The sequence below is a fragment of the Triticum aestivum genome, chromosome 5A, assembly GCF_018294505.1.
Source record: "Triticum aestivum cultivar Chinese Spring chromosome 5A, IWGSC CS RefSeq v2.1, whole genome shotgun sequence".
Taxonomy (NCBI): domain Eukaryota; kingdom Viridiplantae; phylum Streptophyta; class Magnoliopsida; order Poales; family Poaceae; genus Triticum; species Triticum aestivum.
Window position 1 is genome coordinate 271,761,344 of NC_057806.1, and position 72,089 is coordinate 271,833,432.

General features: G+C 45.4%; 1 protein-coding gene and 1 long non-coding RNA gene across 2 annotated transcripts; both read right to left on the reverse strand.

Annotated features, from left to right (window-relative positions):
- Positions 1-31,500: 31,500 nt before the first annotated feature.
- LOC123102959 (uncharacterized) lies at positions 31,501-32,878 on the reverse strand. The gene is made up of 4 exons (XR_006449539.1): positions 32,739-32,878; positions 32,572-32,664; positions 32,364-32,489; positions 31,501-32,283 (listed from the first exon to the last, which is right to left on the reverse strand). It is a non-coding gene; the product is annotated as an uncharacterized lncRNA (long non-coding RNA).
- Positions 32,879-34,360: 1,482 nt separating this feature from the next.
- On the reverse strand, positions 34,361-43,104 carry LOC123102960 (tubby-like F-box protein 14). The gene is made up of 5 exons (XM_044524439.1): positions 42,926-43,104; positions 37,022-37,491; positions 36,537-36,624; positions 35,495-35,627; positions 34,361-35,410 (listed from the first exon to the last, which is right to left on the reverse strand). The coding sequence occupies exons 2-5, from the start codon at positions 37,367-37,369 to the stop codon at positions 34,660-34,662; spliced, it is 1,320 nt and encodes a 439-aa protein (XP_044380374.1). The 5' UTR covers positions 37,370-37,491; positions 42,926-43,104; the 3' UTR covers positions 34,361-34,659.
- Positions 43,105-72,089: the final 28,985 nt, after the last annotated feature.

A 72,089-nucleotide genomic window follows, 5' to 3' on the forward strand; every position in this document is an offset into this window, starting at 1 on the left:
ATCTATCTCTATAGATCTTGATGCTCAATATGTAAGTAGTTTCATCGAGGTCTTTCTTTGAAAAACTCTTTTCAAACACTCCTTTATGCTTTCCAGAAAATTCTACATTATTTCCGATCAACAATATGTCATTCACATATACTTATCAAAAATGATGTAGTGCTCCCACTCACTTTCTTGTAAATACAGGCTTCACCGCGAGTCTGTATAAAACCATATGCTTTGATCACTTTATCAAAGCATATATTCCAACTCCGAGATGCTTGCACCAGTCCATAGATGGATCGCTGGAGCTTGCTCACTTTGTTAGCACCTTTAGGATCGACAAAAACCTTCTGGTTGCATCATATACAACTCTTCTTTAATAAATCCATTAAGGAATGTAGTTTTGATATCCATTTGCTGGATTTCATAAAATGCGGCAACTGCTAACATGATCCGGACAAACTTTTAAGCATCGATACGAGTGAGAAATTCTCATCGTAGTCAATACCTTGAACTTGTCGAAAACCTTTTTGCGACAATTCAAGCTTTGTAGATAGTAACACTACTATCAGCGTCCGTCTTCCTCTTGAAGATCCATTTATTCTGAATGGCTCACCGATCATCGGGCAAGTCAATCAAAGTCCATACTTCGTTCTCATACATGGATCCCATCTCAGAATTCATGGCTTCAAGCCATTTCACGGAATTTGGGCTCATCATCGTTTCCTCATAGTTCGTAGGTTCGTCATGGTCAAGTAGCATGACCTCCAGAACAGGATTACCGTACCACTCTAGTGCGGATCTTACTCTTGTTGACCTACGAGGTTCGGTAGTAACTTGATCAGAAGTTTCATGATCATCATCATTAGCTTCCTCACTTACTGGTGTAGGAATCACTGGAACTAATTTCAGTGATGAACTACTTTCCAATAAGGGAGCAAGTACAATTACCTCATCAAGTTCTACTTTCCTCCCACTCACTTCTTTTGAGAGAAACTCCTTCTCTAGAAAGGATCCATTCTTAGCAACGAATATCTTGCCTTTGGATCTGTGATAGAAGGTGTACCCAATAGTCACTTTTGGGTATCCTATGAAGACACACTTCTCCTATTTGGGTTTGAGCTTATCAGGATGAAACTTTTTCATATAAGTATTGCAACCCCAAACTTTAAGAAACGACAGCTTAGGTTTCTTGCTAAACCACAGTTCATACGGTGTCGTCTCAACGAATTTAGATGGTGCCCTTTTTAACGTGAATGCAGCTGTCTCTAATGCATAACCCAAAACTATAGCGGCAAATCAATAAGAGACATCATAGGTTGCACCATATCTAATAAAATATGGTTATGATGTTCGGACAAACCATTACATTGTGGTGTCCCAGGTGGCGTGAGTTGCAAAACTATTCCACATTGTTTCAAATGAAGACCAAACTCGTAACTCAAATATTTGATTCCGCGATCAGAACGTAGAAACTTTTTCTTGTTACGATGATTTTCCACTTCACTCTGAAATTCTTTGGACTTTTCAAATGTTTCAGACTTATGTTTCATCAAGTAGATATACCCATATCTACTCAAATCATCTGTGAAGGTCAGAAAATAACGATACCCGTCGCGAGCCTCAACACTCATTGGACCACACACATTAGTATGTATTATTTCCAACAAGTCTGTTGCTCGCTCCATTGTTCCGAACAACGAAGTCTTAGTCATCTTGCCCATGAGGCATGGTTCACAAGCATCAAGTGATTCCAAAAGTCCATCAGAATGGAGTTTCTTCATGCGCTTTACACCAATATGACCTAAACGGCAGTGCCACATATAAGTTGCACTATCGTTATTAACTTTGCATCTTTTGGCTTCAATATTATGAATATGTGTATCACTACGATCAAGATTCAATAAACCATTTATATTGAGTGTATGACCATAGAAGGTTTTATTCATGTAAACAGAATAACAATTATTCTTTGACTTAAATGAATAATTGTATTGCAATAAACATGATCCAATCACATTATGCTCAACGCAAACACCAAATAACATTTATTTTAGCTTCAACACTAATCCCGAAGGTAAAGGGAGTGTGCGATGGTGATCTTATCAACCTTGGAATCACTTCCAACTCACATCAACACCTCACCCTTAACTAGTCTCTGTTTATTTTTGCAACTCCCGTTTCGAGTTACTACTCTTAGCAACTGAACCAGTATCAAATACTGAGGGGTTGCTATAAACACTAGTAAAGTACACAACAATAACATGTATATCAAATATACCTTTGTTCACTTTGCCATCCTTCTTATCCACCAAGTATATAGGGAAGTTCCACTTCCAGTGACCATTTCCTTTGCAGTAGAAGCACTTAGTTTTAGGCTTGGGTATAGCTTTGGGCTTCATCATGGGAGTGGCAACTTGCTTGCCATTCTTCTTGAAGTTCCCTTTATTTCCCTTGCCCTTTTACTTGAAACTAGTGGTCTTGTCAACCATCAACACTTGATGCTTTTTCTTGATTTCTACCTTCGCCAATTTCAGCATCGTGAAGAGCTTGGCAATCGTTTCCGTTATCCCTTGCATATTATAGTTCATCATGAAGTTCTAGTAACTTGGTGATAGTGACTAGAGAATTTTGTCAATCACTATCTTATCTGGAAGATTAACTCTCACTTGATTCAAGTGATTGTAGTACTCAAACATTCTAAGCACATGCTCACTAGCTGAGCTATTCTCCTCCATCTTGTAAGCAAAGTACTTGTCAGAGGTCTCATACCTCTTAACACGAGCATGAGTCTGAAATACCAATTTCAGCTCTTGGAACATCTCATATGCTCCGTGGCGTTCAAAACATTTTTGAAGTCCCGGTTCTAAGCCGTAAAGAATGATGCACTAAACTATCAAGTAGTCATCTTACCGAGCTTGTCAAACGTTCATAACGTCTGCATCTGCTCCTGCAAAAGGTCCGTCACCTAGCGGTGCATCAAGGACATAATTCTTCTATGTAGCAATGAGGATAATCCTCAGATCATGAAGCTAGTCCGCATCATTGCTACTAACATCTTTCAATATAGTTTTCTCCAGGAACATATCATAAATAAAACAGGGAAGCTATACGCGAGCAATTGATCTACAACATAGATAAGCAAATACTATCAGGACTAAGTTCATGATAAATTAAAGTTCAATTAATCGTATTACTTAAGAAGTCCCACTTAGATAGACATCCCTCTAGTCATCTAAATGATCACGTGATCCAAATCAATTAAACCATGTCCGATCATCACGTGAGATGTGGTAGTTTTCAATGGTGAACATCACTATGTTGATCATATCTACTATATGATTCACGCTCGAACTTTCGGTCTCCAGTTTTCCGAGGCCATATCTGCATATGCTAGGCTCGTCAAGTTTAACCCGAGTATTCTGCGTGTGCAAAACTGGCTTGCACCCATTGTATGTGAACGTAGAGCTTATCACACCCGATCATCACGTGGTGTCTCGGCACGACGAACTGTCGCAACGGTGCATACTCAGGGATAACACTTATACCTTGAAATTTAGTGAGAGATCATCTTATAATGCTACCGCCGAACTAAGCAAAATAAGATGCATAAAGGATAAACATCACATGCAATCAATATAAGTGATATGATATGGCCATCATCATCCGATGCCTTTGATCTCCATCTCCAAAGCACCGTCATGATCACCATCATCGCCGGCTTGACACCATGATCTCCATCATCTTGACCTCTATCAACGTGTCATCACATGGTCCTCTCACCAACTATTGCTTTTGCAACTATTGCTATCGCATAGCGATAAAGTAAAGCAATTATATGGCGCTTGCATCTTATGCAATAAAGAGACAACCATAAGGCTCCTGCCAGTTGCCGATAACTTTAACAAAACATGATCATCTCATACAACAATTTTATATCTCATCACGTCTTGACCATATCACATCACAACATGCCCTGCAAAAACAAGTTAGACGTCCTCTACTTAGTTGTTGCAAGTTTTACATGGCTGCTACGGGCTGAGCAAGAATCGTTCTTACCTACGCATCAAAAACAACAACGCGGTATAGTGATTGCTTTTTGATATTCACAAAGAACCCTGTTCATTGAATTCGATTCAACTAAAGTTGGAGAAACAGACACCCACTAGCCACCTATGTGCGAAGCATGTTAGTAGAACCAGTCACGCATAAGCGTACGTGTAATGTCGGTCTGAGCCACTTCATCCAACAATACCCCTGAATCAAGAATCAACTAGTAACGGCAAGCAATATGTATATACCCACGCCCACAACTCCTTTGTGTTCTACTCGTGCATGTAACATCTACGCATAGACCTGGCTCTAATACCACTGTTGGGGAACATAGTGATTTCAAAAAAAATCCTATGCACACAAAAGATCATGGTGATGCATAGCAGCGAGAGGGACGAGTGTTGTCCACGTACCTCGTAGACCGTAAGTGGAAGCATTATGACAACGCGGTTGATGTAGTCGTACGTCTTCACGATCGACCGATCCTAGCACCGAAGGTACGGCACCTCCGCGATCTGCACATGTTCGGCTCGGTGACGTCCCACGAACTCACGATCCAGCAGAGTGTCGAGGGAGAGCTTTGTCAGCACGACGGTGTGATGACGGTGATGATGATGCTACCGGAACAGGGCGAAGCTTCGCCTAAGCACCGCTATGATATGACCGAGGTGGATTATGGTGGAGGGGGCACCGCACACGGCTAAGAGATCAATGATCAACTTGTGTATCTATGGGGTGCCCCTGGCCACGTATATAAAGGATGGAGGGAGGAGGAGGCCGGCCCTCATAGGGCACGCCCAAAGTGTGGAGTCCTACAAGGACTCCCTAGTCCTAGTAGGATTCCACCTCCTACATGGAATAGGAAAAAGTGAAGAGAGAAGGAGAAGGGCGGAAGGGGGCGCCCCCTTTCCCTAGCCCAATTCGGACCAGTCCATGGGGAAGGGGTGCGGCCACCCTTGAGGCCTTTCTTTCCTTTCCCATATGGCCCATTAAGGCCCAATACGAATTCCGTCGATAGTCCAAAAAATACCTGAATCACTCGGAACCTTTCCGATGTCCGAATAGAGCCTTCCAATATATCGATCTTTATGTCTCGACCATTTTGAGACTCCTCGTCATGTCCCCGATCTCATCCGGGACTCCGAACAAACTTCGGTCATCAAATCACATAACTCATAATACAAATCGTCACAGAATGTTAAGCGCGCGGACCCTACGGGTTCAAGAACTATGTAGACTTGACCGAGACACATCTCCGGTCAATAACCAATAGCGGAACCTGGATGCTCATATTGGCTCCTACATATTCTACGAAGATCTTTGTCGGTCAAACCGCATAACAACATACGTTGTTCCCTTTGTCATCGGTATGTTACTTGCCCGAGATTCGATCATTGGTATCTCAATACCTAGTTCAATCTCATTACCGGAAAGTCTCTTTACTCATTTCGTAATGCAACATCCCATGACTAACTCATTAGTCACATTGCGTGCAAGGCTTATAGTGATGTGCATTACCGAGAGGGCCCAGAGATACCTCTCCGACAATCGGAGTGACAAATCCTAATCTTGATATATGCCAAGTCAACAAACACCATCAGAGACACCTGTACAACACCTATATAATCACCCAGTTATGTTGTGACGTTTGGTAGCACACAAAGTGTTCCTCCGGCATTCGGGAGTTGCATGATCTCATAGTCATAGGAACATGTATAGGTTATGGAGAAAGCAATACCAACAAACTAAACGATCATCGTGCTAAGCTAACGGTTGGGTCAAGTCAATCACATCATTCTCTAATGATGTGATCTCATTAATCAAATGACAACTCATGTCTATGGTTAGGAAACATAACCATCATTGATTCAACGAGCTAGTCAAGTAGAGGCATACTAGTGACATTTTGATTGTCTATGTATTCACACATGTACTAAGTTTCCGGTTAATACAATTCTAGCATGAATAATAAACATTTATCGTGATATAAGGAAATATAATTAACAACTTTATTATTGCCTCTAGGGCATATTTCCTTCAAATATACCATCCAATATAAGGTTCAGAATAGGGCAGCTGATGCACCACTATGTGCATTACATGAGCCAGATGAACTAAATGCAATTACTTGTTGTGAACCACAATGGCTCACTGACATAGTTGCAGGGTACATCAAAGAATGTACTATCTCCATTGGCAGTCCTGAGCACTCACAAGATTAGTGTTGGTGCCTAGTCTGGCATTATAGTTTGAAGGACCACAGTCAGCATGACCTAAAATTTTAGTTTGACCAAGCTATCATTGTAGAATGCTTGACCTTTGGATACAGTTTAATTTTAGGTCAAAGTGTCATTTTAGGTTATTAGAAGCACATTGCAGATTTCTTGACTTTTGCATACTGTGTTATGTAGTTAGTAGTATAATTGAATTACTTATATTGCAGGAAGAGGAAGCTGGACATGACTGGGTTCAACGACCCGTATGATCCTGACAATGACGATGACCTGTATGAGGTAACCCAAAGTTGTTTTTTTGGTCTGTTTATTAATTTGTATGAGATGTTGTTTGTTGATGATGCCCTATATGAATGCCTCTAAATAGGATTGTTATGTAGTTTATTCATTGATATCATAAAGTTATGTTGTTTGGTCATTAATTAGCTCTAAATGCCATATTTGTGGTCTTTGTTCATGAAACCATATCTGAATGCATATAAATGGAAATATTCTGTTGTTTGTCCATTAAATTATTGTAAAATGGAAAGTTTTGTAATACTTTCATTTATTCCTCTGAAAGTTGTGTTGTTTGTGCATTAAGTACCTGTAAATGGGATATTTGTGATGTATTTTCATGAAATCATATATGAATGCTGATAAATGGAATTATTCTGTTGTTTGTCCATTAAATTATTCTAAAATTGACAATTCTCTTATATTTTCATTTAATTTCCCTAAATTTGAAATTTCTATTGTTTAGTTCAGTATAAGCAGTATATGAATGCATCTACATGGGATATTTTTGTAGTTTGTCAATGAAATTGATGTAAATGGTAATTTACTATTTTTTGTTTAATTAAATTATTGTACATAGCTCTTATGTTTATTTGTTCATTAAATTCCAGTAAATGGAAATTATCTGATGTTTGTTAATTACATTACTCTAAATGGGAAGTATGTATTTATGAAAATCATTTGTATGTGCAGTACAACTCTGGAGATGAGGTGGACGACTGGAACCAAGAGTCCTTCATTGAGCATGAAGCCGAGAAGATCAGGGAGAAGGGGAAGGCGGCATACTACAAGTGGGGCAAGTTTAGGTGCCCATACTGCACCACTAAGCCAATTCCCAAGGATGGGTTGTATGAGCACCTTACGTCGCATGCACGCGGTTTAGCAACGAGTGGGAACGACGTGAAGATCAGGGCAGAGCATGCAGCCCTCCTGAAGGCTATGGGTCCCATGTAGTCACCCTCTGTGAAGCTGGTAGTGGTACTCATCATTAGTATAGTTGATGATGTTTTACTTTTGCGCAAGTATAGTTGTGAACTGTGAATCCGGAAGGTGGAAGTGGTACTCATCATCAGTGTAGTTGATGATATTTTACTTTTGCACTAGTATGGTAGTGAACTATTGGAATGTTGTAGTATGGCAGACTCTTAAGTAGTATGGCGGACTCTTAAGTAATCTAGTATGTCTCTAAACTATATGTATTGTCTAGATGCAGGTTAGCTATGCTTTGTTGCAGTGTTTATATTCTAGTGCTGCAATGATCATCACATTAGGTGCTTCAATGTTGCTTGACTAATGAGACATGCTGCATACAGTTCCCATGATGTGGCCATGTGCTTGGTAATGGTGTGTGCAAAGAACAACAGTTGAATGAAGACTTAATGGTGTGTGCCAAAATTGAAATGATTTGGAGGTGGTCAAAAAAACACCGCATTCCAGGCCAGTTTTTGAACAAAGATGATTTTTCTCACCACCTCAAAATCACCCCAATTTTCTTTTACATGGTGACCCACATGTGCCAAACATGGCTATGAAAGAAAATTTGGAAAAAGAATATTTTACAATGCTCCCATGAGGTATAGACTGATGTTTTGATCAGTCAGTCTAGAGGGCAGTATAAATTCAAAAAAAATCAAAAAAATATAAAACCTTGAAAACCTAGCTTTGTTTGTGCAAGATATCATGTGTGCCAAAATTGACGTGATTTGGAGGTGGTCGAAAAAATCACCGCTTTCCGGAGGGACCATTTGGTCTAAGTTAAGCCAGTTTTTGAACAAAGGTGATTTTTCCCACCACCTCAAAATCACCCCAATTTTCTTTTACATGGTGACCCACATGTGCCAAACATGGCTATGAAAGAAAATTTGGAAAAAGAATATTTTACAATGCCCCCATGAGGTATAGACCGATGTTTTGATCAGTCAGTCTAGAGGGCAGTATAAATTCAAAAAAAATTCAAAAAATATAAAACCTTGGAAACCTAGCTTTGTTTGTGCAAGAGATCATGTGTGCCAAAACTGAGGTGATTTGGAGGTGGTCGAAAAAATCACCGCATTACGGAGGGGCCATTTGGTCTAACTTAAGCCAGTTTTTGAACAAAGGTGATTTTGAGGTGATCATGTGTGCAAATTTTGAGGTGATCACAGTGGAAATGTATATTATAAGTTCTTTGACAATACTTCACTTTTTGATAGCAAAGTATTTTCTAAGGTGTTTCATAATACTTCAGTTTTTGACAGCAAAATGACTTTGGGCATCCTGACATGGTGCCAATGTTGGTGAATTTTTTTTTTCAAATTTTGTCAAATTTCTATTTAATTTAAAATATAAATATTGAATGTTTCAAACTTGTGTGCAAAACTAGACATGTGACATATGCAAAAAATTAAATACAAATTTAAAAAATGACTTTGGGCATCCTCACATGGTGGAAATGTTCGGTCCAAACATTTTACAAATTTTGTCAAATTTATATTTAGTTTAAAATTTGAAAATTTAATGATTCAAACTTTTGTGCAAAATTTGACATGTGACATATGCAAAAAACTAAAAAAATGACTTTGGGCATCCTCACATGGTGCCAATGTTTGGTCCAAACATTTTTCAAATTTTATGAAATGATTTTTCAAATTTCAAATTTGTATTTAATTTAAAATAGATAATTTGAATGATCCAAACTTATGTTCACAATTTGACAAGTCACATATGCAAAAAATTAAATAAATATTTTAAAAATGCCCGCCTACCAACAGCATGTATATGAAACCCCACGACTTGCATACGACTAGTAACCCATTGGGCCAGGATGCAGGCCCACGGTGAATGTATATAAGTTGTTGGTAGGCCCAACGGGGAAGAGAGACACTGGTTAGGCAATGAGCTGCCTGCTTTAGATAGGAACTTGAGATGGATAGCTCAGTCGGGTTTATAAACCGGTGCGAGCTCCTCTCCGTTGGCGAGGTGGTACCAAACTCCCACCACTCCGAGACAGTGCCCGGTGTGGCTTTGATTTGGGCCTAATTTAGGTGGGTCATACCAGGTCGGCCTCACACGCGGTTATCAGCTGTTAAGTTAGGTATTGCAGTTGTTAATGTAATGCATATGTTATCCTTTTATTTTCAAAAATAATCCCATTTCTTCTTTCTCTGTAATCAAACTAATGAGCCACTGGATTGTTGATTGGTCTATATTTATTTTTACTTTTATTTTTCAAATAATTTTAAATCACATATATTTTTTTCTCTTTTATTTGTTCTAACAGTTATAAAATTCATAAATGTGTGAAAAATTGTTGTGTTATATTTTTTTATGAGGTGATTTGAAGAACAACAAATAATTGTGACAAATACAAAAAATGAAATATGACAAAAAAAAGCCCGCCTACTAGCTGCATAGTTCACAATTCAACGGCCTGCATACGACTAGAAACCCAATGATTTATTGGGCCAGGATGCAGGCCCGCCAGATTGTGATAATAGGCAGCTAGTAGGCCCCACAGGGCAGGGTCGGACAGGGTTAGGCAATGTGCTGCCCGGTTTAGAAAGGAACTTGAGAGGGGAAGCTCAGCCCGGTATATAAACCGATGTGAGCTTCCCTCGCTTGGCGAGGTGGGACTAAACTCCCAGCACCCTAGGATGTGCCCGGCGTGACGCTCGCCTCGGCCTAATTTGGGTGGGTCATCCCAGGCCAGCCTCACCCGCGCGCAGATTATTACCATAATTAAAACCGAGCAGCTGCTACAATGTGTTATATTTCACTTATTCAATGTGTACGAAAAATTCACTAACGTATGAAAAATTAATGTGTTATATTTCACTTATTCAATCAAATATTTTTTTTTATATTTACAATAATTTAAAATCTAATATATTTTTACTCTTTCAATTATTCTGACACTTTTAGAATTCAAAAAATGCTATATAATATGTTTCCTCTTTATTATAATATATCTTTTCTGTTTTCTATTTCAAAAAGGTATATCAAATATATTTCTTCTCTGTTATTTCTTCTGAGAGTTTTAAAATTCAAGTATATGTTTTGTCTTTTATTTCTTATTATAGTTATAAAAATCAAAATTCCATGAATGTATGTTGTCTTCTATTTCACTTCTTAAATATATTTTTTCTTCTATTTTCAAAATTCCATTTCCTTGAGTCTAGAAAAACAACATCCTTCGGGCTCCCCCTCCGGTAGACCCGAATGATGGTGATTGCACATGTGCTATGTGGTGGCTTGCATGAAATGACACCAAAGTTTGCCACCATGTGAAGATGCCCAATGTAGGCCCCCATGCAACATCTGAGCCATTCCAGACACCGAACGAACGTTGCGTCACGTCCGGGCAGTGATTCACGGTTTTTTCGCCGGCAAAATCCTAGTAAATGCATCGAGTGTCGGAAATCGATGAGAATTGGCATGCATGATGTCCATGGTCATCCCATTGTGTGAAAAAAATTTGGGGCCATTTGGTTGAGTTTAGAAAAACAACGTCCTTCGGGCTCCCCCTCCGGCAGACCCGAATGCTGCACATGTGCTATTTGGTGGCCTGCATCAAATGACACCAAATTTTGGCATGATGTGAGGATGCCCAAAGTAGGCCCCCATGCAACATCTGAGCCATTCTGGACACCGAACGAACGTTGCGTCACGTCCGAGCAGCGTTTTGCGGTTCTTTCGCTGGCAAAATCCTAGTAAATGCATCGAGTGTCGGAAATCAATGAGAATTGGCATGCATGATGTCCATGGTCATCCATTGTGTGAAAAAATTTGGGGCCATTTGGTTGAGTCTATAAAAACAATGTCCTTCGGGATCCCCTCCGGCAGACCCGAATGCTGCTGGTTGCACATGTGCTATTTGGTGGCTTGCATCAAATGACACCAAATTTTGGCACGATGTGAGGATGCCCAAAGTAGGCCCCCATGCAACATCTGAGCCATTCCAGACACCGAACAAACGTTGTGTCACGTCTGGGCAGCATTTCGTGGTTTTTTCGTCGACAAAATCCTAGTAAATGCATCGAGTGTCGGAAATCGATGAGAATTGGCATGCATGATGTCCATGGTCATCCCATTGTGTGAAAAACTTTTGGGACCATTTGGTTGAGTTGAAATAATTATTTGATTTCAAAATTTTCTAATATGAAAAAGAAAAGAAAAAAAAGTACATGAAACAAGTCCCTCGTCGCTGAAAGAGAGGAGCAGCCGGGATTTGTTACACAATTCCCGGATTAGAATCTACAAAAAAATCCTCGAGCGTGGGAAGCCTATCCCTTTAATTTAGGAGCACGTACTGCCTCTCTTCAACCAAGGAAGGCAAAGATCACGGACGTACTTTCCCTGGTGGTTACACCGACCTAGGAGATCCTCCTCCTATATAGTCTCGACATCGTCTTTCATGTCGTCTACGACAGCTCCTACCGCCGAGTCGACGACAGCTGCGTCCCTAGCATCCGCCCAACTCCAGCAAGATCATCGAGAACATCCAGATCGTCAGCGTGTGCTGGCCGCCGTGGACGTACTGCGTCCACGTTGCAACGCCGACAACTTCCATCTTCATCGAGTGATCCAGTATGTTGGTAACCGTACTGCATTCATGATGCTTTTCTTTGTGTGTTTGTGTGTTAGATTCGATAGGCCTAAGATTAATTAGCGCATAATCTTCGCATTACATCTGTTGGAGTAGATGTTTTTTGTTTGTGCGTGTATTAGATTAGATAGGCCTATGACACTAGATTTGTTTGTGCGTGTATTAGATTAGATAGCCCTACGATTGCAAATTAGTTTCTGCATGTTGTTTGTTGTCTTTCACTTGTAGGTTGGATTGATGAATAAACAAGAATTTTTAATCAGTGGTAGTTATAGCATAGTCACTTTAAGTTATAGCAATGCCCTAAGACATGCATGTTGCAACTATGAGATGCCCACTAATATTGTATGTGTTGCACGTTTGTTTGATGCATGTTACAGTATGCATAATTTTGTACTTTTCTTTTTGATTTACTGTTAATTAGACACTGTCACCAATTCTTATATCTATTTGTACATCACCATATGAAAATAAATGATTAAATAAATTATGTTACTATTGATTCTCAAACTATTTGTACAGTACTTCTTAAAGTGTCATTTTATGTGATGCACGTGTCTCTGCTGAATGTTTTAGAATGAATGAATTATGTTGTATAGTTTTTGATGTACTATTGGATAGTGTATTCCATTATTATGTTTTATCCAACAGTATGTTAGGAAAAAAGTTGATTAAATAATTTATGCTACTGTAACCAAGTTTATTTTTTAACAGGATGGATGAACTCAATGAAGAAATTGTTTGCGCTGTTGAAAAATGGTGCAAACTTCTTGCCGGTCTATCTTCCGGTCAACGCGCCACACTTGCCGAAACACCACTGCGTAGCATGCTTCAGATACCTTCGCTGAAGATGCGTACACTGTTGATCCGGTACATGGTCGAGATTTTTTATCCTAGCAAGGGCAGATTCATTGTACAAGACTTGGTTGGCGAAGTGTCTCTCGGTGCCGTGGATGTTGAGTGCATCTTGTCCTTGGAGAACCACGGACTGTCGGCAGAAGATATTCTCAGTGAGGAAGGTGAGGATGTTAAAGAACGAGTGCCGCCTCATTTCCTGAGCAAGACCACAGGTAATATAGTCATCGATGACCTGATTGTGGACTTCACAAAAAATAAATCTGTCGATGATGATTTCCTTCGGAAAGTTGTCCTCGTGTTGCTTGGTACAGTTCTTGTTCCCATGTCAAGCAAGATTGTCCCAAAGCAATATTACGCATTGGTGGACGATGTGAAATGTATATCCAAGATTAATTGGGATGCGTTCACCCTCCGGGTTCTGCTGGACTGCCTTCGCAACGTGAGGAAAGGCAAACACCTCCGCCAATGGCCGAGAGGGAACTTAGCTCTCCTGCGGGTACACCATACAGCCTTGTACCATTGCAAAAAAATATGATTGCTAATTTACCTGATGTATAGTACTAACTGTAATTTTTCATATTCATGCAGTACTTGTACTGGGAGAAGGTTCAGCTCTGGAAGGTGAATGCACGTTCAATCCTAGCTTGTGCATGGAACCTCTCATGAGGAATTGGACTGAAGCTGCAGCCTCTAGGAGAGACAAGTTTGATTATGACCACGGTCGTGGCCATGGTAACATCAAGGTAATTCATTATGTTGGGTATTTCTTAAATCTTTTATATAACATAATTAATTGTATTAATATTTTTATTGATCGCATGTACTTGTATTTCACATGCAGATTGAAGACAACATAACCAAGGAGTATAGGGCGCAGGAGCGCAAAGTACCCGAACCAGAAAAGCCAAAAATGAAGCCCACCATTGGTGCGGCAAAGAAGTCCAAGTTAGCCTCAAACGCGGACGAGATGATGAAGCTCATCATGAAGCGGTGTATGGATTACATACACGGCCAAATGAAGGAAATACCAGATCAAGTAGCCGAGGTGACACACCCTTCATTCTATGTTTACAACATTTTTTAAGTTGCAAAACCATGCCCACATTATTTAATATTTTTTATGTAATGCAAAGATTGTTAGAGAAGTTGAACCAAAATGGTGTGATGTACAAGCCAGCGGCTGCTGTGGCTTCCGGCAACAACGATGCAGACGAAGAAGTGGATTCCTTTGAGAATGGTTCACCAGAAAAGAAAGAATTTGTGTACAAGGATGATTATGACAGTCTAGAGCTGGTGGTTGATTTGACACAGCCTGACGAGCCTGTTGGAAACCAGAACAACGATGATGAGGAAGTATGTTTTCATTTATTTTTCTTCATTTATCTCAATTATGCATCTTCATTTTCGTAAACTGAACCTATCACATTATTTCTTTGTTAACCAGAAAACACCTGCCAAGTTAAATGTTGACAAGCCAACGAAGCCTACTGATGAGTGCGGCGCAACACCGGAGAACCCTTGGATTGTAGGTAATTCTCCTCGAGCAGAATCGTCCGACATTGACATATCTGCAAGTTCTATCGACAGGACGATGGGTAAGAGCAAGGGAAAAACGTCTGTAGCAACCGCAAAAGAAGACGATTTTATATCCGGGAAGCGCCGACGAACTGTTCCCAAGAAATTTGAATCCCCCTTTGCACCATCAAGCACATGATCAACAACTCTTTCGGCCCCTTGATCAGTAGGATTTAGGAGCTCCGGTGGAGGCAAAAGAATTTCACTGCTTAGCCTAGAATTCCGGTGGATGCAAGTCAGAGAAGGGAAAACTGTTTCGAAAGTGATATAATTTATTAGTTAATATAATATACTTAGGCCTTACACAATTGAACTGCCTACAATGCAGATAGGACTTGATCATTTGGTTCAACAATAAACCACAAGACATACTTAAAATTCATCACAAATCTCCTTCACCTTCTTGATCTTATCAACGTAGCCATGTTTCTTTTTGAGAAAATCTGCAATAATATACTCAAGTTTTTTCTTCTCTTGCTTCAGCTGGTCCCTCCCTCTCATCACTTGGTCTCTCTCTAGCACCACCCGGTCCCGGTATTTCTCAACCTTTGCCCTCAGGACCTGATGTAGATTGGCACAACCATGGTCTGCCATCTTATTCTTCTCCAACTCCTCTTTGAGATTGCTAAGTGACAATCTTGCATTGCCAAACTGCGTGAGAGCATCCTCCTTATCAGCCACCATTTTAGCAAAGTCCATTTTGAAAAATCTCAGCTCTTCCTCCGTCCTCCTCTTTTCTCCAATTAACTTCAAATTTTCTTCAGCATTCTTAACATTCTGTCTCAGCTTCTCGTCATACATGCTCCATAGTTCTCTGAGGCAGAACTTCGTAGCCACTGACCACTCCGGGTCTACCCATTCCACATAGTTATATTTCACTTCTTCCTACAGTATGAAAAATATGGTCTCAATCATATATGCACAAACGCACTACAATTACATGCAATGCACTACAAATATGTTCTCAATCATATTGACAAAAAATGTAGCATGCAATGATATACATATATATATATATATATCAATTAACTACAAGTATATGCTATTATGGGCTAAAACAAATATTAGACCGTAAAAAATACAACATAAATACGGACTTTATGAATGCACAAATTAATTGAAATTGTATGCAATTATGGGCAGGACAATGGATTACCGCGAAGTAAATCTAGCACGAGCTAATGTAAACATATATTTACAGTACGGAACAATATACCTTCTGACCACAGGCAAGAAAACATCTGCTAGTGTCCAAGGAATCAAAAGCAACTAGCCTAACACAAGGTTTTCGATGCAGACAACGAGAAGACAGATCGTGAGCAATGCCACTCCATTCATAGCAAGGGATAGTCGTAGGAAGCTAAACCAAAGAACAGACATAATGCACAAATCAACGCCCTGCGGTAAATATCGGTAATGAAGAACCCTAACCCTAAGCCTAGCACTATCTGGAGATTATATAGTAGGAGCGTACCTGCAGGCTAGTCATGGATTCGTCGTGCGAAGAAGAGCTCGAGTCGTCGCTCCATGAAACCATGGCATAATGCGACCGGCGGCAAGACGTGGATCGGTGGCGGCGACGGCGGCGATCGCAGTGGATAGACAGAACACACGTGGAGATCGCGAGGGGAGAACCACCCCGACCAGGTGGCCAGCGCGGCCCATTTAAACGGGCTGTAATCAAAATAAAAATTGTTAAATGGGCTCGGCAACGGGAGCGGCCGTGTGTCGCGCCGTCTAATGGCATCCGTCGCACCCCCTCCACGTCATCGCGACAAGCGGCCCGAGTTACACAACAGGCCATAAAATGGTGGGTTTTTCTTTTCTTTATGCGGGGAAAATGATGGGTTTTTCGGTACCAAGTCTATACTCTAGACCCAAGTGAGCTGGTATCTTCTATATCTAAATGGTGGTGAACCAGAGGAGCGAAAAAAATTAGTTATTACCACACATAATTACATCTTCTATATCTAAACTACTAGCCCCCACAAACCTATTTCTCTTAACATGCAAGTTTGCCACCTCATCATTCAACATGCATGGAGAAAGGTCCACCACAACATGCAAACAAAAGATTCCCGCAACAACATATACATCTTCCACGTAACCATTTCTCTATGAACATATTGCAAAACATTCCCCGCAATAACGTGTCGGGTATCGTCTAGTTTTCTAATATAATATAACTAGAGCGGACAACACAAAAGATGCCATCATTACAATGGCTAAAATGCTATCCATTTTCCATGATTAAAGTCCCTAGTGACCGCCTCCTATTTAGTCCATATATGCTACAAGCGCTATCTCAAGGTCCTGCCCTCTTGCAAGAGTATCATGTATGTAGTAACACATTGTAAACACCTCACTATTAGATCACTGGATTCATCCGTACATAACTCTGGCAAGTGTTCTACTCTTCTTCGCCCACCACGCTTCTGCACATGATAACAGGAAAAGTTAATGAATGACAAACAATTATAACCTACAATGCGTACAAAAACTTACTTCTTATTTAGTTTGCATTTCTTGCTACGTTTAGTGTGCCCTAGCAATTTGCATGCGCCGCACCTGATTCTGATCTCGTCGTACGAAAGTGGCCTACCTTTTTCGACATAGGGAGGTTCTCATCTACCTTAGTTGCACCTTTCGTTGATAATCTAATAGGATCTTGAACTTCAACTATGTTGGCTTCACCATCGTCTACATATTCAATTGCACACCTACTGAGATCAGCCGTTTTCTTAGTCCAATTTTCCTTTAGCTGATCATCCTCATGGCTCTTAGCTATCACGGCCTTCAAACTCTCCTGTAACTGATCCCACAAAGTTGTGTGTTTGCATGCCGCATGCATAGCTTCTGAAGCCAACACACTAACCTGGCTCCAAATCCCAACAGATCGCTTGTGCGCCTCGCGGGCAGTCCCAACCTTGCGTCTTTCGTGAACCGCACAAGAACTAAACACTTTGGTATTTCAGATATATTCAAGTACTTCAGTACATGGAATATGTGCTTGCAAGGTAGACCCTTTCGAATCATTCTTCTGCAGCTGCATCTTATAGTTTGTGCGGAATTTACTGGTGTGTACTCCACCCAAAAATGGCTCTTCCGGTTATTCTTCTAGGCCACGATGTACTGCTGTGATCTGTCTCCGAGCTTTATTTCTACAATCTCCATGCCGCCAATTTTCCTAAGATCAGCTTGCAACATATAGAAGTTTGCTGGAGTGAAGATGTGAAAAGCAGCTATCTCAAGTTCCGTCGAGCTAGTAACTGGCACCGGTAAACTCTATGAGGCCGTGAAGTCATCTCGTGCCTCGTTCTCATGGATACGTACAACGGCGTTCTCATAATGCAAAATCATATCCACCAGGGTCATTTCACCGTCTAGGTGGAGGTGAAGGCATGAGTTTAGACTTTCACTCCTCTGGTTGCTTTTCATGCCAAGCCAAAACCCCTGTGTTAGATAAGCCGCGGCCCACAGTCTCCTCTTCTTATACATTCGTCTCAACCATGTTACTATTTTTTCCGTCTGCCATTTTTTGGAAAATGCGTGTCATCTCTCCTCAAACATGGTCGTGGACGTGCTGTAGTACAGAAGAGTTTGGAACTCCTTCAAGGACTTGTGACTGAGGTGAGTCTTAATTTTTTTCTATATGCCATGTACATATACGGTGCCACACGTCTGGCAAGACTTGGTGAATTGCCTTGATCATCACAGCGTCGGCGTCCGTGATAACACTCTTCGACATCTTTTGACACATGGACCTCAAAAAAGTCTGCAACAGCCACACATATGTCTCTTCGGTCTCGTCCAAAACTATTGTAACGCCCGGATAATTTGGCTACAGTAAAACTCTCCTAATGATGCCGTGACATCTGCGATTACTGTTACTAATCTCGGGATAATTCGAAACCGCGTCAAATTCTAACTTAAATTTAAAGTCGACAATAAAAGTTTTCAAATATTTAAAATAAAATGTTTGGGCTATGTCTATTATTGCATCAGTAATTATGGTGAAGTAAACGCATTTTTATAAAACGCCTAAATGCTTTTAAATGAACTAAAACAGAAAAGAATAAATAAAAAACAAAAGACAAAATAATAATAATAGAAGAGAACCCCCCCGGGCTTTGGCCCAGCTGACCACAGGCCCAACTGGGCCACCACCTGGCCCAGCCGGCCACTCCCCCACTCCCTCTTATCCACTCCCCCCTGGAAACCCTAGCCCACGCACCACTTCCCCCCCCCCCAACGTCGCCACTCCCCGCCCCTCCCCCGATCCGATCTGGATCGGGGCCCGTCGCGCCCTGCGTTCGACACCGGCGACACAGCCCCCCCCCCCCGCCGCCGTCGTTGCCTGTGGCCCACGCCGGGGCCGCCTCTCACCGTAGCCGCTGGACCTCGTCGTCCCCGTCCTCAGCGCCGACGACCGCGCACGGCGCCGCCCTCGCCGGATTCGTCAAGCCCTTCCTCGCCGGACTGCCTCCGCGACGAACTCCCTCACGCCTCGACGCCCCCACTCCCCTTCAACGCCGGTGAGGACCTCGGTCCTCCTCTCTGCCCTCTACACGCGCCGTCAGTGAGCCCTGCTGGCTCGCGCCCACGGCGGCCTCGCCTCACGCCCGAACCACCTCGCCGCCGTCGAGCCCGTGGCGCTCGACTCCGGCCACCACAGCCTCCGCAGCCACCCCCATTCGCTCCGCCGTCGTCTTGCCGTTCGAATGCGACCGGTCCCGCCCATTTTGGTGGCCTGCAGACGAAACCCGCCACTCACCCGAGCCCCGACGTCCGCCTCTCTGCTCGCCGGCGACAGCTCCGGCGACCTCGGGACGAACCACCACCACCACTAGATGCGCGCCTTCGCGCTTGTTCGAACGGGCCCAGGCACGCGCGGATCCGTGCCCTGAGCACAAATTTCGGCGAACTCCGGCGGGTCGGCGCCGTGCTTTTGGTCGCCGGCGGCGAGAGCCGGACCTGCTGACCTGGCACCGCGGGTCCCACCACCTGGGCCACTAACTGGTGGGCCCAGGGCCCCCTGTTGACCTGTTGACTGGGTCAACTGCTGACTGGGCCGCCCCTATCTCACTGACCTATAGGCCCCACTTCAATAAACGAAATAAAATAAAAATGAATTAATAAAATTAATAATTAATTAGTTAATTAATTAGTGAATTAATTAAGTTAATTAATCATGTTTAAATTAACTAATCTGTAATTAACCTAAACAGTGTATGACAGGTGGGTCCCACTGGACCCACTGGTCGGGTTGACCAAGTCAACCCTGTTGACTGCTGATGTCAGCATGACATCATGCTGATGTCATTAATCTGTTTTTTCGAATTAATTTAAATAATTAATTAAATTCCAGAAATTATTAAAATCTTTAGAAAATCATATCTTTTAATCCGTAACTCGGATGAAAAATACTTTCTACATGAAAGTTGCTCAGAATGACGAGACGAACCCGGATACGCAGCCCGTTCATCCGCCACGCACCCCTAACATGTCAAACTCGCAACTTTCCCCCTCCGGCTCCTCTGCCCGAAAACACGAAACACCGGGGATATTTTCCCGGATGTTTTCCCCCTTCACCAGTATCACCTACTACCGCGTTAGGGCACCTCTAACGTCGTTACTTGTCATGTCATGCATCACTATGCATATGCTTGCTTATATATTTATTGTTTACCCCTCCCCCCCCTCTTCTCTCGATAGACACCGAGGCCGACGCCGCTGCTACCCAGTACGACTACGGAGTTGACGATCCCTCTCTCTTGCCAGAGCAACCAGGCAAGCCTCCCCTTTGATCACCAGATATCGCCTACTCTCCTCTATACTGCTTGCATTAGAGTAGTGTAGCATGTTACTGTTTTCGTTATTCCTATCCTGATGCATAGCCTGTCCTTGCTATTACTGTTGATACCTTTACCTGCAATCCTACTTGCTTAGTATAGGATGCTAGTATTTCCATCTGTGGCCCTACGTTCTTGTCCGTCTGCCATGCTATACTATCGGGCCGTGATCACTCGAGAGGTGATCACGGGTATATACTATATACTTTATACATGATACATGTGGTGATTAAAGACGGGTCGGCTCGTAGGAGCACCCGCGAGTGGATCTTTGAGGCGGAGCGACAGGGCAGGTTCAGACCACCTAGGAGAGAGGTGGGCCTGGCCCTGGTCGGCGTTCGCGGATACTTAACATGCTGAACGAGATCTGGGTATTTGATCCGAGTCTGGCCATCTGGCTTATATGCACTAACCATCTACGCGGGAGTAGTTATGGGTATCCCGACGTCGTGGTATCAGCCGAAGCCTTCGTGACGTCAGCGACTGAGCGGCGCGCGCGGATTGGAACGTAAGCCTGCTCTTGTATTAAGGGGGCTAGTTCTGCTTCCGGCCGCGTTCGCAACGTGCAGGTGTGCTAAGGGCGATGGGCCCAGACCCCTGTGCGCTTAGGTTTAGACCGGCGTGCTGACCTCTCTGTTGTGCCTAGGTGGGGCTGCGACGTGTTGATCTTTCGCGGCCGGGCATGACCCCGAAAAGTGTGTCCGTCCAAATGGGATCAAGCGTGTTGGGGTATGTGGTGCACCCCTGCAGGGAAGTTAATCTATTCGAATAGCCGTGATCTTCGGTAACAGGACGACTTGGAGTTGTACCTTGACCTTATGACAACTAGAACCGGATACTTAATAAAACACACCCTTCCAAGTGCCAGATACAACCGGTGATCGCTCTCTCACAGGGCGACGAGGGGAGGATCATCGGTTAGGATTATGCTATACGATGCTACTTGGAGGACTTCAGTCTACTCTCTTCTACATGCTGCAAGAGGAGGCTGCCAGAAGCGTAGTCTTCGAAAGGATTAGCTATCCCCCTCTTATTCTGGCTTTCTGCAGTTCAGTCCACGATATGGCCCTTTACACATTTACCCATGCATATGTAGTGTAGCTCCTTGCTTGCGAGTACTTTGGATGAGTACTCACGGTTGCTTTCTCCCTCTTTTCCCCCTATCCCTTCTACCTGGTTGTCGCAACCAGATGTTGGAGCCCAGGAGCCAGACGCCACCGTCGACGACGACTCCTACTACACCGGAGGTGCCTACTACTACGTGATGCCCGCTGACGACGACCAGGAGTAGTTTAGGAGGATCCCAGGCAGGAGGCCTGCGCCTCTTTCGATCTGTATCCCAGTTTGTGCTAGCCTTCTTAAGGCAACTTGTTTAACTTATGTCTGTACTCAGATATTGTTGCTTCCGCTGACTCGTCTATGATCGAGCTCTTGTATTCGAGCCTTCGAGGCCCCTGGCTTGTAATATGATGCTTGTATGACTTATTTTATTTGTAGAGTTGTGTTGTGATATCTTCCCGTGAGTCCCTGATCTTGATCGTACACGTTTGCGTGTATGATTAGTGTACGATTAAATCGGGGGCGTCACAAGTTGGTATCAGAGCCGACTGCCTGTAGGAATCCCCCTTCCACACTCCTTGGCCGAAGTTGAGTCTAGACATTACAAAAACTTTTACTAACATGGCTGTGTGCCTTACGGGCCCACGTCGCCATCTGGGTGGTATTAGGATCTTTTACTCCTCGATCCTTACTCTGGGACTCTGAACTCTCTCCTACTCGGGTTAAACGATTTTACTAACTCTAACACTAGGATCCCGTGACCACGTTCACCCCAAAGTTGGATAAGCCCTAGTTATTCTTTAGAGTAGTACTTGAACATTATCCACATTGTCATTTGACTCCTGTGAAAACATCTTTGTTTTCAGATGGAACCCACGAGGCAGGTCGTGCGCCACACGACGGCCATTGGTGCCTCAGGATCACCTGCTGTGTTGGTTGAGATGATGACCTATCTGGGTTATCGCTGGCACCCTGAGTACACCGTCTATGAGGAGTATCAGGACTTCAACCAGGAGCAGTACCGTGCCATCGTCCACCTCTACTCTCGGGAGTATGACTCCACTACCGTGCTGCACACTGCTCATGGTGTTGGAGTGACTATCGATATGGCGGTCCACGATGCTGCTTATGCTGCTCTGACACGTCTTCGTGGAGAGTATCAGGAGTTGGACACCTCCCCCTTCAGGCACATTGCTATCGCATCCGATGTTGGTGCGGAGGGTTACTACACTGCTGCCTACTCCACTGTCACCCGAGAGCCCTTCTACCATCAGAACCTGGTTCTGCATGCTGATGGGCTGGATAGAGCTAACCGAGCTCTTCGCCACGAGTTGTACACCACCCGTCAGCACCTGTATCGTGCTCTGACGCTGTTGCACCCCTCTGTCCGCTCTGGTGATCTGTCGCGTTCTGCGATCTACCCTGCCCGGACCGTGATGCCCCAGGGCGTCGGCTGGCCAGATGTGGGAGGCTACTCTCCTGCATTGGGTCCTCTCCTGCCACCTGTGCATCGGGTTCCGCACCAGAGTATCCGCGGACCCCGGGCTACTCGCGTGGAGGTCTTCCCTTCGCGTAACTACCAGCTGTCGGGCTACACCTACCTCCGCAGTACCGCATGGGACTGACGTAGACTTGCTTATTAGTGTTAGCTGCATTCGCCGCGAGCCTGTGTGCCGCCTATGATGTCTTAGCCTATATACTGAACACTGTGTAACAAACTCTATGCATGATCTCTTTTGTAAGATATGCCGACTACTACGTAATATCTATCGTGCTGCTTTCGTTGTGCATGTTTCATCATGAATGATTCTTGTTTTTTGCAAATTTCTCAATGCTGAACTACCCCTGTTAAATATTAGCAGGATGGTTAGACCAGGTGGTCGTGGTCGTGGTGGCAACGCCCCACCACCGCCTGAGTACATGGCTGGGATGATGCAACAGTTTGAGCTGAATCGTCAGTTCATGGAGAATATTATGGCTCAGTTTCCTCGCCCCAATATGAACCAGCAGCCAACCCAAGTGACTCTGCAGGATTTCATGCGCCTCAACCCAACTGTGTACCGCAGCTCAACTCAGCCTCTGGATGCTGATGACTGGCTCCGTGACATCACCTATGAGATGGAGTCTGCTGATGTAGCCCCTGCCAGCTATGTCACCTTTGCTTCCTTCTTCCTGAAAGGACCCGCGGCTCAATGGTGGGACAGCCACAGGCGTACTCTGGCAGCTGGAACAATCATCACCTGGCCAGACTTCCAAGCTGCCTTCCGTGCTCGCTTCATTCCTCAGGGAGTCATGGACCGGAAGAAGCGTGAATTCCGCAACCTCACCCAAGGCAACAAAACTGTGGAAGCTTACCAGCGGGAGTTTCTTGACTTGTCCCGCTATGCTGAAGAAGACATTGCAACTGATGCACGCAGACAGGAGAAGTTCCGTGATGGCCTTCAAGCTGACATCAAGCTCGCACTTCTAGTGCATGACTTTGCTGATTTCGCCACTCTGGTGAACAAAGGCCATCAATGTCGAAACTGGTCTGCAGGAATACCAGGGCTCTCACAGGCGCAACCGTGACACGGGCTCATCTTCGGGCCCGTCTTCGCAGAAGCGCAAAATATGGATTCCCAACAGCATGTACCAGCCGAATGCACCTGCCCCAAGGCAGACCTATGCTGCACCTCGTCTGCCTGCTCCTCCAACTAGGCAGCAAGACTTCCAGCTCCACCACCACAAGCTCCTGTTCCCACTCCCAATAATGGTCTCTGCTACAAGTGTGGTCAGCCAGGTCACCGTGCTAGGGATTGCAATCAGAACCAGAATCAACTGGCCCTCCCAGCAACTGGCCGTGGAAGCAACCAGCCTCGCAACAACAGTGCCAAGTCTTATGGTCGTGTTCATGCCAACCATGTTGATCTCAATGAAGTTCTAGACCAGCCTGCTACCGTGATGGGTACACTCCTCGTAAATTCAGTACCAGCATCTGTTTTATTTGATACGGGAGCATCACATTTTTCATATCAGCTGAGTTTGCATTCATGCATGGCATTAAATACGAAGAGATGAACACTGCGATTGTGGTACACACTCCTGCGGGCCAGTGTCAAACCTCTATGGTTAGTCACGATGTTTCCGTTGAAATTGAAGGACTGGAATTCCTTGCCTCTCCCATCGTACTGAAGTCCTGTAGCATCGACCTCATTCTGGGAATGGATTGGTTGAAAGCGCATACTGCTTCTATAGTTTGCGCCACTAAGGTCGTCCATCTGCTACACCCTACTGATGAAATAATTGCTTACCAAGCTCATCTAGTTCAGAACGCCGAGGCACGTCTTTATGCCTTGAATGCATTGAACGCTGCACCACTCGAGGGCATTGAAAACATTCCCGTCGTTCGTGAATTCCAAGACGTCTTCCCAGAAGAACTTCCAGGGATTCCCATGCTAGAGCTGTCGAATTCATCATCGACTTGAAACCCGGCACTACCCCTATAGCTAAACGACCCTACAAGATGCCGCCGCATGAACTCATTGAGCTTAAGGAGGAAATCGACAAATCTCTTGTCAAAGGTTTTGTTCGTCCAAGTTGCTCTCCTTGGGGAGCACCTTCTCTCTTTGTTAAGAAAAAGGATGGGACAAACCGATTAGTCCAAGACTACCGTCCTATAAACCAAGCTACCATTCAGAATAAATATCCTCTTCCTCGGATCAATGATCTTTATGATCAACTGGCCGGTTCATCAGTGTTCTCCAAACTTGACTTGAGGTTGGGTTACCACCAGATCCGTGTTCGTGAGGAGGACATCCCAAAAACCGCCTTCATGACTCGGTATGGGTCATACAAGTACACCGTCATGTCATTCGGCTTAATGAATGCTCCCGCCACCTTCTCTCGTCTGATGAATTATATATTCATGGATTACCTCGACAAGTTCGTCGTGGTTTATCTGGACGATATCCTTGTATTTTCCAAGAACGAGGAAGAACAAGCTGGACATTTGCGTCTTGTGCTGGAGAAGCTTCGAGAACATCAGCTGTATGCTAAGTATTCCAAGTGTGAATTCTAGCTCCCCGAAGTAACCTATCTCGGGCATGTCATCTCCAAGGATGGTATTGCCGTCAACCATGAACGAGTTCAGGCTATTCTAGATTGGACTCCTCCAAGGAATGTGAAGCAAGTCCGAAGTTTTCTCGGCCTCGCCAGCTATTGCCGTCGATTCATTGAGAACTTCTCCAAGATTGCCAGGCCTCTGACTAATCTGTTACATAAGGGTGTCAAGTTCAAATGGACAGACAAGTGTCAGGAAAGTTTTCAGGCGCTCAAAGACAAGTTGACCTCTGCCCCCATGCTTGCTCCACCTGATACTAAGAAGGACTTCGTCATTTACTGCAACGCTTCCCGTTAAGGATTAGGCTGTGTCCTAATGCAAGAGCGCAGGGTGATTGCTTATGCCTCTCGTCAACTGCGCCCTCACGAAGAGAACTACCCAGTTCACGACCTCGAGCTTGCTGCTGTCATTCATGCACTGAAGCAGTGGCGACATTACCTTCTCGGTAATCGTTGCAAGATCTTCACCGACCATCAAAGTCTGAAGTATCTGTTTACTCAGCCAGATTTGAACCTACGTCGGCAAAGATGGATGGAGACTGTTGCAGACTTTGACGTTGGTATATCCTATACCCCTGGCAAGGCTAATGTAATGGCTGATGCCTTGAGCCGCAAGTCTTACTGTAACCACCTCCAGGTCCACAAAGTTCAGCCCTCACTTGCCGCAGAATTTAGAAGGCTGAACCTCCATATTGTTCCTCCGGGATCACTCGCTCCCCCTCCCGAAGGTTTCCCCAAACGGAACCTCCATGTTGTTTCCAAGGGTTCTCTCAATACCCTGGTTGCGAAACCAGATCTTGTGGACACCATCAAATGGATACAGAAATGTGATGATGAAGTCCTCAAGATTAAGCGCGACCTCAAAAGAGGAAAGCCCTCATTCTTCACGATCGCCGACGATGGCGCCTTGATTTCAAAGGCCGCCTAGTGGTACCATGTTCGAAGAAAAACCTGGATAAGACTAAAAGGGTTATGCAAGAAGCTCATGATACGCCTCTGTCCATCCATCCTGGTAGTACAAAGATGTACCAGGATATTCGTCAAAGATTCTGGTGGTCTAATATGAAGCAGGACATTGCTCGTTATGTTGCTGAGTGTGACGTTTGTCGCCGAATCAAAGCAGAGCATCAAAGGCCTGCTGGAACTCTGCAACCTATCTCTATTCCTGAATGGAAATGGGACCATGTTGAAATGGACTTCGTCACTGGATTTCCCAAATCGCAGAAAGGTAATGATGCTATTCTTGTCGTCATTGACCGGCTTTCCAAAGTTGCCCATTTTCTGGCGGTCAAAGAGACAATCACTGCTAGTCAGCTTGCTACTCTCTACATGGCCAGAATTGTTTCACTTCACGGTATCCCACTGGTTATCAGTTCAGACCGTGGCAGTTTATTCACTTCAAGGTTTTGGGTGAGTTTCCAAGAAGCTATGGGAACTCATCTGTCGTTCAGTACTTCATTTCATCCTCAGTCGCAAGGACAGGTTGAACGTGTCAACCAAGTTCTCGAAGACATGCTTCGAGCTTGTGTAATATCATTCGGCAAGAAATGGGAGGAATCTCTTCCATATGCCGAGTTCTCTTATAATAATAGCTATCAAGCTAGTCTGAAGATGTCCCCCTTCGAAGTGCTATATGGACGAAAGTGTCGAACCCCTCTAAACTGGTCAGAAACGGGGGAACGTCCACTCTTCGGTCCGGATATTATCCAACAGGCCGAAGAACAAGTCCGCATTATTCGCGAGAATCTCAAGACTGCTCAGTCACGTCAGAAAAGTCAGTATGACCGTCATCACCAAGACATGGTCTATCAACCTGGCGAAAAGGCTTATCTTCGAGTTACACCAATGAAGGGTGCTCACCGCTTCGGGATCAAGGGCAAGCTAGCTCCTCGCTATATCGGTCCCTTCACTATTCTCGAAAGGCGTGGAAAGGTGGCATATCAACTGGAGCTTCCGCCGAACCTTTCTCAGGTTCACGATGTGTTCCATGTGTCACAACTCCGCCGTTGCTTCAAGGATCCAATCCGAGCGGTGGATCATGAAGTGCTCGAATTGCAACAGGACCTCTCTTATAAAGAGCATCCGGTCCGCATTCTTGACCAAGCTGAACGCCGCACACGTCAGAAGGCGATCAAATTCCTCAAAGTCCAGTGGTCGAATCACTCTGAAGACGAAGCCACTTGGGAACGCGAGGATCGCCTGCGTGATGAATACCCCGCGTTGTTTCCTTCTACCTCCTAAATCTCGGGACGAGATTTCTTGTAGTGGAGGAGGTTTGTAACGCCCGGATAATTTGGCTATAGTAAAACTCTCCTAATGATGCCGTGACATCTGCGATTACTGTTACTAATCTCGGGATAATTCGAAACCGCGTCAAATTCTAACTTAAATTTAAAGTCGACAATAAAAGTTTTCAAATATTAAAAATAAAATGTTTGGGCTATGTCTATTATTGCATCGGTAATTATGGTGAAGTAAACGCATTTTTATAAAAAGCCTAGATGCTTTTAAATGAATTAAAACAGAAAAGAATAAATAAAAAACAAAAGACAAAAAAAATAGAAGAGAACCCCCCCGGGCTTTGGCCCAGCTGACCACAGGCCCAGCCGGCCACTCCCCCACTCCCTCTTATCCACTCCCCCTGAAAACCCTAGCCCACGCACCACTTCCCCCCCCCCACGTCGCCACTCCCCGCCCCTCCCCCGATTCGATCTGGATCGGGGCCCGTCGCGCCCTGCGTTCGACACCGGCGACACAGCCCCCCCCCCCCGCCCCCCGCCGCCGTCGTTGCCTGTGGCCCACGCCGGGGCCGCCTCTCACCGTAGCCGCTGGACCTCGTCGTCCCCGTCCTCAGCGCCGACGACCGCGCACGGTGCCGCCCTCGCCGGATTCGTCAAGCCCTTCCTCGCCGGCCTGCCTCCGCGACGAACTCCCTCACGCCTCGACGCCCCCACTCCCCTTCAACGCCGGTGAGGACCTCGGTCCTCCTCTCTGCCCTCTACACGCGCCGTCAGTGAGCCCTGCTGGCTCGCGCCCACGGCGGCCTCGCCTCACGCCCGAACCACCTCGCCGCCGTCGAGCCCGTGGCGCTCGACTCCGGCCACCACAGCCTCCGCAGCCACCCCCATTCACTCCGCCGTCGTCTTGCCGTTCGAATGCGACCGGTCCCGCCCATTTTGGTGGCCTGCAGACGAAACCCGCCACTCACCCGAGCCCCGACGTCCGCCTCTCTGCTCGCCGGCGACAGCTCCGGCGACCTCGGGACGAACCACCACCACCACTAGATGTGCGCCTTCGCGCTTGTTCGAACGGGCCCAGGCACGCGCGGATCCGTGCCCTGAGCACAAATTTCGGCGAACTCCGGCGGGTCGGCGCCGTGCTTTTGGTCGCCGGCGGCGAGAGCCGGACCTGCTGACCTGGCACCGCGGGTCCCACCACCTGGGCCACTAACTGGTGGGCCCAGGGCCCCCTGTTGACCTGTTGACTGGGTCAACTGCTGACTGGGCCGCCCCTATCTCACTGACCTATAGGCCCCACTTCAATAAACGAAATAAAATAAAAATGAATTAATAAAATTAATAATTAATTAGTTAATTAATTAGTGAATTAATTAAGTTAATTAATCATGTTTAAATTAACTAATCTGTAATTAACCTAAACAGTGTATGACAGGTGGGTCCCACTGGACCCACTGGTCAGGTTGACCAAGTCAACCCTGTTGACTGCTGATGTCATTAATCTGTTTTTCGAATTAATTTAAATAATTAATTAAATTCCAGAAATTATTAAAATCTTTAGAAAATCATATCTTTTAATCCGTAACTCGGATGAAAATACTTTCTACATGAAAGTTGCTCAGAATAACGAGACGAACCCGGATACGCAGCCCGTTCATCCGCCACGCACCCCTAACATGTCAAACTCGCAACTTTCCCCCTCCGGCTCCTCTGCCCGAAAACACGAAACACCGGGGATATTTTCCCGGATGTTTTCCCCCTTCACCGGTATCACCTACTACCGCGTTAGGGCACCTCTAACGTCGTTACTTGTCATGTCATGCATCACTATGCATATGCTTGCTTATATATTTATTGTTTCCCCCCCTCTTCTCTCGATAGACACCGAGGCCGACGCTGCTGCTACCCAGTATGACTACGGAGTTGACGATCCCTCTCTCTTGCCAGAGCAACCAGGCAAGCCCCCCCTTTGATCACCAGATATCGCCTACTCTCCTCTATACTGCTTGCATTAGAGTAGTGTAGCATGTTACTGTTTCGTTATTCCTATCCTGATGCATAGCCTGTCCTTGCTACTACTGTTGATACCTTTACCTGCAATCCTACTTGCTTAGTATAGGATGCTAGTATTTCCATCTGTGGCCCTACATTCTTGTCCGTCTGCCATGCTATACTATCGGGCCGTGATCACTCGGGAGGTGATCACGGGTTATACTATGTACTTTATACATGATACATGTGGTGATTAAAGACGGGTCGGCTCGTAGGAGCACCCGCGAGTGGATCTTTGAGGCGGAGCGACAGGGCAGGTTCAGACCACCTAGGAGAGAGGTGGGCCTGGCCCTGGTCAGCGTTCGCGGATACTTAACACGCTAACGAGATCTGGGTATTTGATCTGAGTCTGGCCATCTGGTCTATACGCACTAACCATCTACGCGGGAGTAGTTATGGGTATCCCGACGTCGTGGTATCAGCCGAAGCCTTCGTGACGTCAGCGACTGAGCGGCGCGCGCCGGATTGGAACGTAAGCCTGCTCTTGTATTAAGGGGGCTAGTTCTGCTTCCGGCCGCGTTCGCAACGTGCAGGTGTGCTAAGGGCGATGGGCCCAGACCCCTGTGCGCTTAGGTTTAGACCGGCGTGCTGACCTCTCTGTTGTGCCTAGGTGGGGCTGCGACGTGTTGATCTTTCGCGGCCGGGCATGACCCCGAAAAGTGTGTCCGGCCAAATGGGATCAAGCGTGTTGGGGTATGTGGTGCACCCCTGCAGGGAAGTTAATCTATTCGAATAGCCGTGATCTTCGGTAACAGGACGATTTGGAGTTGTACCTTGACCTTATGACAACTAGAACCGGATACTTAATAAAACACACCCTTCCAAGTGCCAGATACAACCGGTGGTCGCTCTCTCACAGGGCGACGAGGGGAGGATCATCGGTTAGGGTTATGCTATGCGATGCTACTTGGAGGACTTCAGTCTACTCTCCTCTACATGCGGCAAGATGGAGGTGGCCAGAAGCGTAGTCTTCGACAGGATTAGCTATCCCCCTCTTATTCTGGCTTTCTGCAGTTCAGTCCACCGATATGGCCCTTTACACATTTACCCATGCATATGTAGTGTAGCTCCTTGCTTGCGAGTACTTTGGATGAGTACTCACGGTTGCTTTCTCCCTCTTTTCCCCTATCCCTTCTACCTGGTTGTCGCAACCAGATGTTGGAGCCCAGGATTCAGACGCCACCGTCGACGACGACCCCTACTACACCGGAGGTGCCTACTACTATGTGATGCCCGATGTCGACGACCAGGAGTAGCTTAGGAGGATCCCAGGCAGGAGGCCTGCGCCTCTTTCGATATGTATCCCAGTTTGTGCTAGCCTTTTTAAGGCAGACTTGTTTAACTTATGTCTGTACTCAGATATTGTTGCTTCCGCTGACTCGTCTATGATCGAGCTCTTGTATTCGAGCCTTCGAGGCCCCTGGCTTGTAATATGATGCTTGTATGACTTATTTTATTTGTAGAGTTGTGTTGTGATATCTTCCCGTGAGTCCCTGATCTTGATCGTACACGTTTGCGTGTATGATTAGTGTACGATTAAATCGGGGGCGTCACAACTATGGCACAAGCCAAAACAGTGGTCTTCCGGTGATTGTTAAGACCAACAAAAGGTATGAATGGCATACCATACCGGTTCATCTTGCACGTGTTATCAAATACAAGCACGTCGCCGAAGTCCTCATAGTCATGACGAGAATGGGAGTCACACCAGAACATCCTATTCATATGTCCTTCCTTATCTACCTTGTACTCGAAAAAGAAGCTAGGATCCCTTTGTTTCCTACTGGCCATGATGCATATGACTGTGGCAGCATCACCTTTTGAAAGCAGCTTCCTCTTCTCCCTGGCACAAAGGTTGTATATTTCACGCCTGGTAAAACCAACACCATCATACCATACATGTTTGCTGATGAAGGAATCCATCATGTCGTGAATTCTAATCCCTGCAGCTCCCATGGACAGTATCTCAGCTCTCTGGTACTATTTGATTTTTCTGTGGGACCAAAGAAAAGGTACCTCGTCCGGTCCTGCCAAGATATGGCTATGCTTGTCCTCAAAACTTTCAACATACCAGACCCCATGCTTTTGGTCAAGCTTCACGGTCAGGTGCGCTTCGTAGTGGCAGTGTGTCTCGGTCTGAGCCTACGGCTGTGTCCTTCCTCGGTTAGCAACCTGCTATCACGTTTTCCTTGTCTGGAACAAACAAACCGCCTATAACGCATATGACGTGATTCAGTTTTGCTATACCTGACCTTATTCTTTCTAATGCTGAAACCATTATCTCTAGCATAGCTGTTGTAGAAATCATACGCAGCCTCGTGAGACGTAAAAGTCATTTGTATTATCTGCATGAACATATCCCTCTTATCATCTGCACTGGCGATATCTTGGACATTCATTTTTCCCTCATCTTCTGTCACCTACACAATCATAACATAGCCATGAAATCAGTTTTCTATGGTATAACATTACTTCCATACAACATTTACTACATAGATACCTCACTCATGATGACCGACGACTGCGACTCCCCAGAATCAGGTGCAGCTAATGATTCGTCATCAAGGCATGTCTCCGTGTCGGATTCACCTTAATAGTTGTACGCATTATGACATTCGGAAATGAGCTGAAAAACATAAAACAAATACACATATGATATTCCAGGATTAATTCAATTTGCATGCCAATAAAAATTTTCACTTCCATACCTGACTAATGTAATCTTCATTCGAGATCTCCGAGTTATTTTCCTCACCATTATCATGCTCATTGTTTTCCTGACCATCATCATGCTCATCCATCTATAAATTTTCAACACAAAAATATAATATTGTCGGATGCCACCAAAAAATTACAACATGATAATGACACTCACATTAAGATCTTCCAATTCGTCCCCATTCTCTGACCTATCTCCACGATCTGAATTTTCATCATCTGACCAATCTTCTATCCAGTCTTTCATCAGTTCTCCAAACTCCATGTCATACATCATATCAGTTAACTCATCGTCCGCCATTTCCTACAACAAATAATATGTATCATCACATGTGCAAACATTATCAATGCTGACATATACAACACCTAGCACACGATCACAGATGTTAAATAAACTACCCCAACCAGAGAGCGCCCCAGCCGAGGGCGTTCAGGTCGTGCACACAACCGACGCCAACGACCTCTGACCACCCATGGATCCTCCTCCCTCTCCACACCGGTCATCGGCGTTAAGGTACATCAACCCTAGTAAGGAAGATGCCCACGGATCCAGTACGTGATCACTTTGGATCGTGAGAAGCAACGCTACCCGTGATAACATATGCCGCCGGATTCCTAGCCACGGCACCAGTCGTGATCACTTTGGATCGTCGAATACCTAGGTAAGCCGTCGCATCAAATAACGAAGCCGTCGTGCACACAACCGACGGCAACCGATGCTAGGTTAACCCTAGACAGAACAAACCCACTTTAGCCCGCGTGATCACTGTGTATATCACGACGAGCAGCACTACCAGAACAAGATCTGCGATGGCCTGGACCGCCGGAAAGCTAGGTTACCCGCCCCGCTAGGTTAACCACTACGACGAAAACAGCGGCAGTTCGTTTGATGTTGCCGCGAGCGAGACAAACATGGGGAAACGGGATGCGGTACCTGCGAGCGCTGGAGGTTCATGACGGTGCCGCGCGCTCTCTCAGACGAGATCGCCACCGCCGATATTCCTACAGAACCTCAACAGAATGATGGAGGAGCCGCGTGAATTATGGAGCTGCGTGATTGATTGAGCTGCGTGATTGATGGATCGACCGTCGACAGGTCGTACCTGGTCGTGGGTCGTGTCATCCTTTTTTTCGGGATGCCACCGTATACATACGTATGGGTTATACAGGGCTTGGATATGGGCTACGGGGTTTGGATATGGGCAGTGGCGGGCCAGAGAAAAAATAGATGGCGGAGGTCAAGAATATCCCTAGGAAATTGAGTTAGGGGGTGCACCGGAGCAAGGCTCATGAACCATATGATCAGATAGACCGCATATACCACAGACAGCAGGGCAAAAGGCAGGGATATGGCCCGTCTCATTCTCATTGCAGGAAACACAAACCTCAGGTAGCACGACCTTGTTGACCAGGCTCTTGTGGTTGGCGTCCCCCAGAGTCGATCGCGCCGCCCCACGCCTGGTTGGAGCCCCCCTATGCTCGCTGCGCCGGTCACCGGCCTGAGCGTCCTTGGCGCAACCTCCCATCGCTCACGGCTGTTCTGGCCATCACCAGAACCAATGTTGTTGGAGTAGTTCTGGCGGCCGTCGTGAAGCAGAACCGCAAGGAAATATGGTGACCATATCTTAAGAACCTAATTTTAACTCATTTTCCCAAGAATGCAGTGTTCCAACGATTCACCATTGTGATCCTTCAAACTGATAGGCTTATTGCTGAGACAAGGCAAAAATTTGTAACTTGACCACAGATGAATATGTGGAACTCTTCGGGCAACACAAGCAAAGTATCAACAACCCAATTAAGTCTGCTAGTTATTACAGAAAGACAAAGACTCTAGAAAGCAAGCTGTTAAAAACAAGAGAAATGGTGATACAGCTGAGCAAACAGCGGTGGGCAGCAGCTATAAAATCAGAAGGGGGGGGGGGGGGGGGGGGGGGGGGGGGGGGGGGCTAATCAACGGTTTTCTAGTGACAACTACAAGTTAAAAGACCATGAACAATAGACACCACTGTGGCGGTCCCAGATAAATTTGAGGGGGCCACCAGTCTCTTACATAATCGGTGCTCTTGCTGATGATTTCATTCGCAAGCAAGCTTGGTGTCGAAGCTGCTCAGGCAGATTGCAAAGGCCTGGAAGGCTGACAGCGGGTATCGGTAGTCCATTGTGAACATGTCCTTGGCAACCTTACCAAATTGCAGTATCACCTTGTCATGCTCAGATGGAGGTGGCGGGGCAGGCTGTGACGGGGTCGGTGCTTCAGCAGTAGACTCTGTTGCGGCAACAAGTTGGAAGTTCTTCACAGATGCAACGGTCACCCTGCCCTTGAAGTTGAGGCACCAGCATTGCAACTGGTCGTGCCATCTTGGTGCCTTGTTGCGGAGAGTCAGTGGCCACTCCTTGCACTCATCATTATCACCCAATGCCTGGCCCCCATTCCTGGAGCCACCTATTGAGATGCCCGAGAATCGGGTGCTGCTGAATCGGATGGAGCGATCCCTAATGGATGACTTCGAGAAGGAGATGCTGCCAAATGACTCATCAAGAGAGTGAGCAACGGCACTGTCCGGCTGGCATAGAACAGTGCCACCAGCCTCAAGGGATGAGGCAGGTATGGAGTTCATAACACAGTTCATCCGCCTAGGGCCCCGAGTCCCCAAGACATTCAGCTCATACGAAACCTGTGCTATACTGTAAGTACTGGATGAGGCCTTCGGTGATACCTTCCTTGAGTAGAACCTACGGCTTGTTTTCCCTGACTGTGAAACATTGGGTATGTTGCATGGATGTTGGGTATCATATATTACAAACTTTGTGCCAAGGAGATTTGACCTAAAGCCCAATGGGGTAGTAAGATATTAATGGCTACAATCAGACGAAAAGGAAAATGATGCGCATGTCAAAAAAAAAGTTTACCTCAATTTTCCAATGTACATGTTGCTTGACCTAGATGTATTATCAGTATTCATAAATATTGTATACTCTGTACAGGTTGGACGGGAGTGTCTTTTCGCCAATAGAAGAAACTTGCCATTTTCAGCGACCACAGCTGCAGAAAGTGTTATGATATGTTAAATAGTGGCTGATGTCAATGAATACTAACAAGTAGGCTACCAAGACTGCAAGAGAAATATAGGATCTTCCACTGAGGGGTTAGTTGAGAACAAGTTAACAACTGGAAGAAGAATGGCAGCACTAGTTACTGGTAGGTGCCCACATATGTTAGCCTCAGGTGCTGGAATATCAGCCAAGATGGTGCATTTGCTGTGGTGCATTCGATCTAGCAAATTCACTTTTACAGAGTTGACTTCAAGACTAGACATGCTTGGCTCCAGATGAACAACAATTCAGGGGGTGGCCACTGATGATCCACTTCGAGCAGATGCATTTGTCAGTCCCAGCCCCATGAAGCTCAAAACTTAAAATGCAAGTTGTGTTAGCGTCTTGACCAAATGCGGACCAAGCAGATGACAGGTTGAGCACTGTCTTTTAGTGACGTTAGTCAACCAACAACAATTGTCATTTCTACTGTACTCTGCAACTTGGGCTATTATATCTTCTTAAAGCAAATTGACTGGATATTTTAAAATAGTGCTATGTAGGAACTATTACTCTAGATTTGTGAGATAAGAGCGACGTATACATCAGCCATGTACAACAAGAAAATAAGGAGCAAACAATGAATGTACATTAAGCATAAATGGCTGGCATGCACTGGAGCACGACTGTTTAACGATGCAACACCAAATACAATGATCAGTATGGTTAATTAAATGCCTGCAATAATTCATGCATAATTATTTATGATGCATGGACTACATCACTCTTTGGTTGTTACAGTAAAAAGCATGGTTGTGATCTTGCATTCTTCACAAGGAAAGTGATGGCTGCGACTGCAGATGAAGGCAAAGGAATTGCATTAAGCACAAGAAAACAAAATACTTGAGAATAGACTTACCGGAGGTAAGACACAGATACAGGTAGTAAGTTTGTGTAGACTTATCCCTTTTAATGAAGCACTGGATGGTTCCATCACGGGGCCCAGGCTGACCAACAAAAAAGCATATCAGTGAATATATGAAGCTTCTACTGTGCTATGTCAAAACCAAATACTCCCTCCATCCCAAAATGCAAGTCCAATTTGTTTTGTTCCTAAGTCAAGCTTTTTTAATTTTGACCAGTTTATAGGAAAAAACAACATGTACAAAACAAAACCACTACCGATAGATACATCATGAAACATATTTTCAGAGTGTATTGATTCGGTATTATATAAATTGATGTGTATTTCTGTAAACTTGGTCCGACCAGAAAACAGTTTGACTTAGGGACAAAACAAATAGGACTTACATTTTGAGATGACGGGAATATATGTTAATTAGAATCTACAATGATCACAGAAATTGAGACTGAAACCAAAAAAGATTAAGAGAACATCATCACCTGCTTCAAGGAGACAGGGAAAGTAATTTTTCCACAAAACTCTGGGTTCTTAACAATCTCTTGACACATCTCTCTCCAGGTTCGACAGACAGCCGCACAAGCGACTACATGTTTCCTGGAAGGCCATGTAGCCTCACTGGCCTCCAACCTCTCAATCACATCGTGAAGCAATTCTGGAGGCAAATTAGCCCAGCAACTGCTCTGTATTACAGGTGCTGGATCATGCAACTCGTGGACGGCACTATGAGATTTCCCTCTGCGATGGCCAAGAAACCTCACCTCAAACCCTCTTCGAGATAAGCTCCCAAAGCCATCCCTTACATCATGCACAATGCTACGAAACGACATCTACTCCAAAAACAAGCACAGTAAACAATTGTGCTGAAACACCAAAAAAAACTACTACTATAGTTGTACAGATAGTATCCCAACTCCCAAAGTACTGTCAACATAAACTGAACATGAAGAGCCTGCAAAAAAATGTTTAGCTGATATTAGCCCATGAAAGTTCTTTTTGGAAAAGAATAGATATTTGTGTTGATTGCCTACATTCCATCACCCCAACAAAACTGCCAAAACATATCTCCAAGAAATACGTTAAAACTGAAGCTTGTTCTGTAATTTCTGAAAAGAATTAGTACAATCTGTGCTTGGAAGAGGGAAGAAAAAATCACCCTTCCCATTTTGGGGCTTACATACTTATATACCAATCCATCCTTAGAGAAATAATAATTGAACAAATTATTTTCGTCCAACTTCTATGCCGTTTCACCATGATGCACCAGCAAGTAAAGGGTACAAATGGTGCAAGGCAACTTCAGTTACGAAGAAAAGAATGCTGGAAAAGACCAAACCAGACTGTCCTGCACCCATCTTAACACAGGGCGTAAGAATCCATTCTTTTTAGGAAATAAACTCCATTTTAATTTGTGTGGCTTTTACCAAAAAAAAAAGAGAGCGGTAACTGATCAATTGAACACTATCTGTTATTTGTCAGTGAGATAAGGATGAAGTAACTCCATTTCTATTTCCAATACAAATTCACAACCATGGTATGTATCGGGGGGTCAACCAAGTCAAGTGCATCAACGACGGAGCAGATCAGCTCCTGGTGAAGGACGAGGAGATTAAGCATAGATGGCGGGAGTACTTTGACAAGCTGTTCAATGGAGAGAATGAGAGCTCTACCATTGATTATACCAGGGCGCGTTTTGTGTGATGAATCTAGGAGTCTGAGGTGAGGTCAGGGATGCTTAAAAAAGGATGAAAGGAGGCAAGGCGATGGCCCCTGATTGTATCCCCCATTGAGGTGTGGAGAGCAACGTTTACGAGTCGAAGAGTCGACGAGTCGTTCCAAGGTTGAGACTCATAGACTAGTCTAGACTAGTGGTAGACTAGTCAACATGGTACTGTAGCACTGAACTTACAGTACATAACTAATAATACCTAGTAGTAGTATGTAGTATTACACTATATAAGTATACAAGTACAGTATACAATTGAAACAAGCAAAGTGGAGTCACTGAGGCAGAGCAGCACCAGCAACTAGCAGCAAGCACAGCAGCACCAGCAGTCTATCTGCGAGCAGAGCAGCATCAACAGCAAGCAGAGCAGCACCAGCAGTCCAGCAGCGAAGCAGAGCAACAGCAGCGGCAAGCCAAGAAGAAAGAGGAGAAAAGAGGGGCAAGGCAGAGCAGCACCAGCAGTCCAGCAGCGAGGCAGAGCAGCACTGAGGCTCACCTGCCTGAAGAGGAGAAGAGCACGAGGGGCCGGCGGCGCGAGGAGGGGCGCGAGACGAAGGCGACGGTGGAGCTTCAGATCCGCGACGTGGGGCCGGCGACGGTGGAGCTTCAGATCAGCGGCGGCGCGAGGAGGGCTCGACGGGCGCGTCCAGGTGAGGAGGGGAAAGAAAGGATTAGGTCTCCCGCGGGATGAGGCATCGTATTTATACTCCCCCAGTTTTTTGAGTCGTTCGACTCGAACATGTCGACTAGTCGATGACTGGCTCGACTCATACAAGTAGTCTACACGAGAAACCGAGTCGACAGCCAGTTTGCGACTCATAGACTAGTCGAGCGACTAGTCTAGACTAGTCGTTCGACTCGTAATCGTTGGTGGAGAGGCCTCGGAGACATGGCAATAGTATGGCTAGCAAAGCTTTCCAACCTCATTTTTTGGGCAATAAGATGCCCGAAGAATGGAGCCGGAGTATGTTAGTACCAATCTTAAGAACAAGGGGGGTGTTCAGAGTTGCACTATTTACCGTGGAATTAAGCCGATGAGCCATACAATGAAGCTATGGGAGAGAGTCATCAGTTTGGTTGACTTGGAGAAGGCCTGCGATAAGATTCCACGGAATGTCATGTGGTGGGCCTTGGAGAAACACAAAGCCTCAACAAAGTACATTATCCTCATCAAGGACATGTATGATAATGTTGTGACAAGTGTTCGAACAAGTGATGACGACGCTGATGACTTCCCAATTAAAATAGGACGACACCAAGGGTCAGCTTTGAGACCTTATCTTTTTGCTTTGGTGATGGATGAGGTCACAAGGGATATATAAGGAGATATTCCATGGTGTATGCTCTTCGCGGATGATGTGGTGCTAGTCGATGATAGTCAGACAGGGGTTAATAGAAAGTTACAGCTATGGAGACAAACTTTGGAATCGAAAGATTTTAGGCTTAGTAGAACTAAAACTGAGTACATGAGGTGAGCCATCGAATCAAAGCCGGATGGGCAGGTGATACCTCAGAAGGACACCTTTCGATATTTGGGGTCAATGCTGCAGAAGGATGACGATATCGATGAAGATGTGAGCCATTGAATCAAAGCTAGGTGGATGAAGTGCTGCCGAGCTTCTGGAGTTCTCTGACAAGAGAGTGCCACAAAAACTAGGTTCTATAGGACAGCGATTCAAACCGCAATGTTGTATGGTGCTGAGTGTTGGCCGACTAAAAGGCGACATGTTCAACAGTTAGGTATAGCGAAGATGCGCATGTTGAGATGGATGTGTGGCCACACAAGAAAGGACCGGGTCTGGAATGATGATATACGTGATAGAGCTTGGGTAGCACCGGTTGAAGAGAAGCTTGTCCAACATCGTATGAGATGGTTTGGGCATATACATCGCAGGCCTTCAGAAGCTCCAGTGCATAGCGGACGGTAAAATGTGATGATAATGTCAACAGAGGTCAGAGTAGACCAAACTTGACATGGGAGGGGTCCGTAAAGAGAGGTCGGAAGGACTGGAATATCACCACAGAACTAGCCATGGACAGGGGTGCGTGGAAGTTAGCTATCCACTTGTCAGAACCATGAGTTGGTTTCGAGATCTTATGGGTTTCAGCTCTAGCCTACCCCAACTTGTTTGGGACTAAAGACTTAGAACACAAAACTCTTACACAATGACATTTCAGTTTCCTTGTCACGCCTATGTTAATCACTAAATCATGGACTCAGTTGCCTCCTACCTAATACTCCCTCCGTAAACTAATATAAGAGTGTTTAGATTACTATTTTAGTGATCTAAACACTCTTATATTAATTTACAGAGGGAGTACACAATAAAATCCTTTATGACTTCTAGCAATCTCTACGAATAAAAAAGGAGAGCTCGGTGCATGTAGCTCCCGCTTGCGCAGGGTCCGACCACTTTGGGTCTATTGTACGCAGCCTTTCCCTACATTTCTGTAAGAGGATGTTTCCAGGACTTGAACCCGTGACCTCATGGTCACAAGGCAGCAGCTTTACCACTGCGCCAAGGCTCCCCTTCTAGCAATCTCTACGAATAAAAAGGAAAAAACTTTCAACCATTATTTTCTATCAATATCCTAAGTTCCTTATTTAAAATTTAAAATTTTAATTTATTAATTTAGGATACATGAGAGAGTATTTAACAAAAAACTATCACAATTCATGGAACCATGCCTACAAACTACCACTTTACAAATTTGTGCCGAAAACTACCATTTTCTCACTAATCCTTGACTAAAAACTACCAAGTCTGAAAATAGCCCGATTCGGCTCTTTTAAACGTGTTTCTGACTAGTTGGGCCCACACGTCAGTGTCTATCTTCTTAGGCATTTCAACAAACACCTCGTCTTCGTGCCCCACGGCCGCGAGCTCGCCGGCGAGGTAGTTGCCGGCAAGCCAGAGCACGCGTAGCTCGGTGGCTGGCCCATCCAACCCCCGGCCGACCCACCTCCTCCTTCTCCCCCTCTGTCCGGAGCACAACCTCTAGCTAGGCGGCGGTGCGCCCCTCCATTGCACGCGGCAGCGCTCCTCTGGCCAGAGCGCGGCGATGCACCCCGGAGCACGACGGCGGTGCACCCCTTGGCGCCGGCCGGCAAGGCAAGGAGCAGCAGCAACAGCGGCCGGCAAGGAATAGCAGCAGGCGCGGGAGACAAGGAGCGGCAGGGAGCAGCCGGCGCGGGCGGCAAGGAATAGCAGGAGCAGCAAGCGCGACCATGGCTGAGCTCGAGCCCGGGCGCGGGTGACGAGGAGTAGAAGGGAGCAGCCGGCGCGGGCGGCAAGGAGTAGCAGGAGCAGCAAGCGCAACCATGGCTGAGCTCGAGCCCGGGCGCGGCGGCGGCCATGACTAGCTCCTGCCATTAATCCGTGAAAAGGAGAGAGGCCAACTCAATGGCGAGGCTGCGGCGAGTCTGAGAGAGGCCAGAGGCGAGGCTGCAGCTATGCGCATGGGGGCAGGGTGTTGGACTGCTTCGCCGCGTGCGTGGGAGCCGGCGCTGGCTGCGGCTGCCTGTGCGCGCGCGCTGGCGCCGGAGGAGGAGGTGGCGGAGAGGAAGGCTCTGGTGACCGGGAGCAGCCAGGTGGTGAGGCTCAGCGACCTCGTCGTCCAGGACGCTGGGCTTCCATCTGCTGGCCACCGTCGCGTGCTTCGCCGGGGCGTTGCCATTTAGAAGAGCGTGGAGTGCACATGAGGTGTTTGAGGAAATGCCAGAGAGAGAGAGGGAGGAGGAGGAGGAAGAAGATTGATGCTGACAGGTGGGCCCATCATGTCAGAAAGGTGTTTAGAAGAGGCGAATCGGGCACTTTCCCGACATGGTAGTTTTTAGTCAAAGATTAGTGAAAAAGTGGTAGTTTTCGGCACAAAGTTGTAAAGTGGTAGTTTATAGGCACGGTTCCGTGAATTGTGGTAGTTTTTTGTTAAATACTCTACATGAGAAGTAGTATTTCTTTGATCTTCTACAAGTAGACCTCAAACAAAACTTTACTCCCCCAACTAGGTGGACTAGTCAACAGCCTAATCATAATACTATCAACCTTACAGATATTGTAAGCATATTAGTTGACTAAACATCCAACGTTAATTCCTAAATCACCACAGTGCCATTAAAGATGCATTTTGAACTCGCTGCCGTTCAAAACGCATTTCCAAATATTAGAACGCCAACTATCTTATATTTCTAATTTTATCAGCCTGCAAATTGATGAAATTGTGATAAAATAAATATGTTAGCAAGTCGCAACACATGACACGGGGTAACACTCACGAGCTAGACAAGCATGGAAACAGAACTAAACATTGAATTACACGCGGGAAAATAAGCAAAGGATAAGAGAGAATTACATGTATATCCACACACAACGGTTACTAATTGCATTACCGAATCCCACGAAGGTGTACAATCACCCAGAAAAAAGGCCACCTACTTCCTCCTACCCGGATCCCACGAATTCCAAGCCCAAAATACACCCGCATTATCATCAAATCCACAAATTCAAGCCAGAAAGAAGCCCAAAAACATCTCATTGGACCTAAAATTCCGTTGTTCCCGTCTCCAGCAGACTCAATCCCTTATCAAACAACGCGGAGACTCCAGAATCGCCCAACGCAGTCGATGGAGAGAGAGGCGCAGGATCCGGGAGGCACGCACCTTGAAACCGAAGCCGCGCAGCCGATGCGAGGGGGGGGGGGGGCGGCTAGAGGAGGCCGCCGGGAGCGGATTGCGGAGGCACCATTTGGATCGGAGGAGGGGAATGGAAGGAGGGAAGGAATGGAGGGTAGGCGGAGGAGAAGAAGGAAAGAACAAGTGGTGGTGCCTCGGCGAGTGTAGGGGCACGGGAGGTCACGTGCCCGCGGAAAAGTAGGTATATTCACAATTTCAAGAAAATATAAAACTGGCAAATATTTATTGGGCGTTGCTACGCGTCCGTCGCCTGATATTTACTCCTTCCGTCTTTATTTAGTTTGCATATTAGTTTTGGTCAAAATCAAGTTTTATTAACTTTGACCAAGTATATAAATAAAAATATTAATATTTACAATAATAAATTAGTATCATTAGATTTATTATTCAATGTACTTTCACATCATATAGATTTGTAATAGTAAATGCTTATATTTTTTTATATAAATTTGGTCAAATTTTACGAAGTTTGACTTCAGTCAACTCTAATATGCGGAGTAAATAAAAACAGAGGGAGTACGTATTATCCGCCGTCTCGATGGTCGTTGGATGCCCGAGCTGGTAGCCGTCCGATGTAGTGTTCGCGCCTTGCATGTTCACTCGTTACTTCCCGCAACAAACACTCTGTTGCAGAAACAAGACTGCATGCCCACTCATTACTTCCCGCAACAAACGCTCTGTTACAGAAACAAAACCACATGCCTACTCGTTACTCCCCGCAACAAATGCTCTGTTGCAGAAACAAGACCGCATGCCCACTCGTTACTTCCCGCAACAAACACTCTGTTGCAGAAACAAGACCACATGCCCACTCGTTACTTTCCGCAACAAACGCTCTGCTGCAGAAACAAGACCGCATGCCCACTCGTTACTTCCCGCAACAAATGCTCTGTTGCAGAAACAAGAGAAATAGCAGGGAGCACCACCATCGCCACATCGGCCAGAAAATAGGAGAAGGGATCTCTGAACCATACCTGCTTGAGTCGTCGCCAGCCACCGTCGATTCCAAGCCAGTCATCGACGCCACCGCGTTGGATAAGCCCCGGTCGCCCAACCTCTTGCGCCGCCGCGTCCGCCACCCTCCCAAATCTAGCTGCTCACACTCCCAGCCACGCGAGCCCATACTTCTATGGGATGAAACCCTCCTTCTGTTATCCAGTTGCAGGAAGGGTTGTCCTGAAACAAGAGGTGAGTTGCAGGAAACGAACACGCCTCCAGCGGACACGGGAGTGCTCTCGACCGTCAGATAAAGATCGGACGACCACGAAGCCGGTGGACGGGCGCACGCAATCGGCCAGTAGAAGGTAAGCTTTTCCCATATTTATTCACCATTCCAAAACTCCAAATCCCGCTATGTCAATTTTTTTCATGGTAATATGTGCCTCATTTATATTAGGGAAAAGCTTACCTTCAGCCGGCCGATCGCGTGCGAGCGTCCGCCGCCTTCGTGTTCGTCAGATTGACTCTTGATCAGACGGTCGAGATCAACCTCTCTGTGTCCACGTTTCTGCAACTCATGCTTTGTTTCAGAAAATAGAGTTTGCAACCGCCTGACTAGATCCCATGGCGGGCGGAGACTCGTGCGGCTCGGACGGCGACGCCAGCGAGGATTCCAGCCTAACACCAGATCCGGCGAGGATGGCGAGCGGGCAAGAGGTAGGGACGTCCGGGAGCGGCAAGGGCTCCGCTTGGTGAGGTCCGACGGCTGAGGACCTGCGATGACGATGACGCACGGCGCTCCCACGGCAAGAGTCTGACAGACGGAAAAAAACAGAAGGAACGGATGACAGCGAGGCGACCTGGTCGAAGGTCCGATGCTCGCCGGCGGCGGCGCGAAGGCAAGGACGTGCAGCGTCGATCCTCCATCACCACCATCTGGCGGAGCTTGTGGCCCACTATTGCTGCTACCAGGTGATAAAGAAGACGATTTCTGCTCGCCATTGATGACGGCAAGGCCGCTGTCCACTTCTGGAACATCACTTCTGTTGCAAAAAACAAATGCGCAACAAGACCTTTGTTGTAGGAAAAAATCCGCAACAAGACCGTTGTTGCAAAAAAATCAACAACAAGACCTCTGTTGCAAAAAAATCCCGCAATGGACACGACTACGAGTTGCATGTGCTTTTCTGAAACATAGATCTTGTCGGAAAAAAGAATGCAACAAGTATGTTGTTGCACTTTTTTTACAACATGACCTCTGTTACAAAAGTTTTTGCAACATGACCTTTGTTTCAAAAAATTCTGCAACATTACCTCTGTTGCAATGGGAAGGACGACACTCGGCCACTCGATGGTGTGAGATCTGATGGGTGGGTTAGCGGCGGCGCCGCGCGGGGCTCAGCTCTATCGGGGCCGGGGGCAAGAGTTGTTGCAGGAAATAACAAGTAGGCATGTGGGGCGCGAACACTAGATCGGACGGCTATGAGCTCGGGCATCCAACGACCGTCGAGGTGACGGATAATATCTAAACATCGGCCGGCGGATGGATAATCATACAAATTATAGACAAGCCACGTACACACCGACATGCCGAAAACTGAAAAAACAACATATCGCTAACCTTTGCACAAAGGAATGCCGGCCAAGAAAGAAAATTACAGTCAAGATCAAAAAATTCTTTGGCATGACACCAACTACCGTCACCTGCCTCTGACATCACCAAAGGAGTCATCAAAGGAAAAATTGACGGATCAACTCCTCACCCGAGCTCGACGCGGCTCCATCGCTGATATGCAGCTTTGCGGACTTCCAAGGTGGCTCACCAAATGCGAAGTCATTACTGTTGAACGAATTAGACCGAGACAACACCATGGACACACTACAGGAATCAGGATCTTTGCCGTCAGCCATGGCAGATGGCAAAGGCATGCCTGGCGGACGGCAAAGATCTTTGCCGTCAGCTAGCAGACGGCAAACCGTCCGGCTGAAGAAACCACGGCGAAGAGCTCTTTGCCGTCTGCGGGATGCCGGCAAAGATGTCAAGACCTTTGACATCCGCTGGCAGATGACAAAGGGCCTGGATGGCACATGTGGCAGGTTAGTTCCGTTAGGAAGATAACGGTGTGCTTTGCTGTCTGCCAGCAAACGGCAAAGACCATTTCATATTTGCCGTCCGCCAGCCGACGGCAAGGTTCCTAAATAGGCCATCCCAGGTAGCTCCCACGTGGCATGATATGCCGTCTGCTGGCAGACGGTAAAGGTGCAAAGGGCTTTGCTGTCTGCCAGCAGACGGCAAACTGACCAAATAGGCCATCCAGAGTGTCCCGGTTGCACAGGTAGCTGCCACGTGGCAGCTTTGCCGTCTGCTGGCTGAGGGCAAAGCTCTTTGCTGTCTGCCAGCAGACGGCAAAGAGCATGTACAACCCCTATTTTTTCTTAAATTCATTCAATTTCACAGATATATATATATAACAAATTTCCAACAGCATATATATAACAAGTTTCCAACAACATATATATAGCAAGTTTCCAACCACAAGTTATCCAGCAATATATCCAACAACATATCCAACACAAGTTATCCAACAACATATCCAACAACAAGTTATCCAACACACATCCAACACATATCCAACATCATATCAAACATAAAAGAAGCACACGGAGAAGAGTAGACTCCATGAACGCAAGCCCCTCATCTAAAGCAAATCTGGAAATTGGGAAAGAAGAAAGTTAGAAGAAGAAGAAGAAGACTAGCTAGTAGAAGAAGAAAAGAAGAATAAGAATAAGAAGAAGAAGAAGAACATTTCTTCTCTTTCTTTTTCTCCTCTCCTCTTCTTTATCTTCTTCTTCTTGTAACTAAGCTAGGTAAATAGCTCATTTTGGAGCTTAGTAAGGTTATTTTGTCATTTTGGAGGAAAAAAGCTAAGTCTATGTCATTTTGGAGCTAAACCAAGGTTATCATGCCATTTTTTACCTAAGTATGCTAAGTATGTCATAAACGAACTAAAGAAGCTATGTATAGGTCATTTTTGAGCTAACCTAGGATGTTGGAGGAGAGGAACCGGAACAACGCGGGTCACCGGGCCCTATACGAGCTCCTCGTGGTAAGTTTCTCCTGCATATTAGCCAAATCATGCATGTAATGTTCGTTTCGTTACTAACTAATATGACTGACTCGTGAAAACAAAATGTGCAGTCTGTGTGCGAGAAAAACGGTCAGACCCCTCCGCCGATGCCCCAGATTGGTATAGCGAACACGATGAGTTTCATTAGTTACTAGTATTCACATTTTAGTTGCATCATGCTAACGAGACATTGCAAATGATCTTTGGTACAGCATGCCTCCCGACAAGTATCGACCGATCCTTCTTCGTCTGGCACTAGCGCACACCCGACCGGTCCTTCACCTCCATGATGATGGTAAGTTTTCCCAAGTGACATCATAACCTTACTTGGCTCCAAACTGACATACTTTACCTAGGATAGCTACAAGATGACCTATACTTAGCATTTTTTCCTCTTAAATGACTTAACATGCTTAGTTAGCTCAAAAACAGCCATAACTACCAAGGATAACTCAATAATGATCTATACTTAGCTTACCTAGTTCATTTATGACATAATTAGCTTACTTAGGTAAAAAATGACATAATAACCTTGGTTTAGCTCCAAAATGACCTATACTTAGCTTATTTTCCTCGAAAATGACATAATAACCTTAGTTAGGTCCAAAATGATATATTTTACCTAGGATAGCTATAAAATGACCTATACTTAGCATTTTTCCTCCAAAATGACTTGATATGTGTAGTTAGCTAAAAAATGGCATAACTACCAAGGATAGCTCAATAAGGATCTATACTTAGCTTAGCTAGTTCATTTATGACATAATTAGCTCACTTGGGTAAAAATGGCATAATAACCTAGGTTTAGCTCCAAAATGACATACACTTAGCTTATTTTCCTCGAAAATGACATAATAACCTTACTTAGCTCCAAACCAACATACTTTACCTAGAATAGCTATTAAATGACCTATACTTAGCATTTTTTCCTCCAAAATGACAAAATATGCTTAGTTAGCTCAAAAATGGCATAACTACCTAGGTTAGCTCAAAAAAGACATATACATAGCTTCTTCAGTTCATTTATGACATACTTAGCATACTTGGGTAAAAAATGGCATCATAACCTTGGTTTAGCTCCAAAATGACATAGACTTAGCATATTTTCCTTGAAAATGACAAAATAACCTTACTAAGCTCCAAACTAACCTATTTACCTAGCTTAGCTCTAAAATGACCTACACTTAGCATTTTTTCCTCCAAAATGACAAAATATGCTTAGTTAGCTCAAAAATGGCATAACTACCTAGGTTAGCTCAAAAAAGACCTATACATAGCTTCTTCAGTTCATTTATGACATACTTAGCATACTTAGGTAAAAATGGCATGATAACCTTGGTTTAACTTCAAAATGACATAGACTTAGCTTATTTTCCTCCGAAATGACAAAATAACCTTAGTAAGCTTTGTTGATCACTATGAAGAATCTGAAAGACTCTAAGACCAAGATTATGCCCTCTAGGATGAGGGGAGGTAAGGAATTGCCAACTAGCTCCGCATTTGATTCACCTTCTATTTTAAGTCGACCTGCGACACCACCACGTGCTATTAATCGGATATGTTGCAAGAAATAGGCACTGCTTCTACTATTGATGATACTCATGATGATGCTACTACTTGACTTGATGAAAAATTGTGCCACAAGGAGAATTTCTTGGTGCCGAAATTACTAAATCTCAAAAGTGGAAAAAATGGCTAGCCACAACTTTCTTTTGTTGCGCGCCATTTTCCATCAACGCCAGCATTATTTTTTTAATAGTGCTGGCGTCGACCAAATTAGCACGTTGATAACCCACAAGTATAGGGGATCGATTGTAACTTTTTTCGATAAATAAGAGTGTCGAACCCTGCGGGGAGCTAAAGGTAGGATTTATATTCTCATCAAGTTCTATCGACCATCGATACAACTATATGCACACTAAACGTTCGCTCTACCTAGAACAAGTATTAAACTATTTTGTAGGTGATAGAATAGGTTTGCAAGAATAAAACTAGGAGTAATTTACGAGATAATAATGTTCGCTTTATCACGCCCAGATAATAAAGCTACAGTGAACCTCTGCTAATGATGCCACGTCACCTCAGTTACTGTTGATAAACTCGCGTTGATTCAAAACCGATTCAAATTCAAATACAAAATGAAGTCAAACGGTAAATGTTTTTAAATATTAAAACTTAAATGTTTGGGTTGTGCTAGATAATGCATAGGTAATTATGGTGGAGAAACCACACTTTTATAAAATGTTTAAATACTCTAAAATGAATAAAATAGTAGCAAAGATAGTTATTTAAATGCTTTTAAAATAATAAACAATTTCAAAACTAATTTGTTATAAGTATTAAATTATTGTGGCGGTAGCATAATTTGTAACATCTATTTAGGTGCCACTTTGGTATTTTACTAAAACTAAAATAAAAGGAAACTAAAAGAAAGCATAAAAGAAATAAAATAAGTAGAAAGAAAATAAACCAAAGATTATATAAGAGAGGAAACTCCCCTACCCTCCCAGGGCCTCAGCCGGCAGCCTGCCAGGCCGGCCCAGGCCGCCTCCTACATACCTCCCAGCCGACCAAACCCTAGCCCCGTTACCCCACTCCTCCCCTCGTCTGCCCCCACATCTTGATCCATATCGGGATCGGGGATCGGCCCCACCGCCGTCGTCGCCGGATGCGTCCCTGACCTCCTCCCCGCCGTCCATCACCGAGCCTCGCCGCCCCTGTGCCCCTGCCCCGTCCGTGAGCGCGCTCCTCAATCCCCGTTCCTCCCTCTCTCTGTCGCCCGCACTCGCCACGCCTGTTGCCGCGCGTCCGCCGCCACCCGCCCGTCCCCACGCTCACTGTGCCCTCCCGCCTAGCCACGACAGCCCACGTCGCCGTTGGCCGCCGCACCCCGCAGCCGCATGTGCCGCTCACGGGCTCCTAGCCGAGCCCACGTCGCGTGCTGCTGTCGCCGCTCGCATCTGGCTCGCCAGCGCCCCTTGCCCGCCCTGCTGCGGCGCTCGCCCCGCCCTGCTGCCCCCATCTATGGTTGCCACACGTGCCACCCCCTGCCACGGCCTTGCCTCGTAGCCCCTTCTCCGGTCGTCACCGCACCGCCTTGTCCCTGTTTGCCCTGCGTCGAGCTAGGGCCTCACCGCGCCCTGCTCGCTGGTGCGCCTGTTCAGGCGACACAGCGCCCGGACCGCGCCTGACTAGCCGGGTCCGCTCGTTCACCAGGCGCCCGCTGACCACATGCCCGCTAGGCCCCTGGGCCTATGACGAGTGGGGACCAGCCCCAGAACGAAAAAATACATAAGAAATAAAATAATTAATTAGTAAATGAATTAATTAACTTAGTTAAGTCTACTTAATTAACTTAACTTTAATTAACCAGTTAATTAAGCTAATTAACTAGGTATTTAACCAGACAGAGTAGGACAGGGGCCCCACCCCTTGTTGACCAGTCAAACTTTGACTGGTCAACTAGGACCCCCTGGTCCCACATGTCAGCCAGTGTACCTTTTGTGTACACTGTGCTAGGTACATTTAGCAATTTAACATTTAACTTTCAAATTTAAAAATATATAAAATGATTTAAAACTTTGAAAATTAATATAAAATAATTGGTAACTCCAATGAAAATACTTTGTACATGAAAGTTGCTCAGAAAGACGAGACGAATCTGAGTATGTAGTCCGTTCATCTGCCACACGTCCCTAGCATAGAGAACATGGAATCGTCCCCCTCTGGTTCGCCTGTCTGAAAATGCCAAACACCAAGGATACTTTCTCGAATGATTCCCCCCTTCGCGTCAGGGCACACCTAGCACCGCTTAATGTCATGTGATGCATCGTCATGCATCTGTTTGCATTATATTCATTGTTTCTTCCCCCTCTTCTCTCTGGTAGACTTCGAGACTGACGCCACTGCTGCCCCGATCGACTATGGTGTTGATGACCCCTCCTTGACCGAGCTTCCAGGAAAGAAAACCGCCCTTGATCATCCCGATATCGCCTACTCTTTCCCTCTACTACTTGCATTAGTGTAGTGTTACAGTTTCATCGGCTTGATCCTATACTGCTGCATAGCCCATCCTTGTTGCTATTGTTGTTGATACCTTACCTGCTATCCTAAATGCTTAGTATATGATGCTACATTTCCATCAGTGTCCCTACATACTTGTCCGTCTGCCATGCTATACTATCGGGTCGTGATCACTTAGGTAGGTGATCACGACTATATACTATATAATACTACCTTACTTATGTTACTATACAGATGTGGGGGCTGAAGGGGCAGTTGGTTCCACCCAGTTAGTGGTGGGCCTGGGTTCTCGACAACCCCCGAGTGTTACTTTTTGTCGGAGCAATAGGGCAGGTTGTGACCACCTAGGAGACAGGTGGGCCTGGTCCCTGGCCGGCGTCCGCGGTTATTTCATAATAACACACTTAACTGTCGGGGAACGTAGTAATTTCAAAAAAATATCCTACGCACACACAGGATAATGGTGATGCATAGCAACGAGAGGGGAGAGTGTGTCTACGTACCCTCGTAGACCGAATGCGGAAGCATTAGCACAACGCGGTTGATGTAGTCTTACGTCTTCACGCCCCGACCGATCCAAGTGCCGAACGCACGGCACCTTCGAGTTCTGCACACGTTCAACTCGATGACGTCCCGCGAGCTCCGATCCAGCAAAGCTTCACATGAGAGTTTCATCAGCACGACGGCATGGTGACGGTGATGATGATGCTACCGATGCAGGGCTTCGCCTAAGCACCGCTACAATATGATCGAGGTGGATTATGGTTGAGGGGGCACCGCACACGGCTAAGAGATCAATGATCAATTGTTGTGTCTCCAAGGGGTGCCCCTCCCCATTTATAAAGGAGTGGAGGAGGGGGAGGGCCGGCCCTCTCTATGGCACGCCGTAGGGGAGTCCTACTCCCACCAGGAGTAGGATTCCCCCTTTCCTAGTAGAACTAGGAGCCCTCCCAAGTAGTAGGAGTAGGAGAGAAGGAAAAGGGAAAAGAGAAGAGAAGGAAGGAAGGGGCGACACCCCTCCCCCTAGTCCAATTCGGACTAAGCATTGGGGGGGGGTGCAGCCTATCCTCTCTCTTTCCCCTAAAGCCCAATAAGGCCCATATACTCCCCGACGAATTCCCGTAACTCTCCGGTACTCCGAAAAATACCTGAATCACTCGGAACCTTTCCGATGTCCGAATATAGTCGTCCAATACATCGATCTTTACGTCTCGACCATTTCGAGACTCCTCGTCATGTCCCGGATCTCATCCGGGACTCCGACCTACCTTCGGTACATCAAAACACATAAACTCATAATACAAATCATCACCGAACGTTAAGCGTGCGGACCCTACGAGTTCGAGAACTATGTAGAAATGACCGAGACACGTCTCCGGTCAATAACCAATAGTGGAACCTGGATGCTCATATTGTTAGGGAACGTAGCAGAAATTACGTGTCACCAAGATCTATCTATGGAGTAATCTAGCAACGAGGGGAAGGAGAGTGCATCTACATACCCTCGTAGATCGCTAAGCGGAAGCGTTCAAGTGAACAGGGTTGATGGAGTCGTACTCGTCGTGATCCAAATCACCGATGATCCTAGTGCCGAACGGACGGCACCTCCGTGTTCAACACACGTATAGCCCGGTGACGTCTCCTACGCCTTGATCCAGCAAGGGGAGAAGGAGAGGTTGGGAAGACTCCATCCAGCAGCATCACGACGGCGTGGTGGTGGTGGAGGAGCGTGGTACTCCAGCAGGGCTTCGCCAAGCACCGCAAGAGACGAGGAGGGAGAGGGGTAGGGCTGCGCCAAGAAGGAGAGGAACTCATCTGTTGGCAGCCCCAAGTCCTCAAGTATATATAGGGGAGAGGGAGGGGTGCGCCCCACCTAGGGTTCCACCCTAGGGGCGGCGGCCAGCCCCAATCCCATCTAGGGTGGCGGCCAAGTGGAGGGGAAGAGGGAGGCGCACCAAGCATGGGCCTTAAGGCCCATCTGCCCTTAGGGTTTGCCCCCTCTTCCCCTTAGGCGCATGGGCCTTGGTGGGGAGGCGCCCCAGCCCACTTAGGGGCTGGTCCCTTCCCACTATTGGCCCATGTAGGCCTCCGGGGCTGGTGGCCCCACCTGGTGGACCCCCGGACCCCTCCGGTGGTCCCGGTACACTACCGGTGATGCCCGGAACACTTCCGGTGGCCAAAACCATACTTCCTATATATTAATGTTTACCTCCGGACCATTCCGGAACTCCTCGTGACGTCCGGGATCTCATCCGGGACTCCGAACAACATTCGGTAACCACGTATATCTATTCCCTATAACCCTAGTGTCATCGAACCTTAAGTGTGTAGACCCTACGGGTTCGGGAGTCATGCAGACATGGCCGAGATAACTCTCCGACCAATAACCAACAGCGGGATCTGGATACCCATGTTGGCTCCCACATGTTCCATGATGATCTCATTGGATGAACCACGATGTCGAGGATTCAATCAATCCCGTATACAATTCCCTTTGTCTAGTGGTACGATACTTGCCCGAGATTCGATCATCGGCATCCCGATACCTTGTTCAATCTCGTTACCGGCAAGTCTCTTTACTCGTTCTGTAACACATCATCCCATGATCAACTCCTTGGACACATTGTGCACATTATGATGATGTCCTACCGAGTGGGCCCAAAGATACCTCTCCATTAACACGGAGTGACAAATCCCGGTCTCGATTCGTGCCAACCCAACAGACACTTTCGGAGATACCTGTAGTGTACCTTTATAGCCACCCAGTTACGTTGTGACGTTTGGCACACCCAAAGTATTCCTACGGTATCCGGGAGTTGCACAATCTCATGGTCTAAGGAAATGATACTTGACATTAGAAAAGCTTTAGCATACGAATTACACGATCTTTGTGCTAGGCTTAGGATTGGGTCTTGTCCATCACATCATTCTCCTAATGATGTGATCCCGTTATCAACGACATCCAATGTCCATGGTCAGGAAACCGTAACCATCTATTGATCAACGAGCCAGTCAACTAGAGGCTTACTAGGGACATGGTGTTGTCTATGTATCCACACATGTATCTGAGTTTCCTATCAATACAATTCTAGCATGGATAATAAACGATTATCATGAACAAGGAAATATAATAATAACCAATTTATTATTGCCTCTAGGGCATATTTCCAACAGTCTCCCACTTGCACTAGAGTCAATAATCCAGTTCACATCGATATGTGATTAACACTCAAGGTCACATCCCCATCTGACTAACACCCAAAGAGTTCTGGGTTTGATCATGTTATGCTTGTGAGAGAGGTTTCAGTCAACGGGTCTGCAACATTCAGATCCGTATGTACTTCGCAAATTTCTATGTCATCTTGTAGATGCAATTTACGCTACATTTGGAGCCATTTCAAATAACTGTTCTACTTGGAGCTATTCTAAATTGTTGCTCCATTATACGTATCCGGTATCTCTACTCAGAGCTATCCGGATAGGTGTTAAGCTTGCATCGACGTAACTCTTTACGTCGAACTCTTTATCACCTCCATAACCGAGAAACATATCCTTATTCCTCTAAGGATAATTTAGACTGCTATTTGGTGATCTACTCCTAGATCACCTTTGTACCCTCTTGCCAAATATGTGGCAAGGCACACATCAGGTGTGGTACTCAGCATGGCATACCGTATGGAGCCTATGACAAAAGCATAGGGGATGACCTTCGTCCTTCCTCTTTCTTCTGCCGTGGTCGAGCTTTAAGTCTTAACTTCATACCTTACAACTCAGGCAAGAACTCCTTCTTTGACTGATCCATCTTGAACACCTTCAAGATCATGTCAAGGTATGTGCTCATTTGAAAGTACCATTAAGCGTTTTGATCTATCCATATAGATCTTGATGCTCAATGTTCAAGTAGCTTAATCCAGGCTTTCCATTGAAAAACACTTTCCAAATAACCCTATATGCTTTCCAGAAATTCTACGTCATTTCTGATCAACAATATGTCAACAACATATACTCATCAGAAATTCTATAGTGCTCCCACTCACTTCTTTGGAAATACAAGTTTCTCATAAACTTTGTATACACCCAAAAACTTTGATCATCTCATCAAAGCATACATTCCAACTCCGAGATGCTTACTCCAGTCCTTAGAAGGATTGCTGGAGCTTTGCATACTTGTTATCATCTTTCAGGATTGACAAAACCTTCCGGTTGTATCACATACAACCTTTCCTCAAGAAAATCGTTGAGGAAACAATGTTTTGGCATCCTGTCTGCAAGATTTCATAAATAATGCAGTAATCGCTAATATAATTCCAACAGACTCTTAGCATCGCTACGAGTGAGAAAGTCTCATCGTAGTCAACTCCTTGAACTTGTCGGAAAACATCTTAACGACAAGTCGAGCTTTCTTAATGGTGATACTTAGCATCATTGTCCGTCTTCCTTTTAAAATCCATATGTACCTAACAGCCTTACGACCATCAAGTAGTTCTTCCAAAGTCTACACTTTGTTTTCATATATGGATCCTCTCTCGGATTATATGGCCTCGAGCCATTTTGGAATCCAGGCTCACCATCGCTTCTCCATTGCTCGTAGGTTCATTGTTTTCTAGGAACATGACTTCCAAGACAGGATTACGTACCACTCTGAATTAGTATGCATCCTTGTCATCCCACGAGGTTTGGTAGTGACTTGATCTGAAGTTTCATGATCACTATCATAAGCTTCCACTTCAATTGGTGTAGGTGCCACAGGAACAACTTCCTGTAACCTGCCACACACTAGTTGAAGAGACGGTTCAATAACCTCATCAAGTCTCCACCATCCTCCCACTCAATTCTTTCGAGAGAAACTTTTCCTCGAGAAAGGACCCGATTCTAGAAACAATCCCTTATTGCTTTCGGATCTGAGACAGGAGGTATACCCAACTGTTTTGGGTGTCCTATGAAGATGCATTTATCCGCTTTGGGTTCTAGCTTATCAGCCTGAAACTTTTTCACATAAGTGTTGCAGCCCCAAAATTTTAAGAAATGACAGCTTAGGTTTCTCTAAACCATAGTTCATACGGTGTCATCTCATCGGAATTACGTGGTGCCCTATTTAAAGTGAATGTGGTTGTCTCTAATGCCTAACCCATAAACTATCGTGGTAATTCGATAAGAGACATCATGGTATGCATCATATCCAATAGGGTGCAGTTATGATGTTCGGACACACCATCACACTATGGTGTTCCAGGCTCTATTGGTTGTGAAACAATTTCCACAATGTCTTAATTCTGTGCCAAACTCGTAATTCAGATATTCATCTCTACGATCATATCATAGACATTTTATCCTCTTGTCACGACGATGTTCAACTTCACTCTGAAATTACTTGAACCTTTCAATAATTCAGACTTATGTTTCATCAAGTAAATATACTCAGTATCTACTCAAATCATCTGTGAAGCAAGAACATAACGATATCCACTACATGCCTCAGCACTCATTGGACTACGCACATCAAGATGTATTACTTCCAACAAGTTGCTTTCTTGTTCCATTTTACTGAAAACGAGGCCTTCAATCATCTTGCCTATGTGGTATGATTTTCATGTCTCAAGTGATTCAAAATCAAGTGAGTCCAAACGATCCATCTGTATAGAGTTTCTTCATGCATATCTACCAACAAACATGGTTCGCATGTCTCAATCCTTTCAAAAATGAGTGAGTCCAAAGATCCATGAACATGGAGCTTCTTCATGCGGTTTATACCAATATGACTCAAATTGCAGTGCCACATTTGTGTGGTACTATCATTACTATCTTATACCTTTGGCATGAAAATGTGTATCACTACGATCGGGGTGGTATTATTCAAATAAACAGAGTAACCATTATTCTCCTTAAATGAATAACCGTATCGCGATAGACATAATCCAATCATGTCTATGCTCAACGCAAACACCAAATAACAATTATTTAGGTTTTAATACCAATCTCGATGGTAGAGGGAGCGTACGATATTTGATCAACCTTGGAAATACTTCCAACACATATCGTCATCTCACCTTTTAGCTAGTCTCCGTTTATTCCGTAGCCTTTTGTTTCGAGTTACTAACACTTAGCAACCGAACCGGTATCTAATACCCTGGTGCTACTAGGAGTACTAGTAAAGTACACATTATAATGCATATCCAATATACTTCTGTCGACCTTGCCAGCCTTCTCATCTACCAAGTATCTAGGGTGGTTCTGCTTCAGTGACTGTTCCCCTTATTACAGAAGCACTTAGTCTCGGGCTTGGGTTCAACTTTGGGTTTCTTCACTAGAACAGCAACTGATTTGTTGTTCCATGAAGTATCCCTTTCTTGCCCTTGCCCTTCTTGAAACTAGTCATTTTACTAACCATCAACGATTGATGCTCCCTTTTGATTTCTACTTTTCGCGGTGTCGCGAATAGCTCAAGGATCATATCTATCCCTGATATGTTATAGTTCATCACGAAGCTCTAGTAGCTTGGTGGCAGTGACTTCGGAGAACCATCACTATTTCATCTGGAAGATCAACTCCCACTCGATTCAAGCGATTGTTGTACTCAGACAATCTGAGCACAAGCTCAAGATTGAGCTTTTCTCCCTTATTATGCAGGCTAAGAAAATCGTTGGAGGTCTTATACCTCTTGACGTGGGCACGAGCTTGAAATCCCAATTTCAGTCCTTGGAACATCTCATATGTTCTGCGATGTTTCAAAAACGTCTTTGGTGCCTCAATTCTAAACCATTTAGCATTACGCACTGAACTATCATGTAGTCATCAAAATGTGTATGTCAGATGTTCGCAACATCCACAGACGACGTTCGAGGTTCAGCACACTGAGCGGTGCATTAAGGACATAAGCCTTCTACTGTCTGCATAAATGCTACTATCAACTTTCAACTAATTTTTCTCTAGGGACATATCTAAACAGTAGAACTGAAGCGCGAGCTACGACATAATTTGCGAAGACCTTTTGACTATGTTCAGGATAATTAAGTTCATCTTATGAGCTCCCACTCAGATAGACATCCCTCTAGTCATCTAAGTGATACATGATCCGAATCAACTAGGCCGTGTCCGATCATCATGTGAGACGGACTAGTCATCATCGGTGAACATCTCATGTTGATCGCATCTTCTATACGACTCATGTTCGACCTTTCGGTCCTCCATGTTCCGAGGCCATGTCTGTACATGCTAGGCTCGTCAAGTTAACCTAAGTGTTTCGCATGTGTTCCGAGGCCATGTTTGTACATGCTAGGCTCGTCAACACCCGTTGTATTCGAACGTAAGAATCTATCACACCCGATGATCACGTGGTGCTTCGAAACGACGAACTTTCGCAACGGTGGACAGTTAGGGAGAACACTTCTCTTGAAATTTTAGTGAGGGATCATCTTATTTAAGCTACCGTCGTTCTAAGCAAGTAAGATGTATAAACATGATAAACATCACATGCAATCAAATAGTGACATGATATGGCCAATATCATATTGCTCCTTTTGATCTCCATCTTCGGGGCTCCATGATCATCATCGTCACCGGCATGACACCATGATCTCCATCATTGTGTCTCCATGAAGTTGTCTCGCCAACTTATTACTTCTACTACTATGGCTACTGGTTAGCAATAAAGTAAAGTAATTACATGGCATTGTTCAATGACACGCAGGTCATACAATAAATAAAGACAACTCCTATGGCTCCTGCCGGTTGTCATACTCATCGACATGCAAGTCGTGATTCCTATTACAAGAACATGATCAATCTCATACATCACATATCATTCATCACATTCTTCTTGGCCATATCACATCACATAGCATACCCTGCAAAAACAAGTTAGACGTCCTCTAATTGTTGTTTGCATGTTTTACGTGGCTGCTATGGGTTTCTAGCAAGAACGTTTCTTACATACGCAAAAACCACAACGTGATATGCCAATTGCTATTTACCCTTCATAAGGACCCTTTTCATCGAATCCGATCCGACTAAAGTGGGAGAGACAGACACCCGCTAGCCACCTTATGCAACTAGTGCATGTCAGTCGGTGGAACCAGTCTCATGTAAGAGTACGTGTAAGGTCGGTCCGGGCCGCTTCATCCCACAATGCCGCCGAATCAAGATTGGACTAGTAATGTTAAGCATATTGAACAAAATCAACGCCCACAACTACTTTGTGTTCAACTCGTGCATAGAAACTACGCATAGACCTAGCTCATGATGCCACTGTTGGGGAACATAGTAGAAATTCAAAATTTTCCTACGTGTCACCAAGATCTATCTATGGAGTAATCTAGCAACGAGGGGAAGGAGAGTGCACCTACATACCCTTGTAGATCGCTAAGCGGAAGCGTTCAAGTGAACGGGGTTGATGGAGTCGTACTCGTCGTGATCCAAATCACTGATGATCCTAGTGCCGAACGGACGGCACCTCCGTGTTCAACACACGTACAGCCCCGTGACGTCTCCTACGCCTTTATCTAGCAAGGGGAGAAGGATAGGTTGGGAAGACTCCATCCAGCAGCATCACGACGGCGTGGTGGTGGTGGAGGAGCGTGGTACTCTAGCAGGGCTTCGCCAAGCACCGCAAGAGACGAGGAGGGAGAGGGGTAGGGCTGCGCCAAGAAGGAGAGGAACTCATCTGTTGGCAGCCCCAAGTCCTCAAGTATATATAGGGGAGAGGGAGGGGTGCGCCCCACCTAGGGTTCCACCCTAGGGGTGGCGGCCAGCCCCAATCCCATCTAGGGTGGCGGCCAAGTGGAGGGGGAGAGAGAGGCGCACCAGGCATGGGCCTTAAGGCCCATCTGCCCTTAGGGTTTGCCCCCTCTTCCCCTTAGGCGCATGGGCCTTGGTGGGGAGGCGCCCCAGCCCACTTAGGGGCTGGTCCCTTCCCACTATTGGCTCATGTAGGCCTCCGGGGCTGGTGGCCCCACCTGGTGGACCCCCGGACCCCTCCGGTGGTCCCGGTACACTACCGGTGATGCCCGGAACACTTCCGGTGGCCAAAACCATACTTCCTATATATTAATGTTTACCTCCGGACCATTCCGGAACTCCTCGTGATGTCTGGGATCTCATACGGGACTCCGAACAACATTCGGTAACCACGTATATCTATTCCCTATAACCCTAGCGTCATCGAACCTTAAGTGTGTAGACCCTATGGGTTCGGGAGTCATGCAGACATGGCCGAGATAACTCTCCGGCCAATAACCAATAGCGGGATCTGGATACCCATGTTGGCTCCCACATGTTCCACGATGATCTCATCGGATGGACCACGATGTCGAGGATTCAATCAATCCCGTATACAATTCCCTTTGTCTAGTGGTACGATACTTGCCCGAGATCGATCGTCGGCATCCCGATACCTTGTTCAATCTCGTTACCGACAAGTCTCTTTACTCGTTCCGTAATACATCATCCCGTGATCAACTCCTTGGACACATTGTGCACATTATGATGATGTCCTACCGAGTGGGCCCAGAGATACCTCTCCGTTTACACGGAGTGACAACTCCCAGTCTCGATTCGTGCCAACCCAACAGACACTTTCGGAGATACCTGTAGTGTACCTTTATAGCCACCCAGTTACGTTGTGACGTTTGGCACACCCAAAGTATTCCTACGGTATCCGGGAGTTGCACAATCTCATGGTCTAAGGAAATGATACTTGACATTAGAAAAGCTTTAGCATACGAACTACATGATCTTTGTGCTAGGCTTAGGATTGGGTCTTGTCCATCACATCATTCTCCTAATGATGTGATCCCGTTATCAACGACATCCAATGTCCATGGTCAGGAAACCGTAACCATCTATTGATCGACGAGCCAGTCAACTAGAGGCTTACTAGGGACATGGTGTTGTCTATGTATCCACACATGTATCTTGAGTTTCCTATCAATACAATTCTAGCATGGATAATAAACGATTATCATGAACAAGGAAATATAATAATAACCAATTTATTATTGCCTCTAGGGCATATTTCCAACACATATTGTCTCCTACATATTCTACGAAGATCTTTATCGGTCAAACCGCATAACAACATATGTTGTTCCCTTTGTCATTGGTATGTTACTTGCCCACAATTCGATCATGGTATCTCAATACCTAGTTCAATATCGTTACCGGAAAGTCTCTTTACTCATTCTGTAATACATCATCCTGCAACTAACTCATTAGTTACAATGCTTGCAAGGCTTATAGTGATGTGTATTACCGAGTGGGCCCAGAGATACCTCTTCGACGATCGGAGTGACAAATCCTAATCTCGAAATACTCCAACTCAACAAGTACCTTTGGAGACACCTATAGAGCACCTTTATAATCACCCAGTTACGTTGTGACGTTTGGTAGCACACAAAGTGTTCCTCCAATAAACGGGAGTTGCATAATCTCATAGTCATAGGAACATGTATAAGTCATGAAGAAAGCAATAACAACATACTAAACGATCAAGTGCTAAGCTAACAGAATGGGTCAAGTCAATCACATCATTCTCCTAATGATGTGATCCCGTTAATCAAATGACAACTCATGTCTATGGTTAGGAAACTTAACCATCTTTGATTAACGAGCTAGTCAAGTAGAGGCATACTAGTGACACTATGTTTGTCTATGTATTCATACAGGTATTACGTTTCCGGTTAATACAATTCTATCATGAATAATAAACATTTATCATGAAATAAGGTAATAAATAATAACTTTATTATTGCCTCTAGGGAATATTTCCTTCAGTCTCCCACTTGCACCAGAGTCAATAATCTAGTTCACATCGCCATGTGATTTAACACCAATAGTTCACATCACCATGTGATTAACACCCATAGTTCACATCGTCATGTGACCAACACCCAAAGGGTTTACTAGAGTAAATATTCTAGTTCACATCGCTATGTGATTAACACCCAAAGAGTACTAAGGTGTGATCATGTTTTGCTTGTGAGAGAAGTTTAGTCTATGGGTCTACCACATTCAGATCTGTATGTATTTTGCAAATTTCTATGTCAACAATGCTCTGCACGGAGCTACTCTAGCTAATTGCTCCCACTTTCAAAATGTATCCAGATTGAGACTTAGAGTCATCTGGATCAGTGTTAAAATTTGCATCGACGTAACCCTTTACGACGAACCTTTTGTCACCTCCATAATCGAGAAACATATCCTTATTCCACTAAGGATAATTTTGAGCGTTGTCTAGTGATCTACTCCTATATCACTATTGTACTCCCTTGCTAAACTCAGTGTAGGGTATACAATATATTTGGTACACAACATGACATACTTTATAGAAACTATGGCTGAGGCATAGGGAATGACTTTCAATCTCTTTCTATCTTCTGTCGTGGTCGGGCTTTGAGTCTTACTCAATTTCACACCTTGTAACACAAGTAAGAACTCTTTCTTCGACTGTTCCATTTTGAACTACTTCAAAATCTTGTCAAGGTATGTACTCATTGAAAAAACTTATCAAGCGTCTTGATCTATCTCTATAGATCTTGATGCTCAATATGTAAGTAGCTTCACCGAGGTCTTTATTTGAAAAACTCCTTTCAAATACTCCTTTATGCTTTCCAAAAAATTCTACATTATTTCCAATCAACAATATGTCATTCACATATATTTATCAGATATGCTGTAGTGCTCCCACTCACTTTCTTGTAAATACAGGCTTCACCACAAGTCTATATAAAATTATATGCTTTGATCAACTCATCAAAGCATATATTCCAACTCTGAGATGCTTGCACCAGTCCATAGATGGATCGCTGGAGCTTGCACATTTTGTTAGCACCTTTAGGATCGACAAAACCTTCTGGTTGCATCATATACAACTCTTCTTTAAGAAATCCATTAAGGAATGTAGTTTTGACATCCATTTGCCAGATTTCATAAAATGTGGCAATTTGCTAACATGATTCGGACAGACTTAAAACATCGCTACGAGTGAGAAAATCTCATCATAGTCAACACCTTGAACTTTGTCAAAACCTTTTTCGACAAGTCTAGCTTTGTAGATAGTAACACTACTATCAGCGTCCGTCTTCCTCTTGAAGATCCATTTATTTTCTATGGCTTGCCGATCATCGGGCAAGTCAACCAAAGTCCACACTTTGTTCTCATACATGGATCCCATCTCAGATTTCATGGCCTCAAGCCATTTCGCGGAATCTGGGCTCATCATCGCTTCCTCATAGTTTGTAGGTTCGTCATGGTTGAGGGAGTCCTGGATTAGGGGGTCTCCGGACGGCCGGACTATATCCTTTGGCCGGACTGTTAGACTATGAAGATACAAGATTGAAGACTTCGTCCCGTGTCTGGATGGGACTCTCCTTGGTGTGGAAGGCAAGCTTGGAAATACGGATATGTAGATCTCCTCCCTTGTAACCAACTCTGTGTAACCCTAGCCCCCTCCGGTGTCTATATAAACCAGAGGGTTTAGTCCATAGGACAACATACAATCATACCATAGGCTAGCTTCTACACTACAAAAAAGAACTTCCATGATGATACGTGTTTGTCACAATAGGTCGCATTTTTTGTCATGCATGTACATCCATGACGATTTTATGACAGAATCAAGATAGTCATACCTGTGCTGTCGTAGAAGTGTTCCATGACATTACCAAAATTATCATCACAGAAGTGTCCACTTCCATGACGATAAATCGCGCGTCACAGAAGTGCTTTCGTCAAGGGTGACCGACACGTGCCATCCACCGTAACGGAACACCGTTAAGCTATTGGGTCGGGTTTTGGATCCGATAACCCGTTAACAGCCCCGACCAATGGGGATTTTCCATGTGTAAAATCATCATTGGGTGGAGGAAACACGTGTCGGCTCATCGTTGGGACAGATGTCATCCACTCATTGGACGGAAGGCGCCTATGATACATCGACATGTGGCACGGCCTAGCAGAGGCCCATTCCTATGAAAAGGCCGGCCCGTTTGACTTGGTCAAAAGGTGGCGGGCCGGCCCATGGAAAGCCTGTTAACGGCCTGTTCGCATATAGCCCATTTACAGCCCGCTAACCCAAGGCCCGTTACGCCCTATCCGAATTAGGCCCAGTAGCGTCATCTGGGCCATCCAATACGATTCCAGGCCGTTTTCACTTCTGGCACATGTATGGCCCATGACGTCTTTTGGCCCATATGAGGCCCTATGTAACTCTTGGCCTATTAACAGCCCGTGGTGAAACTGGCCCGTAATGAATAGTGTATCACTTTACACCCATTAACGGCCCGTGGTGAAACTGGCCCGTAATGAACAGTGTATCACTTTATACCCATTAACGGCCCATTATTCCGTTGGGCCATTTCCAGCCCATGTTATCTGTTGGCCTTCTCAGAGCCCATTTATTCTTGGGCTCATTTCCAGCATTCGTTTACTTACGGCCCGTTACTGTCATTTTCTGCTTGCGGGCCAAATTCAGCCCGTGGTTACAGTCGGCCCGTTTGTGGTCTGTTAATACATTGGGTCATTTTCATAGCATCATCAAATATGACCTATTAACGATGGCCCGTTATGGTCGGCCCATGAACGGACGATTCCAACTCTAGCCCGTTTACGGCCATAATGCGGTCTGTTTGGCCAATCGATCATATGGCCCGTATAAGGCCCATTGATGATACGGCCCGCAGAAGGCCCATTGTTTCTACGGCCTGTAGAAGGCCCATTGTTTCTACGGCCCGTAGAAGGCCCACTGTTTCTACGGCCAGTAGGAGGTCCAGTGTCACTACAGTAAATATTAGCCCATGGTTATTGTGGCCTAGTTTTAAAAAACAGGTTATTGCAGCCACTAGCTAACTGCGGAAAAGAACTGCAATGACTACTAGCAAACAAATAAACAAGACAACAAGGAAATAAATAAGCAAGCAACTAACGCTAGGCTATCACGGCTATTACACATATTACATCCACTGGCATCAAAGTTCGCCACCAGTGCAAATATAGGGAACAAAGAACGTAGTAATTTTAAAAAATTTCCTACGCACACGCAAGATCATGGTGATGCATAGCAACGAGAGGGGAGAGTGTTGTCTACGTACCCTCGTAGACCGGAAGCGGAAGCATTAGCACAACGCGGTTGATGTAGTCGTACGTCTTCACGGCCCGACCAATCAAGCACCAAAACTACGGCACCTCCGAGTTCTATCACACGTTCAGCTCGATGACGATCCCCGGAATCCGATCCAGCAGAATGTCGGGGAAGAGTTCCGTCAGCACAACGGCGTGGCGACGATCTTGATGTTCTACCGTCGCAGGGCTTCGCCTAAGCACCGCTACAATATTATCGAGGATTATGGTGGAGGAGGGCACCGCACACGGCTAATAGATCTCAAGGATCAATTGTTGTGTCTATGGAGTGCCCCCTGCCCCCGTATATAAAGGAGTGGAGGAGGGGCCGGCCAAGGAGGGTGGCGCGCCCTAGGGGGGAGTCCAACTCCCACCGGGAGTAGGACTCCCCTTTTTCCTGTTAGGAGTGGGAGAGGGAAGGAAGAGGAAGGAGGGAGGAAGGAAAGGGGGGCCGGGCCCCCTCCCAATTCGGATTGGGCTTGGGGGGGGCCCTCCCTTGCTCCTTTCCCCTCCTTTCCACTAAGGCCCAATAAGGCCCATATACCTCCCGGGGGGTCGATAACCTCCCGGTGATCCGGTATTGTCCCAATCTCACCCGGAACCTTTCCGGTGTCCAAATATAGTTGTCCAATATATCGATCTTTATGTCTCGACCATTTCGAGATTCCTCGTCAAGTCTGTGATCACATCCGAGACTCCGAACAACCTTCGGTACATCAAAATATATAAACTCATAAGGAAACTGTCATCGTAACGTTAAGCGTGTGGACCCTACGGGTTCGAGAACAATGTAGACATGACCGAGACACGTCTCCAGTCAATAACCAATAGCGGAACCTGGATGCTCATATTTGCTCCTACATATTCTACGAAGATCTTTATCGATCAGACCGTATAAGAACATACGTTTGTTCCCTTTGTCATCGATATGTTACTTGCCCGAGATTCGATCATCGATATCTCAATACCTAGTTCAATCTCGTTACCGGCAAGTCTCTTTACTCGTTCTGTAATACATCATCTTGCAACTAACTTATTAGTTGCATTGCTTGCAAGGCTTAAGTGATGTGCATTACCGAGAGGGCCCAAAGATACCTCTCCGACAATCGGAGTGACAAATCCTAATCTCGAAATACGCCAACCCAACATGTACCTTTGGATAATCACCCAGTTACGTTGTGACGTTTGGTAGCACACAAAGTGTTCCTCCGGTAAACGGGAGTTGCATAATCTCATAGTCATAGGAACATGTATAAGTCATGAAGAAAGCAATAGCAACATACTAAATGATCGGGTGCTAAGCTAATGGAATGGGTCATGTCAATCACATCATTCTCCTAATGATGTGATCACGTTAATCAAATGACAACTCATGTCTATGGTTAGGAAACATAACCATCTTCGATTAACGAGCTAGTCAAGTAGAGGCATACTAGTGACACTTTGTTTGTCTATGTATTCACACAAGTATTACGTTGCCGGTTAATACAATTGTAGCATGAATAATAAACATTTATCATGATATAAGGAAATAAATAATAACTTTATTATTGCCTCTAGGGCATATTTCCTTCAGTCTCCCACTTGCACTAGAGTCAATAATCTAGATTACATAGTAATGATTCTAACACCCATGGAGCCTTGGTGCTGGTCATGTTATGCTCGTGGAAGAGGCTTAGTCAATGGGTCTGCTACATTCAGATCCGTATGTATCTTGCAAATCTCTATGTCTCCCACCTGGACTAGATCCCGGATGGAATTGAAGCGTCTCTTGATGTGCTTGGTTCTCTTGTGAAATCTGGATTCCTTTGCCAAGGCAATTGCACCAGTATTGTCACAAAAGATTTTCATTGGACCCGATGCACTAGGTATGACACCTAGATCGGATATGAACTCCTTCATCCAGACTCCTTCGTTTGCTGCTTCCGAAGCATCTATGTACTCCGCTTCGCATGTAGATCCCGCCATGACGCTTTGTTTAGAACTGCACCAACTGACAGCTCCACTGTTTAATGTAAATACGTATCCGGTTTGCGATTTAGAATCGTCCGGATCAGTGTCAAAGCTTGCATCAACGTAACCATTTATGATGAGCTCTTTGTCACCTCCATATACGAGAAACATATCCTTAGTCCTTTTCAGGTATTTCAGGATGTTCTTAACCGCTGTCCAGTGATCCACTCCTGGATTACTTTGGTACCTCCCTTCTAGACTTATAGCAAGGCACACATCAGGTCTGGTACACAACATTGCATACATGATAGAGCCTACGGCTGAAGCATAGGGAACATCTTTCATTTTCTCTCTATCTTCTGCAGTGGTCGGACATTGAGTCTTACTCAACTTCACACCTTGTAACACAGGCAAGAATCCTTTCTTTGCTTGATCCATTTTGAACTTCTTCAAAACTTTGTCAAGGTATGTGCTTTGTGAAAGTCCAATTAAGCGTCTTGATCTATCTCTATAGATCTTAATGCCCAATATGTAAGCAGCTTCACCGAGGTCTTTCATTGAAAAACTCTTATTCAAGTATCCCTTTATGCTATCCAGAAATTCTATATCATTTCCGATTAGCAATATGTCATCCACATATAATATCAGAAATGCTACAGAGCTCCCACTCACTTTCTTGTAAATACAGGCTTCTCCAAAAGTCTGTATAAAACCAAATGCTTTGATCACACTATCAAAGCGTTTATTCCAACTCCGAGATGCTTGCACCAGTCCATAAATGGATCGCTGGAGCTTGCACACTTTGTTAGCTCCCTTTGGATCAACAAAACCTTCCGGCTGCATCATATACAACTCTTCTTCCAGAAATCCATTCAGGAATGCAGTTTTGACATCCATCTGCCAAATTTCATAATCATAAAATGCGGCAATTGCTAACATGATTCGGACAGACTTAAGCATCACTACGGGTGAGAAGGTCTCATCGTAGTCAATCCCTTGAACTTGTCGAAAACCTTTTGCGACAAGTCGAGCTTTGTAGACAGTAACATTACCGTCAGCGTCAGTCTTCTTCTTGAAGATCCATTTATTCTCAATTGCTTGCCGATCATTGGGCAAGTCAACCAAAGTCCACACTTTGTTCTCATACATGGATCCCATCTCAGATTTCACGGCTTCAAGCCATTTTGCGGAATCTGGGCTCACCATCGCTTCTTCATAGTTCGTAGGTTCATCATGATCTAGTAGCATGACTTCCTGTAAGTGCATCTAGTGCCACCCCTAGTTGGTTTTGGAGTATTGACGACAAACCTAGTTGAGGGACTAATGTGTTTGTGAGAATTGCAGGATAACACAGGTAGAAGTCCCTCATTGATTCGGTTTTCCTACCAGAGATGACCCCTAAAAATGTATGAAGACATTGAAGTCAGAGGTGGTATGTGAAGACATTCACATTGAAGACTATGATAAGAGAAGACATCACGCGAAGACTATGGAGCGCGAAGACTTAGCAGTTTCGTCGTTATGTGTTTTCTTTGTTGAGTCATAGGAACCACCGTACTATTAAGTGGGGTCCAAGAGAACCAGTCAGAATGACTGAAGTGATGCTTAACCAAAATCCTATGTCTTCGAGTGAAGACTACGAGAGCAAATCTTGTCCAGAGTTGGATAAGTCGGCTTTGCTTGTAGTCCAAGTAAAGTTGCCGTGTGTGTTTGAAATCTGACCGTTGGAACACGTGTCAGTTCCTTAGTGACCAAGGGTCATTTCGGACAAACCAGGTCGGGTTGCCCAGTGGCTATAAATAGCCCCCCCTACAACCATAAACGATTGGCTGCTCAGAGTTAGAGTACGGCTTTTGTCATTTGAGAGCAACCCACCTCGAAGCCTTTGAGAGAGAATTCCTTGCGAGGATAAAGCCCTAAACACCCAGAGCCAAAGAGTGTTAGGCATCACTTAAGTCTTCCTGTCTGTGTGATCTGAAGACTTATTACACTTGAGGACTGTGAATCCTCCAGCCGGTTAGGCGTCGCGTTCTGAGCATCCAAGAGTTATTGTGGATCGCCGGTGAACGAAGTCTGTGAAGGTTTGGAAGTCTACCTTGAAGACTTACCAGAGTGATTGGGCAAGGACTAGGTGTCCTTAGCTCAAGGGGAATAAGGTGAAGACAAGGTCTTCTGAGTTGAATCTCAGCCTCCCTAACCAGACGTACGGTTGTCACAGCAACTGGAACTAGTCCAACAAATCATTGTCTTCAACGAGTCACTGGTTTCATCCTTCCCTTCCCTTTACTTATTGTTGGTCCTTATGAAGTCATTGTATGATTGCATTATCTTTCGTCATCACTGAGTGACTACTTGTTCTGATTGGCTTCACAATATCTTCCTACCTGATCTTTACTGCCTAGCTGCCATTAGTCATTGTGCTTTCACTTCATTGAATACTTGACTATGGTTTGCCTAGTGTAGTCTACCTTCCGCTGCATGGTAATAGGTTTATTTCTATCGTTTGTCTTCGAAACTTCCATGTTTTGAAGACTTTCATAAAAATCGCCTATTCACCCCCTCTCTAGTCGATCACTAGCACTTTCAATTGGTATCAGAGAAGTGCGGGCCAAAAATTACAACGTTGGTGAATTAGTTCTACGCCTGCCGGACAAGAAAAAGGACAAGCTGAAGCCCAAGTGGGAAGGTCCCTTCATAATCGACCAAGTCCTGACTGGTGGAGCATACCGCCTGCGAGATGCGTCGGATAACCGACTCGAGCCGAACCCATGGAACGCAGCCCGTCTCCAAAGATTCTATGCCTAGCGCCGGACTCTGTGGTTGTCTCCTTCCTCTGTCCATTTTTTACATTTTCTGTCTTACATTTCTCCGCTTCCCCTCTTTTCTTTTATAGCCCTTAAAGGCTCCTCAAGTGACGTGCTACTCGCGCTCATTAAACCTGGGGGCTTCTTTAACAGAAGCTTATTTACACGGGCTTCACGCCCACCACATGTGTCAAACTTCCGCATGTACCTTTTCTTCACCATTATATGCATCGATATGACTTAAGTTTTGGCCAAGCTGGGTTGCCTGGCTCCTGTGCTTACCCCTACGTTCCCGATTGTTCGGCTAGGTGGTAAAGGAAGCACCTCTGCGATTGTTACTGCCGGATCAGCCGGATGTGTACCTCAGACTGGGTGAAGCCGAAAGCTAGCGTTCTTAAGGGAATATTCGGTCGGTGAACTAAAAGATGACCTTTTTTACTCATTTATATATGCCCCTAGATGATTTTCCTGCGTTTGCAGTCCGGACATGCACTTTAGGGCATGCCTCCCAGAGAAAGGAACCCCTAACGGAACTATTCTCTCTGGAAGATGTTTCTTACTAACCATGTAATATAACATAACTAGTTGGGCACTTGTTTGATAAAGCACTAATGAACCCTATGCCTGGTCTCCATGCATACCCCGGTTCTTACATAACCGGTAGGGTATTCGGACACACTCCGGACCGTCAGGTCCTGAGGTTGAAGCGAAAAGGTCGGCAACAACAAATGATCTACAATCCGGCTAGAAGGCATTACACATGTCAATTAAAAATTACATAGTCACTCTGACTGATTGTATTCCTCTTCAATACCATCTAACAGGCTATCTAACTTACAGTCCTGCTGGGAATACTTTGCGGCCAATTCTACTTGGCCGTACACTAAGCTTACAGGAATCTCCTTCCCGTCAGGCCCCACAGGTCTGACCTCGGCCATGTGGTTTGGGTCAGACTTCATGTACCGCGTCTTCACCATGGCCCAGGCCTCCCTAGCGCCTTGTCGGCAGGCCGATATCTTCCACAACCAGAAGCGCCGCCAAGCTCCCTTAAGCTTCTCCGAAAGCTCTCCAAGGCCCTCGGGCATAGAGTGGGAAGGCCATAAGGCTTGGGCAATGCCTCGCATCGCCTGCCGAACTCGCTCGTGCAGTTGCGAGAGCTCGGGAAGAAGGTCACCCGTAGAACCGGGCATCTCCTCTGCAGGATGACCCGTTAGCATACCTACAGATATTACTCTGTTCGTCGACTTCCTCGCCGAACTTTTTTCTTTCAAAGATTCGCTTAAGCACTTACTAAATATGCCGCGTCGAAGCCGCTGATTCTCCTTAGTGGAGTCCGACAGCTGGCCACGAACATCTTTAAGTTCAACGTCCAGCTTGGTGTTGGCATCCTGAAGATCATTCTTCTCCCGCCTCACCCTTGTCAGCATACTCTCACCGGCCTTTAGCCGGCGTAAGAGTTGTTGCCTCTCCGGATCGAGTCCGGCGCCATCTGCAATATGATTTGTCAGATTTATACCCACGCCGCACTTCGCAAGACACTAATCTTTCGAAGTGTATCTTACCAAAGGGGGTCTCTTTGGGCTCCCCTGCTGCGGCTAGTGCGGCCTCCAGTTGGGCTTTGCACTCTTCCAGCTCCTGGGACAATACGGTATTCTTATCTGTAAGAACCTGCATAACAAATGATCCTTAAATCAGTTACTCTAACTATTTCAAGTCTCGGGGGCTACTGTTATATATATATTTACCAAAATTTTCTTACCTGTATGTCTTTTACATATTGCTCCGTGGCTCTGGTTAAACCATTTTGAGCGGCACGGAGGTACACATCTCCCAAATTGAAGGCATCTAATGCCCCTTGGGAGAAACAAGCGTCGCGAAGAACTGTCCGGCGACGCCTGTGGTTCATGGCACTCTCCACCTCGGAATTGGTGGCAGACAGCCTGTCTGCATCCTCTGTCGGAGGAGCGTCCGATGTGTGCCTTGTGTTCGCTTCCGCTTCCGGGCCAAGCGTTGGAGCCTGGCTGGTGGAGGCGCGATTGGCAACCCCTCCGGATATAGTCCGGCAAGGTCTCTTCGTCCTGAAGATAGCACGAACGTTAATATGCCCTGAAGGAATAACACCAGGGAAAAAGAGGGTGCATTGTACCTTTGCGCCGGCGTCTCAGTCCGGACTAC

Coding starts and splice junctions, on each gene's coding strand:
- LOC123102960 (XM_044524439.1), bottom strand. CDS start 37,369: ATGTCGTTTCGTAGCATTGTGCATGATGTAAGGGATGGCTTTGGGAGC. Junction 35,628..36,536: donor GTATCTGTGTCTTACCTCCG/GTAAGTCTATTC, acceptor CACTTTCTGCAG/CTGTGGTCGCTGAAAATGGC. Junction 35,411..35,494: donor ATGTACATTGGAAAATTGAG/GTAAACTTTTTT, acceptor ATTGGGCTTTAG/GTCAAATCTCCTTGGCACAA.